Below are 60,948 nucleotides of genomic sequence, written 5' to 3'. Positions count from 1 at the left end.
TTTCGTTCACCTGATTCCTGCTCTTTTCCTCTAATGATGAACTGGGTTGGTCACCTTAAAGAATCATTAACTCTTTTCTTTTTTACTCAAAATGATTACTGAATCAAAGTGATCTGTAGGCCACTTGAACCTGAATCATCTGGGGGAAATTGTTAAATGGCAAACTCCTGGTTCCACTCAAACCCCCCCGAGTCAGTATTTCTTAGGCGTAGGTTCTAGGAATCTGCGTTTTATTTTTTTTTATTTTATTTTTATTTTATTTTTTTATTTTATTTTTTTATTGTTTTAAAGATTTTATTTATTTATTTGACAGAGAGAAATTACAAGTACACTGAGAGGCAGGCAGAGAGAGAGAGAAGGAAGCAGGCTCCCTGCTGAGCAGAGAGCCCGATGCGGGACTCGATCCCAGGACCCTGAGATCATGACCTGAGCCGAAGGCAGCGGCTTAACCCACTGAGCCACCCAGGTGCCCCGGAATCTGCGTTTTAAACAAACACTCTTGGTGATCCTTTAAGGATTCTAAACTAGTAGAGAACTCTGAGTGTCCTCTCTCAGTGTTTCTTTTCTTCTGGGCTTCGACCTCTTCTCTTTATGCCTCTAGAGCTAAAGATAAGCACCAACAGGTAAAACAAAACAAAACACAACAACCAATGTGCTCTTCTTCAAAACATCACACTGTATTACTTTCCTGCTTTAGAATGTTCACTGGGTTCCCAATGAACCAGGAATACAATGTCTCCATGGCTGTGTGCCCTTCTTTTCTGATCTCATCCCCTACTACTTCATCTCTCCTGGCTGGCTATCCTCTGACTGTGTTGGCATAGGATCTGGGCCTTGAACCTGCCGAGATTCTTTCTTTCTTTCTTTCTTCCCTACTTTTTAAAAAAAAAATTTATTTATTTATTTATTTATTTATTTGACAGACAGAGATCACAAGTGGGCAGAGAGGCAGGCAGAGGGGGAGGGGGAAGCAGGCTCCCTGCTGAGCAGAGAGCTTGATTCGGGGCTCGATCCCAGGACCCTGAGCCAAAGGGAGAGGCTTAACCCACTGAGCCACCCAGGTGCCCCAAGATTATTTCTTTTCTTTTTTAAAAAAATTAATTTATTTTTTAAAAAAGTAACATATAATGTATTATTAGCCCCAGGGGTACAGGTCTGTGAATTGTCAGGCTTACACACTTCACAGCACTCACCATAGCACATACCTTCCCCAATGTCCATAACCCAACCACCCTTTCCCTACCCTGCTACCCCCGGCAACCCTCAGTTTGTTTTCTGAGATTAAGAGTCTAATATGGTTTGTCTCCCTCCCAATCCCATCTTGTTTCATTTTTTCCTTCCCTACCCCCAACCCCCCACTTTGCCTCTCAAATTCTTCATATCAGGCAGATCATATGATGATTGTCTTTCTCTGATTGACATATTTTGCTCAGTATAATACCCTCTAGTTCTATCCACGTCATTGCAAATGGCAAGATTCCATTTTTGATGGGTGCATAGTATTCCATTGTATATATATACCACTTCTTTATCCATTCATCTGTTGATGGGAATCTAGGTTCTTTCCATAGTTTGGCTATTGTGGACATTGCTGCTATAAACATTTGGGTTCATGTGCCCCTTTGGATCACTACATTTGTATCTTTAGGGTAAATACCTAGTAGTGCAATTGCTGGGCCATAGGGTAGCTCTATTTTCAACTTTTTGAGGAATCTCCATGCTGTTTTCCAGAGTGGCTGCACCGGCTTGCATTCCTACCAACAATGTAGGAGGGTTCCCCTGTCTCCGCATCCTTGCCAGCATCTGTCGTTTCCTGACTTGTTAATTTTAGCCATTCTGACTGGCATGAAGTCGTATCTCATTGTGGTTTTGATTTGTATTTCCCTGATGCAGAGTGATGTGGACCACTTTTTCATGTGTCTATTGGCCATCTGGATGTCTTCTTTGCAGAAATGTCTGTTCATGTCCTCTGCCCATTTCTTGATTGGATTATTTGTTCTTTGGGTGTTGAGTTTGATAAGTTCTTTATAGATTTTGGATACTAGCCCTTTATCTGATATGTTTTTTGCAAATATCTTCTCCCATTCTGTCATTGTTGACTGTTTCCTTTGTTTTGCAAACGCTTTTGACCTTGATGAAGTCTCAATAGTTCATTTTTGCCTTTGGCGATGTTTCTAGGAAAAAGTTGCTGTGGCTGAGGTCAAAGAGGTTGCTGCCTGTGTTCTCCTCAAGGATTTTGATGGATTCATTTCAAAATGGATTCCACATTGAGGTCTTTCATCCATTTTGAGCCTATTTTTGTGTGTGGTGTAAGGAAATGGTCCAGTTTCATTTTTCTGCATGTGGCTGTCCAATTTTCCCAGCACCATTTATTGAAGAGACTGTCTTTTTTCCATTGGACATTCTTTCCTGCTTTGTCAAAGATTAGTTGGCCATAGAGTTGAGGGTCTATTTCTAGGCTCTCTATTCTTTTCCATTGATCTAGATGTCTGTTTTTGTGCCAGTACTCTACTGTTTTGATGATGACAGCTTTGTAATAGAGCTTGAAGTCTGGAATTGTGATGCCACCAACTCTGGCTTTCTTTTTCAACATTCCTCTACTATTCAAGGTCTTTTCTGGTTCCATACAAATTTTAGAATTATTTGTTCCATTTCTTTGAAAAAAATGGATGGGATTTTGATAGGGATTGCATTAAATGTGTAGATTGTTTTAGGTAGCATAGACATTTTCACAATATTTGTTCTTCCAATCCATGAGCATGGAACATTTTTCCATTTCTTTGTGTCTTCTTCAATTTCTTTCATGAATACTTTATAGTTTTGTGAGTACAGATTCTTTGCCTCTTTGGTTAGGTTTATTCCTAGGTATCTTATGGTTTTGGATACAGTTGTAAATGGGATTAACTCCTGAATTTCTTTTTCTTCTGTCTTGTAATTGGTATATAGAAATGCGACTGATTTCTGTGCATTGATTTTATATCCTGACACTTTACTGAATTCCTATATGAGTTCTAGCAGTTTTAGAGTGGAGTCTTTTAGGTTTTCCACATAAAGTATCATAAAATCTGCAAAGAGTGATAGTTTGACTTCTTCTTTGCTGATGTGGATGCCTTTAATTTCTTTTTGTTTTCTGATTGCTGAGGCTGTGCTGAGGCTGGGACTTCTAGTACTATGCTGAATGGCAGTGGTGATAATGGACATCCTTGCCGTGTTCCTGACCTTAATGGAAAAGCTCTCAGTTTTTCTCCTTTGGAATGATATTTGCTGTGGGTTTTTCATAGATGGCTTTGATGATATTGAAGTATGTACCCTTTATCCATACACTATGAAAATTTTGATCAAGAGAGGATACTGTACTTTGTCAAATGCTTTTTCAGCATCTATTGAGAATATCATATGGTTTTTGTCCTTTCTTTAATTAATGTATTGTATCATATTGATTAATTTGTAGATGTTGAACCAACCTTGCAGCCCTGGAATAAATACCACTTGGTTGTGGTGGATAATCCTTTTAATGTGCTGTTGGATCCTACTGACTAGTATTTTGGTGAGAATTTTCACATCTGTGTTCATCAAGGATATTGGTCTGTAATTCTCTTTTTGGATGGGATCTTTGTCTGGTTTGTGGATTAATGTAGTGCTGGCCTCATAAAATGAGTTTGGAAGTTTTCCTTCCATTTCTATTTTCTGGAACAGTTTCAGGAGAATAGGAATTAATTCTTCTTTAAATATTTGGTAGAAATCCCCTGGGAAGCCATCTGGCCCTGGGCTCTTTTTTTGTTGGGAGATTTTTGATGACTGCTTCAATTTCCTTACTGGTTATAGGTCTGTTCTAGTTTTCTATTTCTTTCTGGTTCAGTTTTGGTAGTTTACATGTCTCTAAGAATGCGTCCATTTCTTCCAGATTTTCAAATTTGTTGGCGTATAGTTCCTCATGATATGTTCTTATAATAGTTTGTATTTCTTTGGTGTTGGTTGTAATCTCTCCTCTCTCATCATGATTTTCTTTATTTGGGTCCTTTCTCTTTTCTTTTTGATAAGTCTGGCTGGGGTTTATCGATCTTATTAACTCTTTCAAAGAACAAGCTCCTAGTTTTGTTGATTTGTTCTACTGTTTTTTTTTTTTTTCATTTCTATTTCATTGATTTCTGCTCTGATCTTTATTATTTCTCTTCTCTTGGTGGATTTAGGCTTTCTTTGCTCTTCTTTCTCCAGCTCCTTTCGATGTAGGGTTAGGTTGTGTATTTGAGACCTTTCTTGTTTCTTGAGAAAGGCTTGTATCACTATATGTTTTTCTCTCAGGACTGCCTTTGCTGTGTCCCATAGATTTTGAACAGTTGTGTTTTCATTATCATTTGTTTCCATGAATTTTTTTGATTCTTCTTTAAGTTTCTGATTGACCCATTTATTCTTTAGTAGGATGCTCTTTAGCCTCCATGCATTTGAGTTCTTTCCAACTTTCCTCTTATGATTGAGCTCTAGCTTCAGAGCATTGTGGTCTGACAATATGCAGAGAATGATCCCAGGCTTTTGGTACTGGTTGAGACCTGATTTGTGACCCATATGTGATCTGTTCTGGAGAATGTTCCATGTGCGCTAGAGAAGAATGTGTATTCTGTTGCTTTGGGATGGAATGTTCTAAATATATCTGTGATGTCCATCTGGTCCAGTGTGTCATTTAAGGCCTTTATTTCCTTGTTGTACTTTTGCTTGGATGATCTCTCCATTTCAGTGAGGGGGGTGTTAAAGTCCCCTACTATTATTGTATTATTGTTGATGTGTTTCTTTGATTTTATTGTTAATTGGTTTATATAGTTGGCTGCTCCCATGTTAGGGGCATAGATATTATAATTGTTAAATCTTCTTGTTGGACAGACCCTTTGAGTATGATATAGTGTCCTTCCTCATCTTATTATAGTCTTTGGCTTAAAATCTAATTGATCTAAGGATTGCCACTTCAGCTTTCTTTGATATCCATTAGCATGGTAAATTGTTTTCTACCCCTTCACTTTAAATCTGGTACTTGGAATTCTTCAGTAAGCAAAAGAGTGATTCCTGCCTTTATGGAGCTTACTCACATTCTTATGTACTCTCTAGGTCATTTGGTGCAATCAGGAGAATATTCAAGTTCTGGAGAGTTTATCCTCCATCCTGAATTATCTTTTTTATTTGTAAAATAATAGTGGTATGCTGAGAAACCTCAATTCTTCTTAAATATGCAATTAAGTGTTTCTGAAACACACATTCCTAATCATCTCCAAAAATACACATTATAAATTGAATGTATAGCAATACCATTTTCAACAGGAAGTCCTCTGTATAACAATAAAGCTATGAAAGCAGATGAATTTAGAGGGAAGAGTGCAGAATGCAGATTATTCAAAGAGGAAACCACAAACATCTTTCTGTGAAAATCGATGTGATTCTGTTATTAGGTTATTTTTTCTAGATCTTTTTCTAGATCATTTATTTTCTTTGATAATACCAGTCTGCTCAACAGTGATATAAGGAAGGAAATTACACTGCTCAACAGTGATATAAGGAAGCAAAACTCATAATTTAACCTGTACTTCATAGAGAGGTATTTGTGTATATAAAATGATCTTTTGAACATTTGTCTTAATTCTATATTGTACATAAGTCTGAAGAATTGGTAAAAAAAAATGAGATCATTCAAGATTAAAAATTCATTAATTTTGTTAATGTGTCCAAATAGAGATAAAAGCAATCATTTAAAACAAACCAAAGCACACATTTTTTATACACCAGAGAGACAGATTAAAGCTGTCTTTATCTGTCTGTTTAGAAGAGAGACCCATTCCCCTCTTGTCTACCTGGGTGTTCTCAGGAGACTCATAAATATTAAGATTTCATTCCAGTACAGAGAATAGCATGAAAATATGAACAGGCTTAAGGCATAGAATAGTGGGAAATATCCATGTTGCTTTTTCTAGGCACCAGTGGCTGGATGATTTTGTGGTTGTGCTATTTTCTAAACAACCCAAAAAGCCGAGGAGAGGGGTTGATAGGACTGTCGTCATTCTTTTAACTAGTATAAATTTATAGCCTGATATTTATTGTGTGAGGAATCTGTGTGGATCATGTTGCATTTAGGAAACTGCTTTTCTTCAAAAATATGGACCTGGACTGTGCTCCCTATAAGAATGAATGCTTGTCTTTAGGAGAGCTGTGTCTGATTAAACTGATGTGTCTAGAAGTCCAGGGAGAACCTTGATTCCCCCCTTTATATTATACTTAAGGGCACCAAAGCCTTCTGGCCTGTCTAAAAAGAATCTCCTCTTCTTAGGCCAGAGGTTAGTCTGGACTAAATAATCACAGTGCTGGGAACTGTGTTGTTGGGTGATATTTATTTTCCATGAATTGTCTGATGGTAGGAGCATGTTTTAAAGCATGTTTTGAGGTAGGGACTGAATTTCATCACCATGGGTGGCAGGCAGACTTGCATGTTATCTGATACTCTTTCTAATGTGAACTTGAGGATAATAGTGGAGCACGACAAGGTATTTTAAAGATCAAATGTAAAAGAATAACTTTCTTTGATGCCTATTTCTCAAGCTACTAAAGAAAAGTAAATTCACATGAGATTAAAAAGTTTTCCTTTTCTGTATTCAAACTAGTAAGTTCTGATACACAATAAAATTCTGATCACGATGTGGGGGACAAAGAGGTGTGTCAGTAATTAAAAAAGAGGCACATCTGATATTTATCTTTTTACTCGTGTCTAATCCATATGATAGCACAGAATTCAAAGTAGGCCCATCAGCGAATGATCTGTGGCCCTGGGAGAGCTAAAAGAGGTATATGGAGCATATGATATTGATGAGAAGTTGGTTCACAGAAAGATGGTTCAGAAGCAAGTGGTTCAGAACAGACCCCTTCTTTCTTTTATTAAAGTAGAGGAGGGTAATGGTGGGAGAGAGAGACTGATCATGGTCCAATGGACGGAAAGAAAAAATCCTCCAAATAACATCTTTGGAGTCTAATAGATTTTTTACCTTTTCCAAAATCTGACTTTCTAGAATTTGATATCTTATCATCATTTATACTTTTAGTCAAGACTAGCAGTAAGTATTCAATCACATTAAGACTGTTGAGCTAGAAAAAGGATCAATATTGATGCTCTGTAACAAAAGAGACAAGTAAGGTAGTACTTACTGTCATTCTGAATGAAGCCTGGCTGTGGAGTAGTCAATAAAAGAAAAGAATACCAAAATAACAATTTTCAGGGTGTTTTAACTCAATAACATCTAGTCTAGTCAAAGGAATATTTATTACTGGTACAGTGAGCAAATTAGTAATATTGTACATGACCAATTCATTTTGAAATTTCTTAGAGTCTATTAAGGTTTTAAGTGATTTGATAACACACTGTTTTAACCTGGAATATATCTCCCTGCTCCAAAAGTAGCAAACACAATACAGAAGAGATGGAAAAAAAAATGTGATTTGGAATCTGGGAGCCATAGAGGGAAGTAGTTAAAAAAAACCAAGTCTTAAAGCCAGAACGCTGGGTTTAAATTCTGAGTTCACCTAATCTCTGTCTAAGCTTAGTGTTCTTGTCTATAAAATGGGATTAAAGTTTGTGTCTATTATTAGAGGTTATTGTAAGGAATAAATGAGATAATTATGTACTACACTTGGTATATTGCAAGTACAATTTAGCACTTATTGATATTGCCATGGAAGACATTAATTTGCCCAGGTAACTCTGTCCAAGGAAAGGAAAGTAAAAAGTGAGGTCCCAGGACCAAACCAAACTGAATCTCATTGCTTCATTGAAATTCTCCCACATACTCTTCTTCCACTAATCTGCTAAGCTCATGTCTGCACAGGCCAAGCTGAATGAAATCCTAAACGTGTGTATTAGTTTGCTAGGGCCACCATAACAAAATACCATGGACTGGATGATTTAGACAACAGAAATTAATTTTCTCACAGCTCTGGAGGCTAGAGGTCCAAGAAGATGAAAGTGTCAGCAGAATTTGTTTCTTCTAAGGCCCCTCTTTTGGACTTGTTGGTGGTTGCCTTTTCACTGTGACCTCAGATAGTCTTTCTTCCATGTGTGTCCATCCCTGGTGTCTCTTCATCTCCTTATAAAAACACCAGCCATTTTGGATTAGAACCCTACCCTAATGAACTCAATTAACTTGATCACCTCTTTAAAGATTTTATCACCAAATAAGATTACATTCCGAGGTACTGAGGGTTGGGACTTCAAAATTTTGAATTTGGGGAGACACGATTCAGTCCATAACATATGCATTTGTTTGTTATAAATAATCCACACATGATATTTATATTTTGAACATTTCATAATTTTTATTTAGAAAGTTCTTCAAAGTCATACATTTGTATTTAAAAAAATAGAAGCACATGGAGTAAAATGTTTAAGTTCCTTTTACTTAAATTTGCTCTTTCACCCCTCTCAATCAGGGCAGTTCCAGTGGCCATAGTTTAGTATGTTTCTCTAGAGAACTTTCATAGTTTGACGCATGTGGGTAAAATATTATAAGATCTATATATATGTCACTATGTCCTGACTATATTATACAGTTATGTGACTTTTATAATTGAATTTTGTTCTCCCTTTTTTTTTAGTTAATAGAATTTACCTAAGTCAATTGTTCTTTGATGTGCTTTTTCCACTACTTGATTTTTCTTGACAACCTTTCTATTTCAGTACACATGTGCCTATCTTATTATTGTTATATGTAACATATAGTTTTATATATAACTTAATATATATAATGTATTTGTACTCTATATTCTGTCTTGCCATTTTCCTATTGCTGGGTATTTTGGACACCTCCAATTTTTCTTTATTTCAAATAATCATGTATATATAGCTTTGCATTTATGTGGGAAATCTGTTCTATATGTGCAGTTTTAGTTTTGAAAGACTGTTAAATTAACACCCAGTTTTTGAGTCCCAGAACTGGTACAGGAAAAACTGTTTCTCCACACTCTGGCCTGCAGTGCTTGTGATGAGCAGTTTAAATTCTTTTAATCTAATGCTGTTTTATTTTGGAACATTTTCTCATATTATTTTTGGCCCTCTATATTTCTTTTTCCATTAATTGCTTCTTCATATGTTTATGTTCTTACTTTGTCATCTTTTTCTTTCAAAGTTGAAACTCTTTGTATTTTGAATATTAATCCTTTTTAAAGGATGCAAATATTTTCCCCCAGTACTTATTTGTATTTTAATTGTGTTGGTGGTATTGTTGGTTTTTATGACTTTGGGGTATTGTGTTTTATTTAGGAAGTCTTAGCCAAATCAGTATTCTAAATCAGCTCTTATGGGGCGCCTGGGTGGCTCAGTGGGTTAAAGCCTCTGCCTTCGGCTCAGGTCATGATCCCAGGGTCCTGGGCTCTCTGCTCAGTGGGGAGCCTGCTTCCCTTTCTCTCCCTCTGCCTGCCTCTCTGCCTACTTGCGATCTCTGTCTTTCAAATAAATAAATAAAATCTTTAAAAAAATTTTTTTTTAAATCAGCTCTTATATTTTATCCCGGTAATTTAAGAAGAGGAGTGAGGTGCTCAATAAAGGTTCAGTTTAAATCTTGGCTCTGCCATTTATTAGCTGTGTGACACTGGAAAAGCCACTCAAACTGGTCAGATTATTAATAGTCTTCTAATATCTCACACTAACCCTTACTTGTATTTAATTACAAGTTTCATTGATTCATTTGTTCACCATTTATTTTTAAAATATACTTAATATTTATTGAATCAATTGTAAAATATTTGACTTATGAATTATGTTAAACATACAAAAATGTGGAAAAAAATAAAGATAAACTTGGATGACTGTTTGCCAGTTTTATCAAATCTTATTTTGTCATATTTTCTATGACATATTTCTATGACATTTCATAAGACACATTGTCATATTGTCATAAACAAAAAAGTTGTGGACAGAGTTGAAACCTCCTGTGTACCTGGCCCCGATCCTAACCCTTTACCTCCCTCACTATTGTCACTCCCATGACCCAATGTGCATGATTCCCATGTAATTTCAAATATTGTGAATATACACACTCAAATAGGTAAACATGGTGTTTGTATCTTTTTACACTCAAGACAGGTAGTATCATACCATACACACAATTTTGTAGCTTGCTTTTTTTTTTTGAGATTTATTTATCTTGATACAAGTAGCTCTGATTTGTTTTTATGCTTACTATATAATATTCATTGATTATCCCCAAATTTATGAATATACCACAATTTGTTCACTCTCCTATTAATTGATGTTTCGTTTTCCAATTTCATTTTATTTTTATTTTTTATTTTCTGCTACTTAAGACTACCTATTTCTGGGTTTTAGGATATACACATTTTCAGCTTCAGTTGTTATTAATAGGTATTAAATAGATATGGCCAGATTGCTCTCCAAGGCAGTAAAGCCAGCTCCACTCAAATTATGACTGCCTGGACCTTCCACTTTTTTATATCCTCATTAACACACATTTTCCATTTTTTAAAACAAATTTTAAATTTTGATTTTCACATATAAGTCTATAATTTTCATGGGAATGATTTTATCTTTGCAAGAAGTGAGACAAGGATCTGATTTCCATATTACTAATCAGTACTCCAGCACTAAATAGTCCGTTTTGGCCTCACTGATTGTTACTGCGTTAGCCGTATGCTAACTTTTCCTCTGCCTCTCCCTGCTTCCGGGCTCGCTGCCTGGTCCCATAGCACTGTCTGTAAGGACCTAGACCACACTATCTAATCACTCTGGCTGGTTATGTCCTGCTTTCTAGGAAAGAGAACCCTCCTATTTTGTTTATCTACCTAATTGTCTTAGCCCTTTATTTTATCTTATTTTTCAAAAGATTTTATTTATTTATTTATTTATTTGTCAGAGAGTGTGTGTGAGAGAGAGAGAGAGAGAGAGCACAAGCAGGCAGAGTGGCAAGCAGAGGCAGAAAGAGAAGCAGGCTCCCTGCTGAGCAAGGAGCCCCATGCAGGACTTGATCCCAGGTCCCTGGGATGATGCCTAAGCCAAAGGCATCGGCTTAACAGACTAAGCCACCCAGGTGCCCCGGCCCTTTATTTTTTTATACACATTTTGGGATCAGCCTGATTTACTTTTGACCAGAATCGTTGGGACTATTCAAACTATAAACTGGAATATTTTTTGAAGAATAGGGTATTTTAACATTTCTTTTTATTTTTCCCTATTTCCTCTTCTCTGTCTCTTTCTGCTTTCCGTGCCTCTGCAGAGAAGCACTTGGTCAATGAATGTTGGAATTTATAGATCTATACTCCATGGCTTATCCCTTCTTCTTTCCTACTTTTGATCATTTTTCTTTTATTTCTTTACTTATTTGCATGGTATTCTGGGGCAATATGTAGGATTGATTTTTTGCTGCATTTCACTTTCTATTCATCCTGCTTATTGATTCTTTTAGTAATTTCTTTCTCTTAGCAGCCTCATTCTTAATGGATGAGTTATCCTTTTGAATCTTTTAGAAGTTACTAGTTGTGCTTATTTTCAAATGCTCCTTGGTTGCTTGGGGTCATTTGTTTCTTTTGTTTATAGATTTTATTGGCTTTTCCTTATGTTGTTGATTTTCCTGAAATGGTTGCTTAAGATTCATTGTCTGTTAGATCTATAGTCGATATTTTAGATTGCTCTTGACAGCAGGAGAATATTCCAGTGTTCACATGAAAGTTTATGTTGTCTTGGCAGTGAATATAGATTCAGATGATGCAGACTCAATCCTGTGTATGTGCGCGTGCATGTGTGAGTGCACGTGCATGTGTGTGTGTGCACCCATGCCCACAGTAGCAAAAGTGAGACCAAGTTGGCTTTCTTTCTTTCTTTCTTTCTTTCTTTCTTTCTTTCTTTCTTCTTTCTTTCTTTCTTTCTAAAGATTTTATTTATTTATTTGGCAGAGAAATCACAAGTAGGCAGAGAGGCAGGCAAAGAGAGAGGGGGAAGCAGGCTCCCCGCTCAGCAGAGAGCCCAATGTGGGACTAGATCCCAGGGCCTTGAGATCACAACCTGAGCCAAAGGCAGAGGCTTAACCCACTGAGCCACTCAGACACCAGCCCTAGGTTGGCTTTCTATTGGGGAATACTTACTTGTATCTTCTTCTTCCTCTTCTTCTTTTTAAGATTTTATTTATTTATTTTAGAAAGAGCATACAGGTGAGCTGTTGGGGTGCAGAGAGAGAGAGAGAGAGAATCTCAAGCTTGACACAGAGCCCATTGCAGTACTCCACTTTGCGACACTGAGGTTACCTCCTGAAGGGAAACCAAGAGTCAGATGCTTAACGTGCGGATCCACCCAGGAGCCCTAGTTGTATATCTTCTGTGGGTGGAGGCTTTGTGTCTTTTATGGCTGCAATAGATCACTTGAAGCTCTGTCCTGCTTCTCTATGCTGCAGATCCCAATCCATCTTGAAGGGCTTTACCAGTGGAAGGCAGTTGCTCAGAGTTAGACTCTGTGCACATGAGATCAGTAAAGCCAACGACACCCGGCTCAGTTTTTCTGGGACCCATTCCCTCTGAACTTAGTCTTCATGATTCAGCTCTGTTGCATTTTTCCATCAGTTTAGTCTCATAAAAATGCTTTTTGGTTCTGCTGTGCTGATGACACATTTCCTGGCTGGACAGGATTGCTGAGGATTTGTTTTTATGTTATTTCAATGGGATTTTTTGAAGTAAGAAAGATAAAGACAGGCATCTTGAACCAGAAATGTTGAGTCAAAAATTTAGAATGGAGAAATACATCTTTTATATTGTGTTGTGTGCTATGATTAGAAGCAAAGGAGAAAGTAAGTTCTCTGCACTGAAAAACCATGTCACATACTTGAACTATATTTTCCATAGAACTCAGAACAATAAGTATTTTTATGGTCGAATGCTTAAAAACACTTTCTCAAAATCAGATTTATTCTTCTGAAGTATCTAGATAAATGTTCCAAAAATGTCCACTTACTATTTTAAGTTTACTAATTGTACTAATTTTGTGCCACATTCCAGATATCATCTCTTTATTTCCCAGACAAAACTAAGAAAATAATTTCAGCTTTTTAAATTTTAATGCAGCATTTTTGCTACTTTTTTCTTTCTAGCTTCTAACACCTATGTGTTAGACCAAATGTTATGGACCGAATGTATCCCATCCAAATGCATATGATGAAGTCCTAATCCCCAGTGTGATGGTATTAGGAGGTAGAGTCTTTGGGGAAGTAATTAGTTTAGATAAGATCGTGTGAGTGTTAGGCATAATGGGATTAGTGTCTTTATAAGAGGAGGAAAAGATAACAGAACTTCCTCTTTCCACTTGAGCACACAGCAAGAAGGTAGCCACCTACAAGCCAAGAGAAGAAGCCTCAGAATGAAACCAACCTGGATAGCACTTTGCTCTTGGACTTCCCAGCCTCTGGAACTGTGAGAAATAGATTTCTGTTGTTTGAGCCACACAGTTTATGGTATTTTGTTACAGCAGCTTGATCTGATTAAGACACCAATAACATTGAGAGTTTCTGGAATAGGATTGCCAAAGTGGCACCTCAAGTAGAAGTCTTTGAATGAAGACTTTGGATTGATTAATTCCATTTTCAGCCTATCTTCAGCACATTCTCTTCTGCTTCATTTATAGTTTTGTGTTCCTATAGGCTTGTGCTTCTGGAATTTCTCATTTCTCTTGTATTTAGACTTGTGTGTACCTCAAGAGTGCTTGTGTTTTTATCCTTAAAACCGTAAGTAGAGCAATTTCTGAGAAATAGTTGTTGTTTAATAATGTTCTTTAAATGAATGAAACATATTTCTCTGCTACATCAAGTATAAATAGCTCAAACAAAAGGGAATTTTTGTTTTCAATCCAAACAAAAATTTAAATCATTTTCAATCCAAACAAAAATTTAACAGATCTAGAAGCTCAGTATTGACACTAAAAGAATCTCTATTATTGAAAATGAAATGTCTTGCCTCTGAGCTTGTGGTAGTTAATAAACTTGATCTAATCACATTTTAAAATTGTGTATTTAGAACAGAGATCTGCTTCAGAGACTATTTCAACATGATACTTTAGAGTTTGATGTGTATACTGAGCTTTGAGAAGATATATTCTTTCATTGCATTTTGAATCAAAATAATAACAAGCAGTTAAAATGTATGGTTGTGGGGGATGGAAAACAGAGAGTTTCTCTTTATTATGTATTTTTCTTCCTAAGTATAAATCACTATAATTGCTTTTGAAATAAGCACAAATATGACTCAGCAGTCTTATCAGTTATCGTTCCAGTCCCAAAGATTTACTGTGTGGCCCTATGAGAATCACAAGTAGCTAAGGAACTCACTTAGGAAATGACGACAACAAAATAACCTTTTGCGTCTCAGTTACCTGGGCCTGGTTGTAGTTATTACTAGAAAGCTGTGGTGACTGCTGCAGCCTGCACTGCTGTTGGATAGTGAGAGTACTTCATGTATGTTCCACATTGTTTCTATGGGATAAATCACCTGAATTACTAAGATTTCATTTTGTTTGAAATGCACTAATCACATAATGGATGCAGTGGCTTAGCTGACTCAGGTAGGAGTGACGTCACAATTAATTCACGGTGGCGATTAAAAGCAGCATTGAGAGGGGTGTCTCTATTAGGGAAATGATTTGCTCCAACAGCACTTAAAAATATCAGAATCAGTAAATAACCAGGGGGACCTTTGTTTGAAGTGAAGAGATCTCCAGGATACGATTCATGAATCAACACTGTTACAAGTGTAAACTCTGTGGATGGCTTTTTACATATTTTATTTCCATCACCCATCAAGAAGGCACTGTGCATCTTTACCACACAATTGTTTATATGTTCAATTGCAAGCGCATCTTAGCGAAGAAGATTTGAGTCCCTTGCCAACTAAATGGCAGCTGAAACATATAGAGAACGCTCAGTGATGATTTCTGTTTATTTTTTAAAAGATTTCACTTATTTATTTGAGAGAGAGGGAAAGAGTGAGAGAGCAGGAACACAAGCAGGGGGAGGCAGAGGGAGAGGCAGACTCCCCACCAAGTAGGGAGCCCAATACGGGACTTGAGCCCAGGACCCCGGGATCATGACCTGAGCCAAAGGCAGCCATTTAATTGACAGAGACACTCAGGCCCCCAATTTGTGTTTATAATGGAATGAAGCAATATGTGCTGCCCCAAAATGTGAGTGACTCTTTGGCATATGAATTATTTTAAGCTGATTATTTTAAGAAACAGAAGGCTCAGGAAGTTTTTCTTTTTGCCTCCCTGCTAACTGCCTTAAAAGAATTTAGATAGAGGACTTGCTCTAGGAAGGGAGCTCTCATCATAGATAACGATTGTATAATATGAACTAGGTATGGTAGACAAGGAGGAAACTAGCAAGGCCTGTTTGATCAAAGTTCTCCACGTCCTGTTGTTTCAGATGGTCTAGCAAACATGTATTTACTAAACATTTGCTCTTTTTCATCTTCCTGTGAATTGTTTTCCTTTCCTCTCAAGTCCTAGACCTCAACCCTCTTCTTCTTAGTTCAGGATGACATATATACCTGTCTTTGGAATCTTTCCTGTTTATGGGGATTCTTCATATGTACATACTTAAGTTTGATTTTCTCTTGTTAATTTGTCTCATGACGTTTTAATTCTTAGATCAAGAAGAATCATGAAGGGTAAAGGAAAAAAAAATTCTCCCAACAACAGCTAGTTTTAAATGTCAAAACTTGCAAGTAACATTGTACCTATTTGTATAGTTTACTTTCCAGCAAGCACTGCATGGTTATGTAAGCTGTACTTCATCCAAGAATTAAAATGTGAATGTAGACTAAGAATATATCTTAAATTCATTATATTCTTACAATGCACTATTTACTCCATTTCAAGATAATGAAGACATCCATCATTTTTATTCTGTTATTCTGGTTTGTGTTAGAGGAAATTTCATCATTTCTCAGAACATCTTGATTTTATTTTTTTTTGCAAAGTGACAAGTTTAGTTTCAAGATCCTCCAGATATGCTCTCTTAAAATTGGTGAATTAAAATTTCTTATCATTCTTTCCTGAGACTTTATCTTTCGGTGAGCCCTTGAGATTTGCAAGTCAGTAAACCAAGCTCTCTTCTCTCCAAGCAAAGAATCCTGGCAATGTATAGTAGATGTGCAGATGCAGATTCTAATTCCCACCCCAGTTAATACTTGCTAAGCCATGTTTGTAAGTCATTAAACTACAGTGTAGCTTCATTTATTAAATGGATTACTTCCTGACTTCAATGTGTCCTGTCTAAAATAAACCTGAAGTACTTTGTGCTTTGTAAGTACCTCATAACATGTTTAGCAATAAAACAGCACAGTGCAAAAGAACTCCATTAACATTATATTACTAGAGGAAAATAATCAAATTTTTATAAGTGTAGGAGTAGAGAAGTACTAAAAAGATGGTATTGACTTATACTAAATGCTAATGGTTTAAAAACAAATGTGATGAAAGTTAATACAAAAAGTACCAAGGTTCCATTTGTACTTTTTAATAAAATAACCCAGTTATACTCAGAGACTGTATCTATATATCTAATTTTACAGAAGCATAAATTCATAAGATTGGAAGGGACTTCTGAAACTATTTAATCCAATTTCCATTTCACTCTTATTGGATACTTGCTTAACAAAAGATTATTTGGCTTCAACTGAAATATCGCTAATGGTACACACACTTCATTAACTACCTTTAGTTGCTTGAAAATTCTTTCGAAGTCTGTTTCCTTATAAATTCTATTCATTGATACTTGTTTTGCATGCTGAGGAAACCAGAAAACAAAACAATACAAAAAACAAAAACAAAAACAAAAAAAAACCCTGTTGGTTCTTCACCCTCTCAGGAGCTTCTCAGGTATTATCTGACACTGCCCTGTATGCAGAGGGCAGGGAGAAATGAAAGAGGGAAGCACCTCCATCTTGGTAGGTGGCAGGTTTAATAAGCAGAAGAACTTATACACAAGGCTTGTCTTGGACAGCAGCAAGATGAATGGATCCCTATGCGTGTCCACCAAATCTTAAAAATTAATAAGGAGACCTTAATTGGATTCAGTTAAGTGTACTGTGCAGGTGTTCTCTACATTACATCACTGTCTCAAGGCTTTGTTTTTACAGCAACCTCTGGGAGCAAGAAAGGTAAGCCCACATTCCAAGGACAGGAGTGGAGGTAAGGAGCTTCTGAGTGCCCAGGTCCAGCTAGCTCATGAGTGACCTGGTGGTCATGTCTTCCCCAATGCAAACCAAACCGAACCAAACCAAACAACTGTATGTTTCATATTAAAAGTCTTCAGACATTTGGGATAATTATCATAGTCCCAAGCATCTTATTCCTCAAAATATTTTTCTTTGTGCCATCCCATGGCATCATTCTGTCTTAGCACTAACTGTGAACTATGATCTATTTATACACATCCTTCTGAAAGTCTGGCATCGGATTAACTCAGGCTCCAGAAATGGTAAGAGCAGTCTGGATTTGAACAGAAATAGCTAATATCTTCTAGCTTCCATTATGTTGTGAACTAATAGAATTCTGGCTGCCAAGTCATAGGAGAAAAGTGCTGTTCTTTCTTTTGTCCCTCTTAGATCCCCTAAAAGGATAGATGTCTTCATTCATGTATTCATTTATTCAGGAAATACCTTTTGAGCACATACTAATTTTCAAACATTTTCCTGTGTGTCGGAAATCAATAACGAATAGGATGGAGGTGACATTTGCTTTACAGAATTTATGGTTAGAAGAAGAGAGAGAAAGAAATATTACAGTTTGGGGCTTGCTAAGTAAAAAGTCTGGGGCTAAAGGAAGGAGTATAAATTACTTTGGGTGGTCCACAAAGTTCTCTTTGGGGAGATGAGAAGTAACAAGCCATTGTATTTAAGAGTGCCCTCTATTGCTTTTCATCTCCTCTGCTTCATGTTTGTTGTCGCTTTGTCCCCACTAGGGTGGCTGTCCACACCAGCTGTGCACCTCCTCTGGACCATACTGGAAGAGCTGCTGCCTTGTTCAGGTGATCTGCAGTGTGAGGTACGCCCATGCTCCAGTGGGGCTTCCTACCCTGGAGCCAAGAACTTTCTCTATATTCTCTATTAGTAAATATTAGTTGCCTAGAGTTGCCAATTACTACAAATTCAGATGGCTTAAAACAACAGAAATTATCTCACAATTCTGGAGGCTTGAAGTTCAAAAATCAAAGTGTCAGTAAGGCTTTGTTTTCCCGAAGGCTCTAGGGAAAAATCCATCCTTGACCTAGCTTCTGGTGGTTGCCAGGAATCCTTGGGCTTCCTCAATTTATGAAAATAACCCTCCTATCTCTGTCTCTGTGGTCACATGGTGTTCTCTCTGTGTCTGTGCCCAAATTGTCCTCTTCTTAAAAAGATACCAGTCATTGGGTTAGAACCCATCCTAATCCAATAAGATCTCAACTTGATTATATCTTCAAAGACTCAATTTCCAAATAAGGTCACCATCATGGGTACGGATGGTTAGGACTTAAACATATCTTTAAAAGAGGACACAATTCGACCCACAGCACACACCAGTGTTTCCAGAAGCACTGAGTCTTTGTAGAGCTTCTTGCTGACCACCTATGTGTCTCCTCTGTTCAACTAACTTCTCTTTCACAAGCAGAGAAAACTCCACCCCAAACCTCGCCATTATGTCTAAGTCTTTTAGAAGCCTTACCAAAATAAATAGGCAAACAAATAAACAAACAGAAGCCTTACTTGGGCTCCCAGTCATAGAATTACTTCTCTAATTTTTTTTAAAACCATAATCTTTTCTTTCCAGCAAGCAGACAGCCCCAGGAACCAGAGGTAGGGTGTGTCATGAGCACCCCAAATCATCTTCTCCTGATTTCCATGCTGCAATGTTGAACTTTCCTTGTACTTTTTCTGATTTCTTTCAGCAATTCCTGTGTTTCTCTTGGACATGGAGCCTGCTTGGGATTCTGTTCTTCCCTCTGTACAACCCTTCCTTCCCCCCCCACCCCCCCCACACTCTCTCAAAACAAACAAATAAATAAAAAATAAAAAAGTAAAAAATAGAAATTAAGGAGGTTTTTTCCGGAGAGAAGTTAGTGAAGATCTGAGGAAAGTAGTGTCCGTTCTGGCTCAATAAATATACTTTGTTATACCAATAACACCAAGAATCTCTCCTCTCCCTGCAAGGATGAAGACTTAAGAGTGATTCGAAAGAGGGGACACATCAAGACTCAGCCTTGAGGTCATCTCTTCTCCCTGCTGAACTTGGAAACAGAGTGGAGAACTTAGCTGAGAAGCCTGCACAACTTTCAAAAGGAGATATGCAAAGAGAAACAGCAGGGTGAAACATTGAGTTAGGGGCCCAGTGAGCTATTGAACTAAGTGAAGAAGAAGAAAAGCTGATTTCTTAATTAAAAGCACATTTTTAGAAGCCTTTAAAATATGATACGAATATATGTGTTTATGGGCATATATATAAGTTTCTGTGTGTGTGTGTGTGTGTGTGTGTGTGTGCATGTGCACATATATGTGAAATTTGTGATAGAGGCAAGTTTTCTGATCGATGGAAAGATAAATTGCAGAGAGACCAGCAATAAATCAAGAGGTTCAACTCTGGCCCTATTTATATTTTTGCTTACTAAGAAAATTTCCCATTACTATTTTACATCCTCAGCTAAAAGATGCACATTTTAGTTACATTTTAGTGTCTCTAAAATCAGGATGTGTCTTAAAAATGATATTATCTTCTCACTATGGTGTTGTCCAGGAATCAGTTAGGACAAGATTATCATTGCCTTTAAATACAAGAATATGGAAATAGCTTTACATATTGTCGTGGCCACTTCATTTGAATTATGTGCATTTTTGGTATCACACTATTACTTTTAATTGTTTTTTAACATCTTTTAAAAATAATGTAATATAATTTAACTTTTCAATGAATATTTATTGCATATACAGAAAAGTAAAAACAACTTGAAGAAATTTATGTCTAAATACTTTTGAAGGACCCTTTCAAAATCTGTGAAATAACTGTGCCATCCAGGCACTCCTGACTCACTGCTTATTGACCTCGGCTCAGAAGTCACTGTCTCAGAGACCTTCCTTATCTAATCAATATAAAATAGCCCTTTAGTTGTTAACATATCACCATTTATTTTGTTTTTATAACATGTACCACTCTCTGAAGTGATCGTATTTGTTCACTTCTTAGTTGTCTGCCTATCTCTCTCTAACATATAACTGCACCAGAGGTGGGAATGCTGGGGGCTTGTCTGTCTGATCTCGGCTATTTCCTAGCACTATTATTTCTATTTGTTGAATGAGGGAATAAACAAACCGTAATTAAACAGTCTTGTAGGAAGGAAAAAGTACTTTTAATGGGCTCAGAACATCTATAAAAGCTTGTTTACATAAAAATATAAATATATAAGAGTCTGTTCATGTAAAATCTTCATGTCTTCCATTTCAGGAGACACTGGAAGCTTAAGAAATAGGAAAATGAAGAACATAAAGAGAGAGAAGAAGCAAAGAGTGGCAGAAGTCAGCCATGATGGTAGTGACTCAGGAACAGATTAGAATGGGCTGTGGGGATGGTGTGTAACCAGAGCAGATAGTGGAGAGGAGAGACAGACGGCAGAGCAGCTTGGAAGTCTTGAGATGGGGAGAGCGCACCTGTTCCACTGCAAAGCCTTTGTGGGCCTTAATGTGTTCCACTCCAGGCTGCCAAACAGCTGAGCCCAGTGGTCTCTGGTGGGGAGGTGGCATTCACTACACAGAATAATGTGGTATTAATAAAGTTTTACATTTCTAAAGTACTCCTAGAGGATCAGGGCAAGTAACGTGAATAGGAGATAGCAGGCCAGGTGAGGCAAGCTCATGCTTCACCTAAAAAAAGCCAGCTGCTGCTTTCCTCCAGCCATTGTTGCTCCATGGGAATGTGGGTCCAGAATTAGGAGAGATTCTGATTTTCCTAGTAGGCCAGATGTCTGGATTTTTATATAGAATTTCCCTACATTTCAATGCTGGCAGCAAAGTAATGTGCAAAAACACATAATGGACCAAACAAAAACAGATCTGTAGTCCAAATCTGACTCACTGGTAACAGTTGGGCACCTCCAGTTGGTAGGTAGTTTCTCGGTGTTATCCTTATAAAAATATCCAAGAACCTTACAAAATGAGTAAGTGGAAATTTAAAACTTTTGATTATGGAATGAGCAAATGAGCACATTCCTCTTTTTAAAATAGTTTGAAAGTACAGAAAAGTGTAAACATTTGGAAACAAAAAAGACTGTTGTGTTCCTACTCTTACATAACGTTCTGGTGAATTTTTTCTATAATCAAGACTAATGATCATTGATACAATGCATATATATATATATTCATATACACACACACATACCTACATATGGATGGGTAGCCCAATAGCTTTATGTCCTGGTATCTCTCTTAAAATAAGATTATGATATTAAAACATCTCCTTGTTATTTAAATTTCTCATGAATATTATTTTAAATTCATTATTCTTTGTAACAATAAAATAATTATTTAGTTAAAGTTTTCTTTATTTTGGATGATGACATGGTTCCATTTTTTAAATGACAACTTAATAATAAGCATCTTTATGACTAAATATTGGCTTGTATTTCACATTATTTCATGGATGTGATTGCTAAGAGTAGAATTATTAAGTGAAATGTTGATGAATGAATCAAATTATTTAAAAATTTGGCACAAAATCTACTTCCAAGAACAGTTTTGAGAATACATAACATATTTCTTTCCATCATTAAAATTACAGAAAGACACATGATTTCCACTTGATGTAAGTTTATTTGTTTATTTAATTACTAGTAAGAGTAATAATATTTTATGCAACAGTTGGCTAGCTACTAGATGTGTATGTGTGTGTATATATATATATATATATGTATATATGTATTAGTTATGTCATTTCCTTCTTTGGTCATTCTTTTGAATTTGGAGTTCTGTTAAATATACTATTCTTATTTTTCTTATATAGGAATAGGAGATGATTTTCCTGTTGATGTCTTATTTCTGGTATGTTTGGTTGACAGAAGTAGTTTGTGGCTTGACAATGACCTTTGGTAAAAATAGGGCTGCTCAAGGGCTGCAGGTCATGTGAATCCCTGGGGACACTGAGGGGTCTCATAATGTGACAATTATGATAAGAACTGCAGGGAGCACTGTGGATTGGGGGGCCCCAAGTGGTTTTGGTTAGTGGCCTGAGCATGGTAAATTAGAGCATTACACTTACTTGAATATGACCAACAAGCTGGAGACTGAGAAAAGCAACTGAGAAAGACACTGTGGAATGATGTAAACAGTATGGTATTTCTTCATTGTCCTCAATGTTGCAAATAAGTAGGCTGAAGCCAGCCTCAGTTTTGTGCTTTGGTAGGTACACACTTTTCCCCTTTGGTTAGGTGGTTAACTTTTTTCTTTATCCATGTAATTATAATTGCTATAATGAATCTATTTTAAAATTACGTTTTCATCAAACACAGTGAAACTTTTCATTGTACCTTCTTAGGCTTTTGTTTGATTCAGCAAAATTTCTATCTATTATTGTTACACTTCTATTTGTTCATATTTGTTCTTCAGTAACACCCAGACTTTGTAGGTTGGCTCTCCATATCTCTAGTTTTCCCTCTTATCATCTTATTTTCTCTATTAAGTTGGTTTTTAGCATCATTTATTCAATTAGCCACATTTAACGTTATTTTCCGATTGCCGCCAGTGCAGATTTTAAATTTCCTATTGTATTTGGGGATTAAAAAAAATTATTTTCTCATTTTAATTTAGTTCCTTTCATCATTGTCTTCATTTTAAGTCTTTTTCTCGCTATAAATTCCTTCTTCCTTCCATCAGAGCTCCTGCCTTCTCCTATGGTCTTGAATGCTTTAAACATGTTATCTAAAAACTATTGGATCTCACTATACCTTTGGCTTTGTGCTTCTGTCCTGTTAATGTGTATAACTGTGCCAAAGGGAACAAAATACCGGTATTGAAGACAGGGCATGTAGCCTTTGTGCCATGAGACCACATTTCTGCTCATGGGAAACATGTTTGTCTTTCTTTTCCACTCTTTTCCATTTCCTGCTTTTAGAGAAACCTTTTCAGTTTCTGGGCCAGTTCAGGTCCTTTGGGAAGCAGATGCCAAGATGGAGGTAAGACTATAAAGATTTAGTGTAGGTAATGCCTGTGCAAGGTTAAGAGGAGAGGGGGCAGGAGTGATTACGTCAGATGGCAAGCCAGGTTTAGATGCTGTGAAAGGAGAGGATAGGGTAGAAAGAGGTTCCACTGGAGGTGCGGGTCAGAGCAGGTCTCTGCCAGTTCAGTGGAGGTTGTTGTGAGAGAACTTCCACACTGGGTAGAAACTTCTATGCCCAAGGGCCCCCAGTAAGCATGCCATTGTCTAGCAGTCACCTGGGGGGAGGGTGGCCTCTGCAGTCGACCCTGAAGGCACGCAAGCAGGACAGAAACTTGCCAAGGGCTCTGCTGAAGGAAGACCCAAGAAAATGCCACCATGGCTGCTGCAGAGGAGGAAAAAAAAATCAATAATTTTCACTTAGACATTCTAGTCTGAACCCAAGCTATCAACCATAGTTACTAAAAATATTTCTCTAAGTCTCTTCTGGAGGCATCATTTTTCCCCACATGAAGTGGCAAGAGTAATGGTCTGTAGGTTTGACAGGGCTCCCTCAGGCTCTATCATGTTGATAATCCATCATCTTCCCTGAGGCCTACCCATTCTTGCATAAGCATGTCTGTTTCAGGCAGACATGCATGCATGCAAGCATGTTCACTTGCCCTGGGACATCTGTTTCAGAAAATCCTTAAATCCTTTCTACTCTTGTTTTATACACCTGCCTCCCCATTTTAATTTTCTCTCCTTTCAAGGACTGTGTCAACCTGAAACAGAACTGATTATTGATTTTGTGTTGTCTTCCTCTGAAAAGTTCAACAATTTTGAATCACATCAGCTTACTCCTAGTTTAACACCCTCCAATGACATTCCATTTCATTTAAAATAACCCTCTAACTTCTTACCATGATCTGAAAGATCCCATGTGATCTGCTTCTGCCAACCTTCTGACCTCATCTCCTTGATTGATTGCCCTTGCTCACCATATTCTAAACACACTGACTTTCTTACAGTGCCTTGAACACCAGGAACTCTATGTGGATTCAGATTCTTCCTTCTTCTTAGAATACTTTTCCTCCATAGCTTTGCACCATAAGGCTTCTGCTCAAGTCCTGATACTTCAGAAAACTTCCATGACTTCCCTGATTAGAATACAACCACCACAGTTGATTTCTGGCCCCACTCCCAGATACTGCTGCCATGCAATCATTTTGTCCTACATCTTACTGCTGTTTTGTGTCTCCATTTTTTTTTTTGGCCTTGAAACGGACATTCAGGATATTCATGTCCTAGTTAGACCAGATGAGTCCTAATCCATGCTACAGCAAGGTGAGAGACCTCAAGGTTCTAGAGAATGCAAAATAATGTTAGCCATTCTCTCTGCACCAAGTCTTCCCCATCTGACTCAAGTCTTTATCCTGCTTTTTCATGGTCTGAAATTATATTAGTTACATGTTGTTTTATTTAATATTTATCTTTCTCAATGAGACATAAAGTTCCAGGATGTCAAGAGCTTTGTTAGATTCATAAATTACTGTATGGTGGACCTTAGAATAGTGCCTGGCACATAGAGAGCATTTAAATAAATATGTGTTCAGTAAAGGAGTGAGTGAATGCATGAATGGAGGTCTTTCTGTGAAGGATCTGTATTTTATATTCACAGCTTATCTTCTCTAATCTTAACTATGTGCGTGATGACTGTATTGGTCAGAGTTCTCCAGAGCAACAGAACCAATAGGATATATAGAGATAAATAGGTACAGGAGATTTATTTTTAGAATTGACTTGTGTGGTTATAGAGACTAAGTCCCACATTCTGCTGTCTGCAAGCTGGCCAAGTAGGAAAGCCAAGATGTGGTTCAGTCTAATTCTGAAGGCCTGAGGACTGGGGGCACTGGTGATAAAAGCCCTGGTTTGCTACTGGAAGCCCAAGAACGAAGCATGCAGAGGTCTGAGGGCAGAGAGCCCTGGCTCAAGCAGAGAGAGCAAATTCAACCTTCCTGTTCTTTTAGTTCTATTTAGGACCTCAGTGGATTGGATGATACCCAATCACATCCATGAGGACAAACTTTACTCAGTCTCTGGATTCAAATACTGATATATTCCGATGAAATCACAGACACACCCCGAATTTACGTTATACTGGCTATTGGGCCATGCCTTTGCCTGGTTGGGTTGACACAAAAGTAAGCATAATAAATTTGACAGATAGGACTGAGGGACGATATGAGAGAAAGCCTTTTGAGGTGAGAAATATCAGAGCACGAATAACCAAGTGAGGAATATCACCGACATAATTTCGTATCAGGGAATACAGGCTGGGCATTCTGTCAAGAAGCCAATATAGCCAGCCACCCTCTGCAGCCAAAGCTGCTGCAGATTTCAAAGTGGATCGTCCAGGGCTGCTCATTTTCATTTCCCTTCTTGGCTCTGCTAGTCCATCCTTGCTTTCCATTCAGCTTCGTCGTCCTTTTGGGACTCTGTTCTACTTGCTGTCTCCTGACTAAAAGTGTCAGTTCAACTCCCGGTCATGTTATACCATCTAGTTTGCTACCCCAATACAAATTCCAATTTTTAAAACAACTTTCATGATGTCTATTCTTTATTTTGATACTGAGAACTTCTCAAAATCCAAAGGATCAAAATGAAATTGTTATTGGATAGGTTCTTTTTCTCAACACCACTGCTCCTCATGCCTGCCTCTCACATTTGCATTGAGCGAGAAGCCACCCTAGTCTTTTTTTTTTTTTTTCTTATGAATTTCCCTCAAACATTACCACCCTTGTGGGGAAGATACAGACATTTTCTCTCATCACATTAGAGTATTTTAAACCCTAATGGCAATATGTGGCTTAGCTGTAGTTAATCTGGGACGATATATGAGGCCCATGGATGGCTTATTTCTTGGAAATTATGCATTCAGAGACCAAAGAATAAAGAAAGCCCAGAGACAATAGGTGGGTTAGAAGAAGAGTGCTGATTATTTTTTCTTTAAAAGCTCTAGCACTGCAGGTCTAAGTGATGTAGGGTGCAAGTTTACTGATCTCTAGTGGCCTGCCTCGCAGAGGTCCGACTTCTGATGCCCTCTTCATGTGTGGGGATGTGCGGATTACTTTCTGTATAAGTGTGTGGGCAAAACACTGCAGGCTGAGGGGATACCATAGTGCAATATTGGGTGTAATCAGAAACTGGCTTTAAGAATACTGAAAACATGATTTGCAATTTGTACTCTGATACCGAGGGCTCTTCAACTTTTGCACAGCCGAAATAAGCTTTATTATTCCACAACTGCTCTGATTATCCTTCTCTCATCTCCATTTTTTACACTTTAGCAAATTATCTCTGATTAATCTAGCAGATTTTTATATGGGCAGAAGAAATAAATTGTTTGCACTAATCAGTCATGAGTTGTTCTTACTAATTGAGTAAGCCACCCTAAGTCCTTTCTTGGGATCACAGGAAGGTAACTATTATGAATTGATTATTACATTGCTATTCAAAAGGTGTCATGCAGTATTTTTTGCTGTATAAGTTCATGTAAGAACATAGTCATATTTGCCTCACAGATAAGAAAAAATAGCAAAATTTCTTTCTCACAATAGGAAAATGAAGGGAGCCATGGTTTCACAGGATAACAAAGCCTTTTTCGATGCTGCTCCCAGCAATGGTGCCAAACTTCTCAGACTGTCAGTCACAATAGCAAGATGAGTGATGCTTCACGCTCCAAGGCCTCGCCGGTGGTACCACCAGCCTTCCTATGGAGTCTCTGGCAAGTTATTAGAACAGCTAACAGACAGGCTCTTGGGTGACAGTGTGCTTAGTCACTGACGCATATAAGAACTGTATTAATTAGCATTACCTGGGACTCAAAAATGTAAAACATGCAAGCTATATTTAGCCAAATCGGAAATGCTTTTAGACCTATGTGGTTTCTCTCACAGTCGAACACCTTAACAAATGGGCAGTTGTGTGAATTAAGTGATTAAAGTGTGTAAGCTCCTTGGTACTGTGCCTGAGATATGGAAAGCAATGAATTCATGAATTCACTCCACAATGTTTTTTGGGAACTTACTATGTGCCCATCCTTGTTCTAATATGGCAGCCACTGGCAGCACATGGCCATCGAGTTCTTGAAATATGGGTAATCACAATTGAAGTATGCTGTAAATATAAAATGTATGTTGGATTACAAAGATTGGGGACAAATAAAAGAGTGTAAAACATCATATTAGTGTTCTTCTATTGATTAGATGTAGAAATAATATTTTAGATATATTATGGTAAATTGATACATTATACTTCTCCTACCCACTTAAGCCCCCATGTTGCAAGAATAAATGAAACAAGATGGGATTGGGAGAGAGACAAACCATAAGTGACTCTTAATCTCACAAAACAAACTGAGGGTTGCTGGGGGGAGGGGTGTGGGGAGAAGGGGGGTGGGGTTATGGACATTGGGGAGGGTATGTGCTTTGGTGAGTGCTGTGAAGTGTGTAAACCTGGCGATTCACAGACCTGTACCCCTGGGGATAAAAATATATGTTTATAAAAAATAAAAAATTAAAAAAATAAAACAAAGACTTATTTGGTTTTGTTATAAAAAAATTGATACATTATAAAAATTAATTGTACATGTTTCTTTTTTTTTTTAAGATCCTATTTATTTACTTGAGAGAGAGAGAAAGACAAAGCACAAGCAGGGTCGGGGGGCAGAGAAAGAGGGAGAGAAGAGGAGGGAGAAGCAGACTGCCTGCTGAGCAGAGAACCCAACATGGGGCTCAATCTCAGGATCCCAAGATCATGACCTCAGCCAAAGGCAATTAACCGACCGAGCCACCCAGGTACCACTATATATTTCTTTTTAAAAATACGGCTACTGAAACATGTATAATTACCTATGTAGTTCACATTTGTGGCTCACATTACATTTCTAGTGGACAGTATTGGTTTAGATACTGAAGAAAAAGTGAAAAAGAAAAAAAAGAAAAAAAACCCAAAAGTCTTCTTTACTTTAGAGCTTACATATTAAGAAGAGATCGATAAAATAATACTACATGAATAAATACAGTCCATCCTCATTCTTTGCAGTTCCATATTTGTGAATTTGCCCACTTGCTAAAAATATATTTGTAACTCCCCAAATCAATACTGTGGCACCTTTGCAGTCATTCACAGACATGTGCAGAGTGGCAAAAAATTTGAGTTACCTTATGTACACATGCCCAGCTGGAGTCAAAAAAGGTCACGCTCTTCTTGCTTTCCTCCCAAACTGTAAACAAGTGTCCTTTTGTGGTCTATCTCATGTTGTGTTTTTTACATTTTTGCATGAGGTTTTCTTAGATGGTTTTGCTGTTTCCAATGGCCCCCAGGGTTGGGCTGATGGACTGTCCAGTTTTCCTAAACTCATGATATATTGTACAGAGAAAATATGTGTATTTAATAAGCTTTGTTCAGGCGTGAGTTATATGCCCACTGGCTGAGAGTTCAATGTTAATGAATCAACAATATATATTGAATAAGGTGTTTTTAAACAGAAACATACATTAAACATGGTTATATGTTGATTAGGTGTTGACAATGTGCGTGGAGGTTTTCAGGAACCTGACTATGCATTTCCTTTAGGAGCAGTGGTTCAGTATTCCCTTATTCAGTATTCACGGTGACTTTACAGAGCATATCTGCCTTAAATAGCAAGAATTGGCTGCACATAATATAAAGTCAGGAAGTCATAAATGCTAGGTAGAGTGGAAGGATAGAGAGGGATGGATATGACGAGACTAAAATTGTTAATCTACAGAGGACAAAGGGGAAAATCTCTCCGATCTTGCAAAATTCAGGAGCAGTAGCAGAAGGTGAACTTGGAAGCGTCTATGAGCCAGATCATACATGCCTGCTGTCCATGGTAAAGATTTTATTCCACATGGGATTGGAAGATTTGGGAGGATTTTGAGGAGATGATAAATTCACATTACATTTTAAGGGGTCACTCAGGCTTCCGGGAGGAGACTACATTGTCAGCGGGAAAAAGTAAAAACAGAGAGACAATTTAGACAGCAGCTGTTAGAGTTCAAGGGAGAGGTGGTAGTAGGTTGGACTGCAAACGGCACCACCCGCCATGCTGCAACTGTTTCCCCACTGTTGGTCATGTTCGCCCAGAGTTCAAGGCATATGTTGTCTACTGGTTGTCTAGTTGGCCCTCTGTCTTGGTTTTGGTTTCCCCTCAAGCTGATCCTGTTAAGAACTTTTGTGTAGTTATTGCACCAAAAGTGATCCTAGGAGGTAGGAACGAGGCACAAGGGAGCGGACAGGTTAGAAAGCACAAGCATTACAGGCTGTACCATTGATCTTGTTACTGCTATGAGCTACTGGGGCTCAAGGTCTCTGGGGCCTCTGAGGGACCTGGGGAATTAGCTTCAGGATTGCAGCTCCTTATAAGAGGAGGTTGGAAGGGCACCTGGGTGGCTCAGTGGGTTAAAGCCTCTATCTTCGGCTCAGGTCATGATCCCAGGGTCCTGGGATTGAGCCCCACGTCGGGCTCTCTGCTCAGCAGGGAGCCTGCTTCCTCCTTTCTCTCTCTCTGCCTGCCTTTTTGCCTACTTGTGATCTCTGTCTGTCAAATAAATAAATAAAATCTTTAAAAAAAAAAAAAAAGAGGAGGTTGGGGCAGTCTCTGTCCTAACTGAACTGGGGACAATTCCTGGAGACAGCAACTCTATACACTTCTAAGCTACTCTGAGCAGGCTGAGTAAGCTCCTGAAACTTTCAGGAAAGCCCAGGGGCAGCAAATGGCAAGACAAAGAGGCAGTGGGCACACGAGGGGAGATGCTGGCAGCAGGCACAAGGATTAGTCATCTCAGCTACACTGAGGTAGGTGGGCCAAAAGGATGAGGCACGAGGAACAAAAGCTTTTGCTCTACCTCCCAATTCCATGTTAGAAATTGAACCTGCCCAGGAACCTTGGACTGCTCAGCTTGCTCCTTGGAAACCCACCAAGTATTTGCATTCTCAGAAAACTGGGTTCTGTACCAGACAGATCCACTGCGAGGGATGACCCTGTTGCAGTGTGAGGATTGCTCCTGTGGAGAAACTAACTTAAGGTATTTGCCATCATAATGGATCCTGACTAGTACATAATGGTTTTAATTGCAGTCCAGCTTCCTTGTGCACGGGGCCCGTTGCTGTGTTAGTTTAGGTGCCACCACTTGCTAGATGCTGACCTTATGAGAGACACATAACCTCTCTAAACTTCATTCTCCTTACTTGTGGAAGGGGAATGAAAATAGGACCTCCCTTGTGATGTTGTTGTGCGAATTAAATGAAATGATGCAAATAAAACCCAGCGCATGGAACTTAGTAAGTACTCATGGCATCTTAATGCTAACTGTTGTCCCAAAGACTTCTAGTTCTTTCCATCACCACTCTCCACCTAGTTTCCTCTCCATTGGCCATGTTGTGAAGTACCAAGGTGCTCACCAATTCTGGGTGTGCTGTTTCCACTAGATATGCAAGTCTCTAGGGATAGGACTCTGCTCCCAGTATCTTTCTGACCAAGGATGTTAGCCTTCAGAGATCTTTACCTGTGACACTCTCTCATGAATAAATCTTGAACTAAATTTCATTTGCCACTCAAAATATGGTCCATTTTATTTAATTATTTATGATTCATGTAAAGAATTTTGTCAGATTCTCAGTTGTGGTTTTGTTTATCAAGTTGGAGTGGTCGTTGCTAGGGCTATTATTTTTTTACTGTTTTACATCTGTTTTAATGAGGAATCTGCCAGTTTATTTTGCCTTTGATTTTTTTCTTTAAAAGGGAATAAGAAAAACAAGGAAGAGGAATAGTTCTGAAGATAAACAGTGGAAACTGGATGCCTTTTGTTTTCTGGTTATTTCTTTAGAGGTCTTTCTATAATCCTAAAGGAGATTCTCTGAGTCCTTGATCTAAGAAATAATGACAGAGCAAGTTACACGTAGGTTGGGATAATTTAGAAGACGCAAGTCTATATTACTTCCACAGGAGAGCAATGATACTAGTTCCAATGAGATTCTGAGAGTATTTTTGGAAAAATCCTGCTGTTTATCCTAAATTTTAGAGTGTTTCAAGTTCTTATGAGATGATTTCATATACGGAACTCTTTGAACTACCTCTGTGGTAAAGCATGCCTACAATTTATGCAAAAGGGGAGGACACAAAGATGCATAACATATCACTTCTGCTCCCAAGGGACTTCCAATTAGAACAGTCAAGACAAAAATAATACAAGGTATGATGGGAAAATGGAAAAAAAAAAAGCAGAAATTTTTTTTTAGAAATGTTGTTCTATTTCTGTTATTAGTTATTAGTTATTATTATTCTATTTCTGTTATTAGTAAAAATGTTCATGGGAGAAGTTGCATTTGAACAGTTGCAGTGGATGGGTGAGATTTTTGGTACCTGGAGTTATAAAGTAAAAGAAGACCATGGGCCTTACAGGGAGAAGAAATAGCTTGAGTAAAAGCAAATGCATTCAAGTATATTGTGAATTTAAAATACGGTAAATGGAACAACTGGACTGAAATATAAACTTGGAGGTATAATCTTGAAATTTCTTCAATTCTATCTTCATGAAATTTTTTTTTATTGGGAAAAAAAGTGTTAAATTTCCTATAGTCCTTAAAAAAAGTAGCTTTTTAAAAAAATTCTTCACTTCACATTTTATTCTTCACTGTAGATGTCAAAGACATAGCTACCACCTAATTTAAAGTACATCTTCTATTTATATATTCCCTTAATCTTTATATTTTGAGGATTGGATATAATTTTTTTCATGTATTCAAACTTTGTGAATTTAAAAATAATATTTGTAGTATATTTTTTAATACATAGAAAGCAGGAATTATTAATATTAAAACAAAGTTATGTAAGCAGCTACTAAAATGATAAACCACAGTAAAATCATTGATGAATTCTTATTCTTCAGTTTTTCTACTCGGCTCATTTCTTTGAAGCACATTCTCATTAGTATCACTGTGGAGTGAAAATCTGTTCAAGCTGTATTAGATTCTACCTCTGTTCTTCACTAGATGTGTAACTTCTGAACATCTCTCAACCTGAGCCTCAGTGTATCGGTGCTTGGAATGGGGATAACAAATATAGGGTCATGGCAAAACTTAAGTAGAGTTTTGACTGTTTCTACTCAGCTATAACTCAAATGCAAGTTTGAAACCACCAAGATGCCTCTCTTTTGATCCTTTGTCCAGATGCTTTATTGCCCCACTGAAAAAGAGATGCGTTATGCTTTGGGGAGACCAGAAGAGCTGCCCTTAGATATATTAACATAAGGGAGGTGAGTCTGGCCCAGTGGGGAGTCCTGAAGTGCACCAGGTGGCACTGTTCTTGATTGCCTTGAACTCTTACCAATCACGCAACTCAGAACTTCAGCTTTCTTCTTAATGTTGGCTGACTGGTAACTCCCGAAAAAACAGGGAGATCCACCCTTACCTTACATCTTAGTCTTCTCTTTCTCTCTCTCTTTTAATATCATTTTCACATCTCATAATTCTCACTATTGGAGTAACCAATACCAGCTGCTTCCCAGTTTGGGTAATATCTATTGTTCTACCTTGTGGTAACTTTCCTGCTTATAACAAAGCAGGAAGCAGATGTGGAAGCAATAAATACAGCTCATTCTCTAGATAAAAATTTGAGTTGGCAGCAATTCACCTTGGAGTTGCCAAGTCAAATGCAAGAGAGTGTATGTGATTTGATTAAGTAAAATATGGAGTTTCCTTTAGCTGACCACATCTCCTTATTTGGGGGCATTTGGGGCTTTAAGCAACTAAATGAGGAAGCAGAAACATCAGAACCATCACAACAGAGGTCCTGCTAGAATTTCTTCCCTGCTGTCAAAATGCCTACTTTTCAGTAGGAAAAACTTCAACTTTTCACTTGAAGTTGCTAAGGCATCTCAAGTTAGCCAGTCCCAAAGAAAACTCTTGATCTTCTCCCCAAAGCCTGTTATGCCTCTAAGCTTTCTTATCTGACTGAACACCAATAATTATCTACCAACATATTGAAATCAGAATCCTTGGTGTCATTCTTAAACCCTCCACCATTTTCTTCTTCTAAATATAATCCATCACAGCGTCTAGTCGGTCTACTTCAAAGTCATCTGCCTATTTCCTCAACAACAGTCCTGGTCCTAGTAATACCATCTTTCATCTGAATATTGAAATTGCCCCTAACTGGTCTCCCTGTGCACCTTCTTTGTCATTTCTTCCTATATCCAATGCATTCACCACACTGCATTAAGAGTGATCTTTTAAATATGTATATATATCTCTATATATACTCTCTATATAGAGATACATACATACATATATATATATATATATCTTGACCCTCTGATGGGAATTAACTTGCAGTTAAAAAATATACATTAATATATATAATTATATATATATAGTATATATATCAGTAGTTTACCAATTTAAAATCTGTATCCCATGCTAGAGAGTAAAACCCTTGAGGTCAGATAAGAGTGCCTAGCACTGTGCACACATTGGTGCTTTGAGCATTTATTTTGAAGTGATGTTTGGGAAAGAGAGCAATAAGGAACAATGAGTTCTGAATAGGCATGGGAATAGAAGGATGCTGAGCCTACTCACCATGCAGAGAAGGTACATTGACCTTTTATTTAAATCTTTTAGTTTCATTTAATAAAATCTTGTTATCAGTAAAAATAGGTTGAGAGTATTATTTTTATTTTCAAAATATTTAAGAAGCAACAATATTCCACAGAGCTAAGTCAATGGGAGGGATTGTCTCCAATGTCAGGATCCAAGGTGCCCCCCTAACCTATCAAACAAAAATAGTATCTTTTTCCTTTGCAGAATCAGATACTGTTTGTGAGCCAAAGCCCTTGATATCCTAGCAATCATTAGTCCCCAGTCCTGAGCTTTCCACTGGGAACTTTAAGAGTCACATCTTTAGGGAATCTCAGTACATAAACTGATCACATCCAACTAATTTGAGGCCTTTTTCCCGTTGGGAGCTCAGAAGACTCTTGGTTTTATTGTTTTTGTTGTTTGTTTGTTTGTTGTTTGTTTCCTAGCAGGGACATCCTAAATTTAAGAAAATTTAGTTTGCGGAGTTTTGGCACAAAATGCTAAAATAGTTTTCTGAACAGTAGGGACTTCTCAGTGCATAGAATGCTTCAAATACTCAGACTTTTGAGCCCAACTGACAGCAAGCAGAGACTGCTTAGGTTTATGCTCAAGGGAAGACACAATCTAACACAGTATGTTTACTCTGTTTCCTGTTCAGGGCTAGTGTTATTCATATCTTAAAAATTGTACAGCAATCACCTGAGCTTCTTGACCTTGATGTCCTATTCAACCTAGGAAATTGTTCTAAAAATAATCATATTCTGAAAGTCATTCTTAGCAAAAACGATAGAAATGTATGTAAGTGCCATTGCTACGAAGTGAGCAGAATTTAGAAGATGGACATAAGCACAATGAATTCAAAGAAGCTGAAGTTATGAGGTCATGCAAATATTAAAAGAACATATTCCATTGTCAAAAGTTATTGATTATGATTGACAATAGATAGTAGCTTTGAAAAAAAATTTTTTTAAACTATGTCCTAAGAAATACAAGTTCTATAAGGTAATACCCATACTGTAGCTATACTTTTTCCTTCCCTTCCTTTCCTTTCCATTTTTTCTGCCCTCCCCATTTCCTTTCCAAGATAGCTGGTCTTGGGGCACCTGGGTGGCTCAGTCAGTTAAGCGTCTGCCTTTGGTTCAGGTCATGATCCTGGTGTCCTGGATTGAGCCCTGCATCCTGCTCCTTGCTCACTGGGAGTCTGCTTTTCCACCCTCTCCCCCTGCTCATGCTTGCTCTCTCTCTCTTAAATAAGTAAATAAAATCTTTTTTAAAAAATAGCTGGCTTTGGGGTGCCTGGGTGGCTCAGCGGATTAAGCCTCTGCGTTCAACTCTGGTCATGGTCTCAGGGTCCTGGAATTGAGTCCTGCATCTGGCTCCCTGCTCAGCAGGGAGCCCGCTTCCCCCCCCCCTCTCTGTCTACTTGTGATCTCTCTCTCTCTGTCAAATAAATAAATAAAATCTTAAAAAAAAATAGCTAATCTCAACCCACTGGGTTAATTTCTTGACCCTCTGATGGGAATTAACTTGGAGTTAAAACAAAACAAAACCCAAAACAACAAAAGCAAACTTTGATGTAGATCATACTGAAAAATAACAGAGCTTTCTTCACAATATAATTAATAGTAATTCTGCACATAAAGTGAACTTTGAACAGGCCCATCAGCGAAGACTTAGAACGTTCTGCAAATAGTTATAAGAGTCCTGGTGCAGGGAATCAATAACCCAGCTCTGAAGGGTGTTAGACAAGAGCCGTGTGGGCCATAGACCAGAGGATCAATAGAAATTAATCAACACAAGAAGGAAAAGTGTATTGCCCCAGAACAAGTAGTTAGGAGTGTAAATATGTATCTTGGTGAGGAGTTAGTATCAAAAGCCCATTTATTCTTTTGTTTGTTTATTCAACCAATGTTTTTGAAAGCTTTAGATCCTAAATGGGAACAAGACAGATCCTCTGCCTTTAAAGAACATATAGTGAATATATTATTTGTGCTTTAATATGTACAGTATAGTAATTAATATATAATAATATATAATATAATAAATCAACTGGATTCCACATCCTAGTTTTAGTTGTTTTCATTTAAGCCTTCGTATTCACTGGATTAAGCCCAGGGTCTGGATACCTATCTAGGTCCTGTTTGTAGATATTTAGACTATGTGAACACTAAATCACAATCATAATCTGGAAGCTGGCTGTTGAGAGTGGAGAGATTAAGTAAGTAAAACCTTCAAAATAAAGTTGATTTTAAAAGTTTATTTCTCTGTTGAAGTAGCATATATTATGTTTGTACATATTAAATATAAAATCTAAAAAGATAGTTTTCCTGTGGAATTTTTATACTAGCATTGAATTTACAGGGCTCTTATGCTGTTTAATTTAGAAATCTATTAGACATTGCCTTTGATTGATTTTTAATTTGCTTGGTGTTTTGTCTATCCCCAACTAATTATAAACTCCTTAAAGACAGGATTTTATTCTCTTTTTTAAATGTCTTTATTAGGTGCATATGGGATATATGATAAGTATTAAATGAAGATATGTGTTCATTAAATGATAATCACGGAAAATTGTTCTCCCTCCTGAAATTGGGGGCAGAGCCATGACTTGCATGACCATAAGGTTTTTCTAAATAGTGTGTGTCCGATCATTGGTGCCAGAACTTATCTCTAGTAGCTCTAACCACTTAGGGCCTGAAGTAACTCAGTGTATGAGTCTATTGTATTAGTTTCCTGGGGCTTCCATAATAAAGTACAACAAACTAGGTGGCTTAAACTACACAAATATTGTTCTGGAAGCTAGAAGTCCACAATTAAGGTATCAATAGACTTGTTTTTTTCTGAGGGTTGCCCCAAGGAGAATCAACCCCATCCTCCTCTACCAGCATCTAGGGGTTTGTTGGTACTCTTCGGGGCTCCATGGTTTAGATGGCCACCTTCTCCTTCTGTATCCATGTCATCTTCCCTCTTTGCATGTCTTTGTACCCAAATTTATCCTTTTGATAAGTCTTATTGGATTAGGGTCTACCCTAAAAACCTCATCTTAATTTGATCACCTGCAGATAAGGTCACATTCACAGGTGTGGGGGTTAAGGCTTCAACATCTTTTGGGGGATCAAAATTCAAGCCCAAACAACTATAGTATGAGAAAATCCTTTGATTTTGTTGAGAACATCACCTATACTATGCCAAGAGAGTAGACAACATCTTTGTCCATGCCTGACTTAGAGAGATTGACCCAACTTTTACCATGGATTCTAAAGCCTCTCTCAATTTCTGCTGTTATTTTGTCAAGGGATTTTGTCTGCTTAATTACTCCATGGTTTAAAACATCATCAAATAGACCATGTCTATATTCCCAGTACCTTATGTCATGCACCAAAAATCTTAAATTACCTAGATTTTATTACTACATGTACTTTTGCTTATAGGTAGAAAATCCTAAGGAAAACTACCTCAGGGACCTCACAGTTCTCTGGAAACAATAGAAAAAATAGGTTATCTATTAGAAAAATACTGAATAAGTCAAGACTGTTTTTTCTCAAGAAAAACACGTTATATTGAATACCTACAAAAGAAGGAAGAAGGAAGAAAATTCAGAAGTATTACATTTTCTGGATTCACTCAAACTCAGGTCTTTGCCACTTCAAGTTTTTAATAAACACCATACCTAGTATTTGAAGGTATTAAAAATTGTCTGATAACTAACCCAACTCTGTCTGCCTGATGCATAGCAAAACTAATCACAGACAGGTGTACAACAGGAAAAGAGTTTATTGGAGAAGTAGCCAAACAAGGAGATGGGAGAGAATAATGTTGTTTTTTTTTTTTTAAATAATCATAGGGGTTGAAATTATACACAGGTTGGTGAAAAGGGAAAGAACACATGACTATTCTTGAGGACAGATGGAGCATGACCATTGAGCAACCATATATATAATCTATAATCCCATGTTCACGTGATCTTTGCCTATTCTCTTCTGCAATATGACTTTGCTGCTTATTCCACCAGGAGATGGAGACAATTTCCCTTATCCTTGCATCTGGGTTGGGTTTGTGACTTGTTTTGACCAGTAGAAGGTAGCAGAAGTGACATTATTATTATCTTTGCATTTGCAAAGACCCTATTTGAGTTCTGGAGTTTATGTCTTGAGAAACATTGCAGCTTCCACGATAGCTTAGTTGGAACTCTGCCCTAGGACTATTGCAGAAGGAAGGAAATTAGCTGACTAGAGGATGAGAGCCCGTGGTGAAACAGAGGTTCCCCAACCAACACCAGCACCACCTGTCAGACCGGTAGGTGAGGACTTCTTGGACCTCCCCACCCAATGACACTCAAGTTGACGGACCACATGAGTGAGCCCAAGTGAGACAAGCTGAGAAACTGCCCAGTTAACCCATAAAAACCATAACAAAGAGCAACGTGCTGCTGTTGGAAGACACCAAGTTTAGGAGTAGTTTATTAAATGTCATTAGGTAACTGAAACTCCAAGTGATGTACAGCAAAATGCAACTGCTTTTTAGAAATTTAAGAAAGGAGGTAGGGGGATGTGTAATCAGTAAAGGCTTCTTGAAAGATGTGACATTTTAAGAGGCCTTGGAAAAGGTGTTAATTTTTGGGGCTACTATAACACAATATCAGAGATTGGATGCCTCATAGACAACAGAAATGCATTTCTCACAGTTCTGGAGGCAGGGAAGTCCAACAGCAAGGTGCCAGCATGGTCAAGTGAAGGTCTTCTTCCTGGGTTATAACTGGCACCTTTTGCTGTATCCCCATGTGGTGGAAAGGGCTAGGGATCTTTCTGGAACCTCTTCTATAAGGCACTACACAAATTCATGAGGACCTCACCTTCAGGAACTACTCATTCCCAAAGATCTACCTCCTACTACTTCAGCTTTGAAGATTAGGTTCAACATATAAACTTTGGAGGGACACATTCAGACCTTAGTATTCAAAACTGAATAGGAAGGTAATAGCTAGAGAGGAAGAAGTCAGTATCTAGGCTAAAGAAGAGCATAAACAAATGAACTTGAATAAGCAAGAATAAGACATGCATATTATGCAATCAGGGGATTGGGAATGAGACCATGAAGGTCAGGGAGGAAATTAGAAAAATTCACAAATAAGTTTTTTGATGGAGTGTGGTAAGAGATAATATTGAATTTATGGGTCAAAAAATTATAGAGAGCTTTAAAAACTAGTCAGATTTTATACCAATGTGACTTTTAAATATTCCTGCCTCTCTTATAATACTTCATATTCTGTACTATTTCTTTATTCAAAAAATATTTGAGTAGCTACCCTGTGTTAGACATTGTAATAGGTTAGCTGAATAGTGTCTCCTCAAAATTCCTGTTTTGCCTATAACCTGTGAAGATGACCTATTTGGAAATAGGGTCTTTGCAAGTGCAAAGATGCAGTCATACTGGGTTAGGATAGAACCCTAAATCCAATGACAGGTGTCCTTATAAGGAGGGTGGAATATAGGAACATAGAGAGAGATACAGAGATTGGAGTATTGCAGCTACAAACTAAGCAATGCCAGAAGCTAGGAGAGATGCATTCAACAGATTATTTCTTAGAACCTCCAGAAGGAACCTGCCCTGCTGACATCTTGATGTTGGACTTCTGGCCTCCAGAATAGAAAAAGAATAAGTTTTGGTTGTTTTAAACACCTCATTAGTGGCAAGCTGTTATGCCGTCCCTAGCAATAGAAAACTATTTTGGATGCTGGAGATACAACAGGGAACAAAAGAGAAAATTCCTTCAATTAATTACTTTCATATGTTCTTTCCTCCTAGACTATAAACTCCCGAAGGAAGAATCTCTCTTGCTGATCTTTGTTTTCCATGCAGTTCCTCATACACTGTAGATGCTCAGAGCATAAAGATTCAATGAGGAGTGTGCTAGATAGTAACGAACAATTGAAAGTTATAGAGTCAACAGGGTGGAATTGAGATAACACAGGCTCAACGATCAGTTCCACTGATGGTTAGTTGTGGGTGTTCTTGAGCAGGTTGTTAACTCTTTTGACCCTCACTCCCATCGTCCCAAAATACAAACTCTAATACCTGCCACTTGATATAGGGTGAGAGGAATTGAGGAGGTAACATATATAAAGTGCCCTCATCGTAGTTAGCTGCTCAATAAAACTAGTTTCCTCTCTTCCCCTTCTCAGGAATGGTGTAGGGAAAGTAGATTTCAGGAAGACAGACTTGGCAGTTGACTATCAGGTGGATGAGAGGGTGAGGGAGGGCATTAGAACATTTGTTTTGGAGACAGTAAAAGAAAGCTTGCTGTTGAGAACAAGTGAACTGAGAATAGAGGACAAAGACAGAAACAAGGGAGAATCTATAGAATTTAACTACTAATTGGAGAAGGGAAAAAATAAACTGAATGGGAATATTCACCCAGACTTGGGATAGTAACCTGAGATACTGACAGGGTTACTGACTCAGTCAGGGAAGTTCGGAAGTTTGATTGTCAAGACTTGACTTAAGTCATAGGCTGACAGAAAAACATGGACAGCCCCTAGGAAAGACTGTTTGTAATGAACATCAGTTTAGTCTTGATTTGGAAAATATGATGTTTGTCTTCACTTTTTAGCTATACCAGTGTATTGTAGAAAAGTCATAAAACAATATAGATATTTAATCTTCCTTGGCCTCAGTTGGAGGAGACAATATCTAGCATATATATTTTTATTTTCTGTTTATAGGTTCCATGATTCTTTGAACTAGTTAAAAACATAACAGCTCTAGGTAAATGCTTTGTGATTAAATGCAGATAAGTGGCATATCTTTGTTTCCAGATGATGTAGACTCATTTAGAATTTAGGCACATGTAGGCAGTGTCTGGTGGGGGTGGGGACAGACATGCCAGAAGTTAGTTCCGTGAGTGTGAGAAGACTCCTAGAAAGAAACTTAAACTGAAGAAGATGTTGAATTCTTAACAGACCTTCAAATTCATGGGCTGGTATGGAAAAAGTAGAATCATTCTGAGTGTGTACAGCTTAATATGGTCCTCTGTTCTTGTCCTGTGTGTTGCACACATCTCTTGATCCTCCAACACAAACCCAGGGATTCATACTACGTGAGTCCTAACACTGAAGCTCAATGGGAAAAACGAAACATGACAACTATTTCCTTCATGTCTCTGAGACAAAGAGAAAACAAGGCAACACTCTTGGGGCCAGGTAAAAGGGGTGATGTAAAAGAGAAATTTTCTTGGCCTTTTGAGCAAAAATATGGAAACAATGGCTACCACATAGACACCAAAGACATTCACATCAATCCCTGACAGCCTCTGGACAGGATAGGAAAAAAATGGCTGTAGGTTTGACAGGCAATGACTTGATGGAGAACAGAGAACTTGGAAAGAAATGACAGTAAGAGGTAGGCAGGCTGGAAACTATAGCATCTTCTACTCCTGTGAAAATGGTGGCACTTTGACTTCTAAACATATTATTTTATTTCAAACATTTTGTGGACTTAACCTATCACAAAATTGATTTCTATCAATTTATGAGTATAAGGAAATCTTATATATAAAATTATATATCATTAAAATATGTTGAGTCTAAAGACTAAAATATTCTTCCTTCCCTTTTTTTTTCTTTCTACATTTCTACCATCCAGTAGAATGCTGCATCATAGAGGTAAATATCCCAAATTCTAGTTCAGAAGCCATGCTTCTTGTAAAGAGTGTAATTGCATTATCCTTGGTAAATTTATAAACCTATGATGTAATGTTGAAAATTATGATTTTGCATGCATTGATTTTAGTGTGTAATTTGTGCTGGCAGTAATTTTCCACTGGCCATAAGGAAGAACTATTTTAATTAACTCTGAAAATTCAACCATGTCATTGGAGATGCATATAAACACACACACACACACACACACACACACACACACACATTCCTGAGATATGGCATAGAATTTTAGCCGATTTTGTATAAGTGAATCACATTTCTTGGCATGTAATAAATTCTCAATAAAATAGGAGGTACTATTATTATCATGAAGTGTCACTGATTTATTGACTAAGCCTTACTGAAAAGTAAGAGCTACATTGTCTTAATTACTACATGATACTCTAGGAAAAGTAGGTTCAGGAGGTAGGTTGATTTGTGTTGCTTTGTCAGGTAATGATATGTAAATATAATTGCTTTAAACCATATGCAGCAGGAGAGGAAGATATGTTCCTAGGACTTTGCCCCAAGAACCCTTCTGTTCAGCTTAGTCCATCATTCTAGCCTGTTCATCATTTAAATTCCTATGACAATGGTTTCTTCTAGCAAGAGATAATATAGTCTGTTGTCTTGAGGCCTAGGCTCTGATCCCAGATGTACATGATTTTGAATCTTAGTTCCACTTGTTGTTAGCTCTGTGACCTTGGGCAATCTATTAACATCTTCGTGATTCATTTTCTTCCTCTATAAAATGAGGCTATAATAACAGCTCATAGGACTATTTTGAAGATTAAAAAGAAAACAACCAAGAAATAAAAAATTTTAAGTAATAATACAACCAACACATGGGAAGCCCTTGATGTAAATCAGCTCTTTGTATTACCTGATGCTGCTATGGTCTCTCTTTTGGTGATGACTCTGCACTATCTGACCTCAGCTGTGACTCAGTACAAACACAAATTGTGTACAGCCCTGAGTGAATCTCAGGATTGTCCCTCTGCTCCTTTCTTATGATAATTTCCCCAGCTTTCCTCACACACAGGTATTGATCAGTACTTAGCCTAAGACGAGCAGAACCCTTAACAGATATCTAGAGCTCTTTTTCTTTCTCCCTTTATCCATCTATTATCTATCTATCTATCTACCTACCTACTTATTATTTATCTATATACCTCTTTCTTTCAGCCTTTCTGTTTCTCTTCCTCTCTCTGGGCACCAATATCTTTGTACTTTTGCTCTGTATATGCTAGTCACCACGATCTCCTCTGATACTTGAGTCCATCTACTCAACTCAAGGGAGACCACTGAGCTTTACTTAAACTTTGTTTCCCTATGCCACAGGCTAAAAAATACCTCTAGGCTATCAGCTAAAGCAATTTTCTTTTCTTTCTTTTTTTTTTTTAAATATTTTATTTTCTTTATTTGAGAGAGAGCAAGAGAGAGTGGGATGAAGGCAGAGGGAGAAGCAGTCTCCCTGCTAAGCAGGATGTGGTACTCGATCCTGGGACACCCAACTGACTGAGCTACCCAGGTGCCCAGCTACTGTATTTTCTGTCTCTCAGGAATCATTATCCTGAACTTCTTGATCTCCTATGTCTATTTAAACATTGTTTTATATACTTTGGCTGTTCTTTAATGTTGATTCTGATGGAAAGATAAATCTGGGCCATGTTACTCCAAGTGGGCCAATGGTGGACATTATCCAAGTTAGTTTCTCTTCACCATAGCTACTAGACAGATGCTAAATTTGACTTCTTTCGGCTGTAATGGATTTACATTTCCCTGATATATCCAAATCTTGTATTATAAGCTGATCCTAGAAACTATTCCATAGAATGTTATAAGGCTGACTTACAAACTCAAGCCTGCTCTTTTCATCCTTCTCAACAATAAAACTGACCAATTATTAACTTCTGATGTTAATTTTTGAGATCAAAAAAAGAAAATTTTTCTTTTTAAAACTATAATGAAATAATCTACATCTAAATTGGTTGACTAATTTTAATCCAAACATGCATGAACCTGAAATATTCAATCATTCATACATTAAAAAAATATTTTTTAAAGATTTTATTTATTTATTTGGCAGACAGAAATCACAAGTAGGCAGAAAGGCAGGCAGAGAGAGAGGGGGAAGCAGGCTCCCCGCCGAGCAGAGAGCCCGATGCGGGGCTCGATCCCAGGACCCTGGGATCATGACCCGAGCTGAAGGCAGAGGCTTTAACCCACTGAGCCACCCAGGTGCCTCATACATTAAAAATATTTATGGAGCATATACTTTGTGCTAAATGGGGACTGTTATTATTGCTAAGGATAGAGCTGAGAAAGAAAGGTAAGCTTCTTCCATTTGTGGCACTGAGATCCTATTGGTGGTAGTGGGAAGGCAGCTAATAGAAAAGAAGATAAATGTATTAAGGAAAGAAAGGAAGGAAGGAAGAAAAGAAGGAAGGAAGGAAGATTAAAATAAGAATAAGCATAATGCAAGAAATTAAAATAAGCTGACTAGGTGACAACTTTTGAGTAAATAGTAGTCAGAAGGGCTCTAAAGGAGTTACAACATCTGAAAGAAAAAGAAAAAAGATAAGTATGAAAAGATCAGAGAAAAAGCTTTCCACTTAAAGGAAATAAGTACAAATGTCCTATGGCTAGAAATGCACTGAAAGAAAGTGCATTAAGTGTTTAAGAAAGGCTAGTGTTGGTAGGTGCAGTTAGTGAAGGAGAGTGGAGTCTGAGAGGTCGCAGGAGTATGCAGGGGTCGGTTACTTAAAGGTGACTGAGGAGTTTGGTGTTACTTTAGAATGATGGGGAGCCACTAGAGATTTTAAAGGAAGGGAGTGGCATGATTTGAATATTTCAAATGCCTTCTGACCATTGTGTAAAGTATTTTAGAGGAGTTGTAGAGGAGTAAAGAGAAAAAGCACGGGACTGGTTAGGAGGATATAGGATGATAATAACGAATATGGAAAGAACTGGATGGCTTGAGATAGGTCATGGAGGTGGAGTTAATAAGATTTAATGGATTAAATGTAGATTATATAGGATAATGCCTAGATTTTTTTTAATATAATTTTTTATTTTTTATAAACATATATTTTTATTCCCAGGGGTACAGGTCTGTGAATCACCAGGTTTACACACTTCACAGCACTCACCAAAACACATACCCTCCCCAATGCCTAGATTTTTGACTTAAGCAACTGGGTCAATGGTTATATCATTTACTGGGGAAAATTGGGAGTGAAGCAAGTTTGTGAAAAACAACAGGATTGCTCTATTTTGGCTATGTCGGTTTTGAGATATTTATTAGAAAATCTCATGGAGATACTGAGTAGGAGTTGGATATACAAATCTTTGTTCCAGAAAAAGACGAAGGCCAGAGAACTAATTTTAGGAATTGTGACAAATAGATGGGATCTAAAGTACTGGGTTTGAGGGAACACACCAAGGGAGAATATTTAGATAGAGAAAAGAAGGGGATCTGGATACAGTTTTGTGTATTATCAACATCTGAAGCTTATCAGGGCATAATTTTTTTTTTTTTTAAAGGGGGTGGGGAGACTTAGAAGGAGTGAGCTGTGAGGTGGGAAGAAAACCAGGAAAGTAAGAGAATGGTCAAGGTACCAAATGCTGATGAGAAGATCTGATAAGAACAACAAGTAACCCCTGGATGTGACAATATGGAAGTCATTAGAAACCTTGGTTAGAGCAGGTATAGTGAACTGATGGGACAGAAAAACTGAAACAAAGAAGCGCAGAGGTGGAAGGGAGCAGTTATGGAACATCCTTTTAAGGAAGAAGCTGTGCTGTGAGTGGGAGCTGAGAAAGAGGATGGAAGCTGGAGTAGGAAGGGCTTCAAGAAAGGATATATATATATATATATTTTTTTTAATTTTATTTATTTATTTGACAGAGAGAGATCACAAGTAGGCAGAGAGAGAGAGGAGGAAGCAGGCTCCCTGCTGAGCAGAGAGCCCAATGTGGGACTCGATCCCAGGACCCTGAGATCATGACCTGAGCTGAAGGCAGCAGCTTAACCCACTGAGCCACCCAGGCGCCCCAAGGATATATTTTTTTAAGAGAGGAAATACTCAACGTGTTTTATATAAGTGGCAATAATTCATTAGAGAAGCAGAAATCAATGCAGGATGAAGGGGAAGTAATTGCAGTAACAGAGTCCTTGAAAGCACAAGGAGAAAGCTCTGGAGTGCAAGTGCAAGAGTTGGTCTTGGATAGCCTGAGTGACGCTTCATGCATATTCATGGGGGGGGTACAGATATGGGTAGACTGGTTATTTCACATTGTAAAGTGGCATGAGATATTGCCTGATAGTTCTAATTTCTAGCTAATTATGAGGCAAGGTTGCCAACTGAGGGAAAGCTAGAGGAGATAGAGGAGGATTGAAGATAGTGATGCAGGAAATAGTTATTTTGAAGGGTCATACTTTAAACAGCATTTCTGAGAAGTGTTGTATACCCCCTTGAGTTTTATGACCACACAATGCATTCAAAGTCAGCAAGAGTATGTTTTTTCCCAAGAAAGACTGCTTGGTTGCAGACTGAGACTAAGTATATTAGTTGAATGTAATTAAGACTGGGATTTTACCAGGAGACTATGTTGCTGAGAGAAATGGGAGAAATCATTAATATTTTAGCAATAAATTATTTTAATGATGGACCATGAAATCCAAACTCTAGCTGAGGGGGACTTGAGCTCATGATAGGAGTAATGGTGAAAAAGTAGTACAATCTACTAACTGGGGGCTTTGCCGAGGTACAAAAATAGTCTAGGAGGGTTGTTAAATAGGAATACTGGAAAAAAAACCAGACATGACAAGGCATTTTTTTCATCTCTTTGTTGTATAATATTGGAACAAAACATCTAAAGATAAAGTGTGTTCTCTTTCATATCAATACTGGAAAAGAAGACTTCCAGAGGTAAGTTAACTGGGTAGAGAAGGCTAAACTGTAGTTGACTAAAATTTTGCATGATCCAGAAGAAGACATCATTTAGGGTATCAATGCATTTTGGATCGTCAGACCTTTTAGAAGCATGGGAAGCTCTTTTCATTTTATATTTTTGGCCTATAACCCAAACTCCTCATTAGCCATTCAATTACACCTGAACTCTGGCCTTCTCCCAACTCTTAGATATTCTTTTGGCTCTCTATCTCTCTCTCTGTCTGTTTAGAATAGGAGTAGAAAATCTGTTCAACTGAAAAGATTCACAAACCCTGAGTTGGGGTTTTTTCCTCATACTTACATATTCATAGTGATTATAAGATTAGAGTAGGCATGAAGCCAAAAAATAAAAAGAGCTTATATCAAAAGCCCTTCCATTATTAAATACTCCAATTCAGTACCGTATAGTTACTTTCCTCTCAGACCTACCTCGAATCAGAATCTTTTGTTAGAGGACATATTTTTCTACAGACTGAGCTGAAACCAAATGCTTTTTTAGCCAAGGGTAAACATATCCTGAGAGAGGACAGTCATGGCAACCAGGAGGCCCTCCTTTCTCAACGTATAAATAGCTTCTCTCTCTTATGTCCTCCATGGCTATTTATAGCGCATGAGGGAACTAGAATATGACCAATCTGTCATCCAATGCCATATTGTCCAGAAAAATTGAAACCATTAGGAGCTATTGCCAATCCTAACCAAAAATGTAGATACGGTTCTTTGATCTTTTGTTTAAGTCAGGTTAACTCAAAAAACTTTTTTAGAAGAAAAGAAATGTGAGAAATGAAAATCTGATGAGTTGTTTCTTCATATAACAATTACTGGTAGTAAAATCATTTCTTTTATTCTGTTATTTGAAAAAATCCAAACCATAATTTATTTCTGGACTGATAATCCAAAAGTCAGATGGATGGTTATTAATAGTTTCTCTGAACTTATATAGAGATTTCACATAAATATGACAATAGTGAGAAGTAATTGCATTTTCTATAGTGCTGATGTTGAATTCATTGAGAATGGTGTCTTTGTAAATAAAAGTATGGCATACAAAGTGTTTCTTTGAGGTTTTCCATATAAAGGAGAAACTGTGTTTTAGGATACAATGAAAACTATAACCCATTTTTTTTTTAAGATTTCATTTATTTTTTTGACAGAGTCACAATGAGAGAGGGAACAGAAGCAAGGGGAGTGGGAGAGGGAGAAGCGGGCTTCCCGCTGAGCAGGGAGACCAATACAGGGCCAGATCCCAGGACCCTGGGATCATGACATGGGCCAAAGGCAGAGTCTTAATGACTGAGCCACCCAGGTGCCCCACCCATTTTCTTTCCCTTCTTCTTCTTCTTCTTCTTTTTTTAAAAAAATTTTTAATTTTTAATAACATAAAATGTATTATTAGTCCCAGGGGTACAGATCTGTGAATAGCCAGGTTTACACACCTCACAGCACTCACCATAGCACATACCTTCCCCAATGTCCATAACCCAACTACTCTCTCCCCAACCCCCTCCCCCTGGCAACCCTCATTTTGTGAGATTAAGAGTCTCTTATCGTTTGTCTCCCTCCCAATCCCATCTTGTTTCATTTTTTCCTTCCCTACTCCCACAAGCCCTCCACTTTGCCTCTGAACTTCATCATATCAGAGAGATCATACAACAATTGTCTTTCTCTGATTGACTTATTTTACTCAGCATAATATCTTTTAGTTCCATCTACATCATCGCAAGTGACAAGATTTCATTTCTTTTGATGGCCGCATACTATTCCATTGTAATACTACATCTTCTTTACCCATTCATCTGTTGATGGACATTTAGGTTCTTTCCATAGTTTGGCTATCGTGGACATTGCTGCTATAAACATTTGGGTGCATATGCCCCTTCGGATCACCATATTTGTATCTTTAGGGTAAATACCCAGTAGTGCCATCGCTGGGCCATAGGGTAGCTCTATTTTCAACTTTTTGAGGAAACTCCATGCTGTTTTCCAGAGTGGTTGCACCAGCTTGCATTCCTACCAACAGTGTAGGAGGGTTCCCCTTTCTCTGCATCCTCGCCAGCATCTGTCATTTCCCGACTTGTTAATTTTAGCCATTCTGATTGGCGTGAGGTGGTATCTCATTGTAGTTATGATTTGTATTTCCCTAATGCTGAGTGATGTGGAGCACTTTTTCATGTGGCCATCTGGATGTCTTCTTTGCAGAAATGTCTGTTCATGTCTTCTGCCCATTTCTTGATTGGATTATTTGTTCTTTGGGTGTTGAGTTTGATAAGTTCTTTATAGATTTTGGATTCTAGCCCTTTATCTGATATGTCATTTGTGAATATCTTCTCCCATTCTATCAGGTGTCTTTCTGTTTTATTGACTGTTTCCTTTGTTGTGTAAAAGCTTTTGATCTTGATGCAATCCCAATAGTTCATTTTTGTCATTGTCAGGAACACAGCAGGGATATCCATTATCACCACTGCTATTCAGCATAGTACTAGAAGTCCCATCCTCAGCAATTAGACAACAAAAAGAAATTAAAGTACCTAAGCTGGCAAAGAAGAGGTCAAACTATCACTCTTTGCAGATGATAATGATACTTTATGTGGAAAACCCAAAAGACTCCACTCCAAAACTGCTAGAACTCATACAGGAATTCAGTAAAGTGTCAGGAAATAAAATCAATGGACAGAAATCAGTTGCATTTCTCTACACCAACTACAAGGTAGAAGAAAGAAAATTTAAGGAGTCAGTCCCATTTACAACTGCACCCAAAACCATAAGATACCTAGGAATAAACCTAACCAAAGAGGCAAAGAATCTGTACTCACAAAACTATAAAGTAATCATGAAAGAAATTGAGGAAGACAGAAAGAAATAGAAAAATTTTCCATGCTCAAGGATTGGAAGAACAAATATTGTGAAAATGTCTATGCTACCTAAAGCAATCTACGCGTTTAATGCAATCGCTATCAAAATACACCAACATTGTTCAAAGAATGGAACAAATAATCCTAAAGTTTATGGAACCAGAAAAGACCTCGAATAACCAGAGGAATATTGACAAAGAAAGCCAAAGTTGGTGGCATCACAATTCCAGACTTCAAGCTCTATTACAAAGCTGTCATCATCAAGACAGTATGGTACTGACACAAAAACAGACACGTAGATCAGTGGAACAGAATAGAGAGCCCAGAAATAGACCCTTAACTCTATGGTCAACTAATCTTCACCAAGCAGGAAAGAATGTCCCATGGAAAAGAGACAGTCTCTTCAACAAATGGTGTTGGGAAAATTGTACAGCCACATGCAGAAAAATGAAACTGGACCATTTCCTCACACCACACACAAAAATAGGCTCAAAATGGATGAAAGACTTCAATGTGAGAAAGGAATCCATCAAAATCCTTGAGAAGAGCATAGGCAGCAACCTCTTCGACCCCAGCTGCAGCAACTTCTTCCTAGAAACACCCATTTTCCTTTTATGCTTGCTCTGGCTTCAAAAAGAAATTTGAAGATTTTGATGCTTAATATTTCTAATTTCTCTCATGAACTAGGGTCTTCTGTCCCTGTCCTGGAATTTTATATTGCATAAAATATTTCTTTTTACTATTCTCTTGTATATATATATATTTTATGTAAGCCATGGAGTACCATTTTGATAAGTAGAATTGGAATTTCAGAATGTTCCAGTTGACAGGAACTGAGAAGAGAGAAACCATAATCGCCCCCTTTGTACAATGTAGAAAGCGGGCTCAGAGATGCTATGTAAATGGCATAGTTAGTAACTAGTTTTTTCAAGCTAAGCTTGGCACAGGCTAGGAAAAAATTAGTCTAAAAATTATATCCAATGTGCAAATTTTGCTTACTTTTAAAAACTCATGTTATTGCCTGTGGATTTTTTAATATGGGTGTTTTTTTCACCCTGGCTTGACTCCAAGCTTTTCTACAGTAGGCCCTGTTTAGTCTACCGGTATTCAGCAAACACTTCATTTGATAAATCACAGGCTGAAACTGGATTTTATTCAGTTACTTATTTATTATCAATGTTAATGGCCAGCTTATTTCTTTTCCCAGAATATAATAGGCTTACTCTCTTTTGAAATCCTAGAAATATTTGTAATTTTACATTGTACTTTTTAGCCTCAGATTTATATTAATATGTTTAATTTAAAGCAGCACATTTAACATTTACTCATAAAATGCTACATAAAACTGACAAATTCTCTCCCCACCCCAACTTTAAAACACACACATACGTGGCACACACACACACTGAACACACATTTCTGTTGTGCAGAGTATTTGAAACGTTAATTGGGATGATTGAGGATATGAGGATTGCATGTCTTGTGACACTCAAAATTTCTTATGCTATTCACTTATAGACCTGTGGTGATAGACTCTGCCCCTGGATGAAAGGACATGGCCTGTGCCCTTGTTCAGCCTTTTCTTATAAATCATTTCTCTGATTTCCACCTCTCACCTCCCTCCCCCACCCATTGTGTCACATTTCTGAACCACCATTCTATTGCAATTACTTTTCTCAACAGTTAAAACATCCTTTATTCTATAGTATTTTAAAATGATCTTGTTACTATCTAAAACAGACTGATTCATGTTCACTGCTTTTTTCATTCTATGCTCCCCAGTGAGATAGGTGCTAATGGGACCTGAAATAATGACAAAGAATAAGCAGCAGGAATGAGAAAAATAAGGAAAAGGTGTAGCTAAGGTAGCAATTGGATAATTGCCTCTTAACATGTGAGTTTTGTCCTGTCCATTATCCTGGAGAGCTGGAGGAAATAAACCTCTGATGAGGGGCATACTGGTAGCACTGTCTACAGCTGAGTCTGCTGGTAACCAGAGGAACACTCCATATAATACTGAGCACGAGCTGGAAGGAGACAAATTCAGAAGAAGGGCTTAGGACTGGTGATAGGTGATAGCATATAATTCAAGGAGAACAAAGGAAAGACAATACGAAAAAACTGCACTAGACTGAGGAAAGGAAATAAGCAATTTACCTATATTACTGATTGAAATAATATGTCCACATGAAATGGTTGATATGAAAATCCTCTCAACCTAGGTGTTGCTACCTCCATTTTACAAAAGATGAGGTGGAGGCATTAGTCAAGTTTAAGTCTATTTGGTTTCAAAGGCATGTTCATTCTCCCATATAATGCTGCAGAAAGCTCAGAGACACAGATTCAACTGCATATTTTCAGTTAATGAAATTTAGAAACATGGGATTAAGTGTGAGGCAGGTCTGCAAATTTGAATCACAGCAGTTTGTAAATCTGCATTTTATTGATTTAATGTACTTTACTTCCTTTGGGTTATGATTTTTAAGTCATACAGTATTAACATAAGCAAAACTTCCAAATAATTTCTCTTCTACTTTGGAGTGCTTGGTATCTAATATTTTAGGTATCAACAATACTTTAATAAAGGAAAGATCCAAAAATGAAGATTATATTTCTCCTCCACTCTCTGAAAAGGAGATCACTCACAGTATAAGGAAAAGTACCAAAATCTATCTATGCTGCTCAGTATGGTAGCCACTGGTCCCACGAGTTAATTGAGCACTTCAGGTATGCCAAGTCCAAATTGAATTGTGGTTTAAGTGTAAAATACACCGTAGATCTTGAAGATGTAAGTTGTGGAAATACAAAATATCTCATTAATGATTTCTTTATTGATTATAGAGTGAAGTGTAACAATTTGGATATATTCAGCTAAATAAAATATATCATTAAAATTAATTTCACTTGTTTCTTCTTACTTTTTGTAGTGTGGCTACTAGACCATTTAAAAGAGCATGTAATTTGCAGTTGTGGCTCACATCTCTATTGAATAGTGTTGGTGTGTATTGCTCCGAACTCTGTCCCTGCAGGGGTATATTCCATGATACAAAATTCCAGATTTCCAGGTATTTTCCAGGTCAAGAAATGCCCTGTTATGTATTATATACATAGTATATCCATGCTTTTCTCTCTCAATACATACTTCAGCTTTTCATGTATTTCACAGTGTAAGGAATGCCCAGTTATGCCCACTTTGTATCTCTATGAACCAAGTTGTGGCAGTATCTAACTTTCCCCAGCCATTTTACAAATGGCCTCCACACTTTCAAGAGAAATTTCACTAAGAATGTAGGTAAACAAATAATTCAACCAAGGTAAGTTGTTATGTGTAGATAGCCTATATTTCAACTTGGTGGGAATTTATTCCTCTCTCCACTAATTCATTTATTCCATAGATGTGAAAGAGGGCTTCCTGGGGAAGATGCCTGTTATGTAAAACTGTCCCAGACCACAGGGTTGGAAGAAGTCCAAGGAATGCAGGACATGCTGTTAATTGATGAAAATGTTTTGATATAGATTACTTATTACATTTAATCATTCTCAGCAAATAACTGAGCATTCATTTATATATGTGTTAATGTATAAGAACTGCCTGATTTTTTATATATCTCTATGTGGGCTTAAAGACCTCCCAAAGAAGGAAATAGACCTTGGATTTTATTTTTCCATAAAAGGAAATGTTCCCTAGGCTTCAGAGAAACAACAACAAACTCCCTGCAATATTTTTGGCTCTGTTTAGGGTTATATAATATTTTAAAGAGATTGTTGATGTTCATTCTAATATTACATTTGGGTTCATTGTACCTTTGAGGGTTGTTATCATAAATGATACATCTAGTAAAAAGCTGAAGCTGTCGTAATAGTGTCGTAATAGTCAGTCTTAATAGTGTTGAAATAGTGTCATAATAGATGACGTGTCGTAATAGATGATCTCATACCTTATCAAGATCTTTCACCGAATTGGGTTTCTACCTATTGCTTTACTCCCTATTTCCTCAATCTATTAAAAAATTTTTTGAGTATGATTTTGAAAAGAAAAATAAAAAAACTTTCAAGTTTTATGAAGTGGATAAAAAAAAACTCATGTGCTTAAATTTACTGTTGAGAGACAGTAAATTATTTTCTTTTAAAGGTTTGTTGTCAGAAAAATTTCAGGCCCCTGTCCAAAGTAATCAAAACACAAATCATAGTCAGTACTAGTCATCAAAACAAATTACTATAAATAAATATATGATTCTTTCTTTGAGGGTAGAAATAGATCCATTATGGAATATTCCCAATATCCTCGGAATACTCAGATCTCAGCCCAGGTGGACAGAGAAAAAAATGCTTCGGGACTAGAACTGCCAAGACGCTCACTTTTATTTCTTCTTTCAGTGGCAAAAACAGGTAATCAGTATGAATTATTCCATAATATTTGGGTATGTAAATATATTTTTCTAAATAACATTAAATCTGATACCAACTCCTCCAGGTCTTTGGAATGTCTTATGCACCAATTTTTCTTTTTCATTCTTTCCTTATTTTTTTAAATTATTTTATTTATTTATTTATTTAATTGTATAAGAGTTGAGGTATTCTTTGGGATCCTTATGAAAACTCCAGGTTCTTTTGAATTCATTAACATATAAGTTAGGCTAAAGTAACAAAGGCAGCTATAAATTCAGTGTCTTATATAAGTTAAAAACATTTCTTTTTCACATCAAATTCTGGGTAGGTGGCCAGAAGTTAGTGGGATTGCCTTCTGTATTGTTGATTTGCTTTTGTAAAGTCAAGGTGTTTAATTCTTGATCCAAGATGGCTTAATGCCCATATTCAAGCTAAGGGAAAGAAAGAGAAAAGGTTAGGCCACCTCTTTTTGTGGGTATGACCCTAAGGTTGTACACATTGTTTCTAGTTCAGTAGAAAGTGGTCATATGATCACTTCTAGCTGCAGAGAAAATTGGGAATGGGGTTATTGGTTGAGTGGCTATATGCCTCACTCAAAATCTACCACCATGAAAGTGGGGGGGGGGGCATAGAAAATAGCTAGAAGTCCCTGCCACTTCTATAATCAGCAAAAATTAGGAGCTCGTTTCTAGATTGAAGTCCATAATGGTAACCACTGAAAAAAGATTGTGGTCAAGTTTATACAGTCCATATGAATATATGTTGTTCTACTTTTTTGGTGTTCATTTCACAGATACTCATCTATCCATGCAGCCAACTCTGTCATCTCCTGGAAATAACATGGCTTTAGAGACAATAGAAGGACTCTAGGCTCTGCAATTTGGAAATCTGTATTTGGAAATCTGTATCTCCCCTTTATCTCTCAGTCTAGGGAAACCATTCTTTTCTGAGTTTGTGCCACTTTCCCCCCTCTTAAATCCTTCAAACTTTAGTCTCTATACTCTCATATCTTGAGATAATTCCATTCTGTTATTCATAAGACCCTGAACTTGCAAAGAATAGTGGTTATTTTAAAAAATTTCTTTCAGGAAAAAAAAATTGTTTTAAAATTTCCTCTAGGATTAAGAAAATTGCAATTGTTTAACTGGATTGTGACACCCAGTTTAACAACTGCAATTTTAGGATAGCCTAAGTCCACTGATTGTATTTCGTTTGGTTTGCAGGGAATTTTTGGGAGGGGTGTTAAATTGATCTACAATCAAACTAAAATTAACTACAACATTTAAGAAAAGAAACCAAATATGATCCATTTATTTTCTTATGATCCAGTAATCTCACTTTTGGGAATATATATATATATATATATATATACATATGTATATATATATATATATATATGTATGTATATATATATATATATATACATATGTATATATATATATATAATGAAAACAGGATATCAAATAGATATATATGTACCCCTATGTCCACTGCAGCATTATTCACAGTGGCCAGGATATAGAAGCAACCTAAATGTCCACCAATACAAGAATGGATGAAGAAGATGTGGTGTATATATATAAGGTGAAATATTACTGAGCTACAAAAAAGAATGAAATCTTGCCATTTGGGACAACATGAATGTACCTCAAGGGTATTATGTTAAGTGAATAAGTTAGATAGAAAAAGAAAATATACCTTATGATTTCACTTATTTATGGAATCTAAAAAACAAAATAAATGAGCAAGAAAAACAAAACCTAAATAGTCTCATAAATACAGAGAACAAACTGGTGGCTGCCAGAGGGGCAGGTGTTGGGGGGCATGGGGAATAATAGGTGAAGGAGACAGAGATACAAAGCTCCAGTTATAAGTAAGTTGCAGGGATATAAAGCACAGTGTAGCAAATATAGTCAATAATTACAGATGGTAACTAAACTTCCCGTGGTGATCATTTTATAATGCATACAAACGTTGTATCACTATGTTCTACTCCAAAACTAATAGAATATTGTATGTCAACTATACATCAAATTGGAAAAAAAAATGCAGATCTAGTTCAAGCAAGTCTGGGGTTGGCACCTGATGTTCTACCTTTCTTACAAGCTCCCAGGTGATGCTGCCGCTGCTGTTCCACGGAGCACGCTTTGAGAAGACTAGAAGGGATTAGAACTTTTATGAAATGGTTAGTTATATGTGGATTGAAATATATGATTGAGGAAAAAAGTATGAATGAATGCATAGCAAAAATAACAAATATTAAGATAAGGCAAAGATAGTACAGAAGAAATAACAGAAGCAAAAGGAGCGTGAGGACAATCTTTCAGTCAAACTTTAAGAAACAGTTTGATGTCTTTTTTTTTTTTAAGATTTATTTATTTATTCGATGGACAAAGATCACAAATAGGCAGAGAGGCAGGTAGAGAGAGGAGGAAGCAGGCTTCCTGCGGAGCAGAGAGCCTGATGTGGGGCTTGATACCAGGACCCTGGGATCATGACCTGAGCCAAAGTCAAAGGCTTTAACTCACTGAGCCACCCAGGCACCCCACAGTTTGAGGTCTTGTGAGAGATTTGAATGTACTGTAAATGACAGCATTGATGTAAGTGTGCCTTCTAAATTTCTGCAGGTATGAACAGTATGCAATAGTTGAATTCAACACATATTTATAGATCTAACTTGGCGCAGGCATTACATCAACTGGCACAGTAGATCTTAGAGATAAAAAGATGCAGGAGACAGGCTTCTTCTCAAACAGCTCATCACCATGTTAGAGACAGGGATAAGCACAAGTGACTATAATACAGTACAGGAAGTGCTAAGCACATGGGAGTCTACCTGGTGTTTTGCTTCCTTTCACCTTTCTAGTAATGACTATACTGCTTTCCCAGTGGGAAATCTACAACTGCCTTCCCAACACAGTCCCTCATTGCTATTGTGATGTGGACTCCTGATTGCCACCTGAGGGCCCCGGATCGAGCAGGGGAGTTAGGTCTGTACAAAGTATAATGTTCTGGACTCACAGATAGGGCAAGGAGGGATGCAGAATACCTCAATTGAAAACAAGATTTCTGGAAAACACTCTGAATTTTCATTGGGGTAGGAGTCTGCAAGAGCCTCTAGTTGTTTCACTGCCCTTGGGTTCTCAGGATGAAGCGAACACTGACACCAAGGAGGCAGACTTGTGGTTGGAAAGAGTCAAAACTTCTCTTTCTGATGTCTCTTGAGCTCTCCGTCAAGCTGTCTCTAAAGGCAGACATACTACCTTTAATTTTGAAAGCCAAAAAATTCATTTGCATAAGTAAAATAATAATAATGATGATGTGCGTATCATGGTGATTGTATATAATCATATATTACATATATGATTATATACATATTACATATTATATATGATATATGTATATAGATCATATTATATATTACTATATTATATATTATGATATATATTAAATATTATTACATTATATATGTGTGTGTATTATATATATTATATATATATAAAACCTCTCCATGTAGTTAGCACAGCCATGACCTCATATATTTTTTTCTTTTTTCTTTTTTTCTGGTGAGAACATGTCAGTTCTATTCTCTTAGCAAATTTCAATTATATGAGACAATATTATCAACTATCGTCACCATGCTATACCTTAGATCTACAAAGGTTATTCATCTTATAGCTGAAGGCTTATATTCTTACTAACTTCTCCCTCTTTTCTATATCCTCTAGCTGCTGGCAACCACTTTTCTACTCTCTCTCTCTCTCTCTTTTTTTTTTTTTTTGAAACTAAATATATTTTAGTAGAAAACAAAATATAAAATAACTCTTTTCAGAAAACAGAAATATTTAATCCCTTTTTTAGGAATTCAAACTTGCTTTATCCTTAAAGCACAGTTTTATATGCCTGTAGACACAATTTGTTTCACAAAGTGTTCATTAAACTGCTATTGTAATGTAGGAGGTGGGAGGAAATGCTTGCAGGACAAAAGGACATTGAGAAAGCCACACCTTTGAATAAATGGGCATTTGGAAATTTAACATATTCTAATTCTATCTTTTGACTTATCACTTCAAATAATTTTCCTTTCTTTGCCATCATCTGTCCGTGGGGAGAGAACAGTTCATAGATGTGAAGCCATGAGGAGACTCTTCCTCTAAGACCATCACTGCTAGAGCCCAGGACTTTCTCAAACAAACCCACCTACCCACTTCTGGGTTTATGCCATTGTGGTTGGAAAACATGCTCGCATGATTTCCAACTTCCTAAATTGAGTGAAACTAGTTTTATGGCCTGATGTGTGATACATTGTGGAGAAGTTACACATGTGCCCTTGAAAAGAATGGGTATTTGGCTATTTTGGGTGAAATAGCATGTATATATCTAAGTCTCTCTGGTCCAAGGTGTCATTCAGAGCCACCATTTCCTTATTGATTTTCTGTCTGGATGATCTATCCGTTGATACAAGTGGGCTATTAAAGTCCCCTACTATTACTATGTTATTGTCAATATCTTCCTCTATGTCTGTTAATATTTGCTTTATGTATTTCGGTTCTCCAAAACCAAAGGTTAGCTTGATCCCTTTATCATTATGTAATGCCCTTCTTTGTCTATTGTTACAGTGTTTATTTTAAAGTCGTTTTGTATGATATATGCATTGCTACCCCAGCTTTCTTTTCATTTTCATTTGTGTGGAATGCCTTTTTTCATCCCTTCAGTTGCATTGAGTCTGAATTGAGTCTTTTATAGACAGCATATGGATAGGGCTTTTATTTTATTTTCTTTTTATTCATTCATTGATCCCATGTTTTTTGAGTGGAGCAGTTTGCTCATGTACATTTAAAGTAATTACTGATAGGTATGTACTATTGGCATTTTGCTGATTGCTTTTGTAGTTCTTCTCACTACACTTTTACATTCCACCTGTGTTGTATGTATTTCGATGCTGTATTTTCCTTTTTTAAAATTTTGTGTATGTCTTAACTAATTATTGTGATATGATGGATTTTACTCCTCTTGTCTTATACTTCAAATTAGTTTTATGTTTTATTATACATTTGTTTTTATCAGTGAGAATTTTTCTTTCATCATTTTCTCACTTCTTAATAATTTTCTTTCCTCACTAGTTATGGCTTTTCTTTTCTGCTTAAAGAAGAAGTCTCTTTAACATTTCTTGTAAGGGTGGTATTGTGGTGATGAGCTCTTTTAACCTTTGTTTGTAAACCTCTTTATCTCTCTTTCAATTCTGAATCATGACATTGGCAGGTGGAGTATTCTTGATTGTAGATTTTTTTCCTCTCAGCACCTTGAATATATCATGCCACTTTCTCTGGCCTGAAAAATTCCTACTGAAAAATAAGCTGATAAGCTTATGGGTATTTCCTTGTATCTAACAAGCTGTTTTCCTCTCACTGCTTTTAAGATTCACTCTATATTTTTAATTTTTGACATTTTAATGATGTGTTTTGATGTGGACCAGTTTGGATTCATTATGCCTGAGGCTCTCTATTAGTTCTGGACCTGGATATCTCTTTTAGCTGCCAGTCAGGAAGATTTTTAGCCATAATTTCTTCAAAAAAGTTTTCTGTTCTTTTCCCTCTTCTTCTTCTGGGACTCCTATCACAAGAATGTTAGTACACTTAATGTTGTTTCAGAGATTCCTTAAGCTTATCTTCATTTTTAAAAAAATATATTTTTCTTTGTATCATTCAGCTTGGATGATTTATACAACTCTGATTTTTTTTTTTTCCCTGAGAGATAGAGATTGAGAATGAAAGAGAGAGAGGGAGAGAGATAGCAAGTATGGGGGAAGGGCAGATGGGGAGTAGAGAGACTTCTAAGCAGACTCCATGCTCAGTGTAGAGCCCAACACAGGGCTCTATCTAATGACCCTGAGATAACAAACTGAGCGGAAATCAAGAGTCAGATGCTCAACGGACTGAGCCACTCAGATGCCTCCACTACCCTGTCTTCCAGATGACTGCCCCATTTTTCTGAATCCCCTAATCTGCTATTGATTCCTTCTAGCATAGTTTTCATTTCAGTTATTGTATTCTCCAGCTCTAATGGGCTCTTTATGTATATATATATATATATTTTTTTTTTTCTATCTCTTTGTTGAAGTTCTCAAAGTGTTCATCTATCTTTCTTTCAAGTTCAGTAATCATTTTTATGACCATTACTTTGAACTCTTTATCAAGTAAATTGGTTGTCTCTATTTTGTTTAGTCCTTTTTCTGAGGTTTTGTCTTGTTCTTTCATTTGGAACATATATCTTGTTCTTTTATTTGGAACATATATCTTTGTCTTCTTTTGCCTAACTCTCTGTGTTTGTTTCTATGTGTTAAGTAGATCAGCTATGCCTCTTGATATTGAAGGAGTGGCCTTATGTAGAAGATATACCATGGAGCCTCGAAGGGCTATCCCATCTGATCCCCAGAAACAGGTGCACCACGTGTGTCCCCTGTGTGGGCTGCATGTGCCTCCTGTTGTGTCTGGGTGGTAACTGTTGTGGACATGTTGGTGGGTGGGACTTTCCCCCACCCTGAGGGCAGGAAGTAGTTTGGAGGTGTGCCTGCTGGGGTGGCAGGGTACAGCAGGGCTGGTCAGCAGAGGAATGCCAGAGTGGGTTGAGTGTTGCTAGCAAGGTAGTGAAGAGTGTCAACACTGGCATCTGTCTGTGTCAGGTTAGCTAGGCAGGAGAATAAGAAAAGTGTTTTCCACCAGTGTTTTCCACCACCATTCCCCTAGAAAGTTCCTAGGATTCCTGTCTCTTGCATATGCCTTAAAATTAGTCAAGAATTCTTCACAGATAGCCCAAGCACTTTGCAAACTGCTACCTCTGTGCTGGGTCTAGAAGAGAGTGTTTGCCTGGGGGCATGTTAAAAGAGGAGTCTGGTTTTCCTATACCTCTCTGGCTCTCTTGGAGTTAATCTCCATTGATTTTCAAAGCTCTGGAGTTAAGTGGGGATTTTCAAAGCCAGATATCAGGGGGCTCTTCTTTCTGATATAGGAACCCAGGGCAAGGGCTGCCCAAGAGGAGGTTTTAACCCCTCTCCTTAGAGAAAACTTCCGTGCCTGTGAAAGTACTTCCTTTCATGGGTTACTGAACCTTCAAGTGTGGGTGCATCTCCACCCCTCCTACCCTTTTCAATGTGGCTTTTTCTATATATCTTTGACTATGGAGGAGCTGTTCTGCTAGTTTGGGGATTATTCTTAGAGAGACTT

At 37.4% G+C, this 60,948-nt stretch overlaps 1 long non-coding RNA gene across 1 annotated transcript; it reads left to right on the top strand.

Annotated features, from left to right (window-relative positions):
* The first annotated feature begins 13,320 nt into the window (after positions 1-13,320).
* LOC131819677 (uncharacterized) lies at positions 13,321-19,954 on the top strand. Its single transcript, XR_009349283.1, has 3 exons — positions 13,321-13,431; positions 17,976-18,058; positions 19,201-19,954. It is a non-coding gene; the product is annotated as an uncharacterized LOC131819677 (long non-coding RNA).
* Positions 19,955-60,948: the final 40,994 nt, after the last annotated feature.

Source organism: Mustela lutreola, chromosome 1 (assembly GCF_030435805.1).
Source record: "Mustela lutreola isolate mMusLut2 chromosome 1, mMusLut2.pri, whole genome shotgun sequence".
NCBI classification, from domain to species: domain Eukaryota; kingdom Metazoa; phylum Chordata; class Mammalia; order Carnivora; family Mustelidae; genus Mustela; species Mustela lutreola.
Note: the sequence above shows the minus strand (reverse complement) of the source record. Positions and strands in the feature narration are given on the sequence as shown.